A 72,089-nucleotide genomic window follows, 5' to 3' on the forward strand; every position below is an offset into this window, starting at 1 on the left:
GACAAGCCTCTAGTGAAAACTAGGGCCCCAGGTCTATTTAAATCATATTACAAAAACCAAAAATACCTTACTGCAATTTTAATTCTTTTATTTTAGTTTTCAATTTATGTATCTATCATTACTAGATTTAATCCTTGCAAGTAATGAGTTTAAGGGGATTGACAACCCTCTTGCTTGTGTTGGGTGCAAGTACTTGCTCTTGTATGTGTGTAGGTACCGTTCACTAGGCAATTGTGTGCTTCCCCGATAGGTTCGATAACCTTGGTTCTCACCGAGGGAAATACTATCCACTACTATATTGCTTCACTCTTCCTCTTCAGGGAAAATTCCAACGCAGCTCACTGCTACCTCTTGAGCACTGCGTTGGTTTTCCCCGAAGAGGAAGGGATGATGCAGCAAAGTAGCGTAAGTATTTCCCTCAGTTTTTGAGAACCAAGGTATCAATCCAGTAGGAGGCTACGCGCGAGTCCCTCATACCTGCACAAAACAAATAAATCCTCGCAACCGGCGCAAATAGGGGTTGTCAATCCCTATAAGGCCACTTACGAGAGTGAGATCTGATAGATATGATAAGATAATATTTTGGTATTTTTGTGATAAAGATGCAAAGTAAAATAAAGGCAAAGTAAAAGCAAAAGGAAATAACTAAGTAGTAGGAGATTAATATGATGAAGATAGGCCCAGGGGCCATAGGTTTCACTAGTGGCTTCTCTCGAGAGCATAAGTATTCTACGGTGGGTGAACAAATTACTGTTGAGCAATTGACAGAATTGAGCATAGTTATGAGAATATCTAGGTATGATCATGTATATAGGCATCACGTCCGAGACAAGTAGACCGACTCCTGCCTGCATCTACTACTATTACTCCACTCATCGACCGCTATCCAGCATGCATCTAGAGTATTAAGTTAAAAACAGAGTAACGCCTTAAGCAAGATGACATGATGTAGAGGGATAGACTCATGCAATATGAAGAAAACCCCATCTTGTTATCCTCGATGGCAACAATACAATACGTGCCTTGCTGCCCCTACTATCACTGGGAAAGGACACCGTAAGATTGAACCCAAAGCTAAGCACTTCTCCCATTGCAAGAAGGATCAATCTAGTAGGCCAAACCAAACTGATAATTCGAAGAGACTTGCAAAGATAACCAATCATACATAAAATAATTCAGAGAAGTTTCAAATATTATTCATAGATAGACTTGATCATAAACCCAGAATTCATCAATCTCAACAAACACACCGCAAAAAGAAGATTACATCGAATAGTTCTCCACAAGAGAGGGGGAGAACATTGTATTGAGATCCAAAAAGAGAGAAGAAGCCATCTAGCTACTAACTATGGACCCGTAGGTCTGAGGTAAACTACTCACACTTCATCGGAGGGGCTATGGTGTTGATGTAGAAGCCCTCCGTGATCGATGCCCCACCAGCGGAGCTCCGGAACAGGCCCCAAGATGGATCTCGTGGATACAAAAAGTTACGGTGGTGGAATTAGGGTTTTGGCTCCGTCTCTGATCGTTTGCGGGTACGTAGGTATATATATATAGGAGGAACGAGTACGTTGGTGGAGCAACAGGGGGGCCACGAGGGTGGAGGGCGCGCCTGGGGGAGGGTAGGCGCGCCCCCTACCTCGTGCCCTCCACTTTTCTTTCTTGATGTAGGGTCCAAGTCTCCCGGGTCTTGTTCGTTGAGAAAATCACGTTCCCGAAGGTTTCATTCCGTTTGGACTCCGTTTAATATTCCTTTTCTTCGAAACCCTAAAATAGGCAAAAAAACAGCAATTCTGGGCTGGGCCTTTGGTTAATAGGTTAGTCCCAAAAAATAATATAAAAGTGGATAATAAAGCCCAACAATGTCCAAAACAGTAGATAATATAGCATGGAGCAATCAAAAATTATAGATATGTTGGAGACGTATCACTCACAAGTAGCAAATGGTTCCAATCAAGGATCCAAGTAATGCTTTTGCTATTGTGATAATCTTCAACTATGGTGAACCTTGTCATGATAAGAAGTTTACAAGAAGCCTATGGTTTGTTTCATCTGTAAGATGACAAACCTTCTCGTGGAAGCATGCCCCATGTGTTGGGAACGTAGTAATTTCAAAAAATTTCCTACGCACACGCAGGATCATGGTGATGCATAGCAACAAGAGGGGAGAGTGTCGTCCACGTACCCTCGTAGACCATTAAGCGGAAGCGTTATGACAACGCGGTTGATGTAGTCGTACGTCTTCACGATCGACCGATCCTCAGTACTGAACGTACGGCACCTCCGCGTTCAGCACACGTTCAGCTCGGTGACGTCCTGTGAACTCACGATCCAGTAGAGCTCGGGGAAGAGTTTCGTCAGCACGACGGCGTGGTGATGATGTTGATGAAGCTACCGTGGTAGGGCTTCGCCTAAGCACTGCTACAGTATGACCGAGGTGGATTATGGTGGAGGGGGGCACCGTACACGGCTGGGAGAGATCTTTGTGATCAACTTGTGTGTCTAGAGGTGCCCCTCTGCCCTTGTATATAAATGAGCAAGGGGGAGGCCGGCCGGCCCTTGTTGGTGCGCCAGGAGGAGGAATCCTCCTCCTAGTAGGAGTAGGATTCCCCTCTTTCCTACTCCTACTAGGAGGGGGAAAGGAAGGGAGAGAAAGAGAAGGAAAGGGGGGCGCCGCCCCCTCTCCTAGTCCAATTCGGACCAGAGGGGAGGGGGCGCACTGCCTGCCCTAGGCCGGCCCCTCTCTCTTTCCCTTATGGCCCAACAAGGCCCATTAGCCTCCGGGGGGTTCCGGTAACCCCTCCGGTACTCCGGTAAAATCCCGATTTTACCCGGAACTATTTCGATGTCCAAATGTAGGCTTCCAATATATCAATCTTCATGTCTCGACCATTTCAAGACTCCTCGTCATGTTGGTGATCATATCCAGGACTCTTTAGTTGTATTGCTTGCAAGGCTTATAGTGATGTGCATTACCGAGAGGGCCCAGAGATACCTCTCCGACAATCAGAGTGACAAATCCTAATCTTGTTCTATGCCAACTCAACAAGTACCATTAGAGACACCAATAGAGCACCTTTATAATCACCCAATTACGTTGTGATGTTTGGTAGCACACAAAGTGTTCCTCCGGTATTCGGGAGTTGCATAATCTCATAGTCATAAGAACATGTATAAGTCATGAAGAAAGCAATAGCAGTAAACAAAAACGATCAAGTGCTAAGCTAACAGAATGGGTCAAGTCAATCACATCATTATCCTAATGATGTGATCCCATTGATCAAATAACAACTCATGTCTATGGTTTGGAAACTTAACCATCTTTGATCAATGAGCTAGTCAAGTAGAGGCATACTAGTGATACTATGTTTGTCTATGTATTCACACAAGTATTATGTTTCCGGTTAATACAATTCTAGCATGAATAATAAACATTTATCATGAAATAAGGAAATAAATAATAACTTTATTATTGCCTCTAGGGCATATTTCCTTCAGTCTCCCACTTGCACTAGAGTCAATAATCTAGATTACATAGTAATGATTTTAACACCCATGGAGCCTTGGTGCTGATCATGTTTTGCTCGTGGAAGAGGCTTAGTCAACGGGTCTGCAACATTCAGATCCGTATGTATCTTGCAAATCTCTATGTCTCCCACCTGGACTTGATCCCGGATGGAGTTGAAGCGTCTCTTGATGTGCTTGGTTCTCTTGTGAAATCTGGATTCCTTTGCCAAGCCAATTGCATGAGTATTGTCACAAAAGATTTCCATTGGACCCGATGCACTAGGTATGACACCTAGATCGGATATGAACTCCTTCATCCATACTCATTCATTCGCTGCTTCCGAAGTAGCAATGTACTCCGCTTCACATGTAGATCCCGCCACGATGCTCTGTTTAGAACTGCTCCAACTGACAGCTCCACCGTTCAATATAAACACGTATCTGGTTTGCGATTTAGAATCGTCCGGATCAGTGTCAAAGCTTGCAACAACGTAACCATTTACGATGAGCTCTTTGTCACCTCCATAAACGAGAAACATATCCTTGGTCCTTTTCAGGTACTTCAGGATGTTCTTGACCGCTGTCCAGTGATCCACTCCTGGATTACTTTGGTACCTCCCTGCTAGACTAATAGCAAGGCACACATCAGGTCTGGTACACAGCATTGCATACATGATAGAGCCTATGGCTGAAGCATAGGGAACACTTTTCATTTTCTCTCTATCTTCTACAGTGGTCGGGCATTGAGTCTTACTCAACTTCACACCTTGTAACACAGGCAAGAACCCTTTCTTAGCTTGATCCATTTTGAACTTCTTCAAAACTTTATCAAGGTATGTGCTTTGTGAAAGTCCAATTAAGCGTCTTGATCTATCTCTATAGATATTGATGCCCAATATGTAAGCAGCTTCACCAAGGTCTTTCATTGAAAAACTCTTGTTCAAGTATCCCTTTATGCTATCCAGAAATTCTATATCATTTCCAATCAGTAATATGTCATCCACATATAATATCAGAAATGCTACAGAGCTCCCACTCACTTTCTTGTAAATACAGACTTCTCCAAAAGTCTGTATAAAACCAAATTCTTTGATCACACTATCAAAGTGTTTATTCCAACTCCGAGAGGCTTGCACCAGTCCATAAATGGATCGCTGGAGGTTGCACACTTTGTTAGCACCTTTTGGATCGATAAAACCTTCAAGTTGTATCATATACAATTCTTCTTCCAGAAATCCATTTAGGAATGCAGTCTTTACATCCATTTGCCAAATTTCATAATCATAAAATGCGGCAATAGCTAACATGATTCGGACGGACTTAAGCATCGCTACTGGTGAGAAGGTCTCATCATAGTCAACTCCTTGAACTTGTCGAAAACCTTTCACAACAAGTCGAGCTTTGTAGACAGTAACATTACCATCAGCGTCTGTCTTCTTCTTGAAGATCCATTTATTTTTGATGGCCTGCTGATCATCGGGAAAGTCAACCAAAGTCCACACTTTGTTCTCATACATGGATCCCATCTAAGATTTCATGGCCTCAAGCCATTTTGCGGAATCTGGGATCATCATTGCTTCCTCATAGTTTGTAGGTTCGTCATGGTCAAGTCATGACCTCCAGGACAGGATCACCGTACCACTCTAGTGCGGATCTTGCTCTGGTTGATCTACGAGGTTAGGTAGTAACTTGATATGAAGTTTGATGATCATCATCATTGGTTTCCTCACTAATTGGTGTAGGTGTCATAGGAACCGATTTCTGTGATGAACTACTTTCCAATAAGGGAGCTGGTACAGTTACCTCATCAAGTTCTACTTTCCTCCCACTCACTTCTTTCGAGATAAACTCCTTCTCTAGAAAGGATCCAGTCTTAGCAACGAATGTCTTGCCTTCAGATCTGTGATAGAAGGTGTAACCAACAATTTCCTTTGGGTATCCTATGAAGACACATTTCTCCAATTTGGGTTCGAGCTTATTAGGTTGAAGCTTTTTCACATAAGCATCGCAGCCCCAAACTTTAAGAAACGACAACTTTGGTTTCTTGCGAAACCATAGTTCATAAGGTGTCGTCTCAACGGATTTTGATGGTGCCCTATTTAACGTGAATGCAGCCGTCTCTAAAGCATAACCCCAAAACGATAGCGGTAAATCAATAAGAGACATCATAGATCACACCATATCTAGTAAAGTACGATTACGACATTCGGACACACCATTACACTGTGGTGTTCCAGGTGGCGTGAGTTGCGAAACTATTCCGCATTGTTTCAAATGTAGACCAAACTCGTAACTCAAATATTCTCCTCCACGATCAGATCATATTTTTCTTGTTACGATGATTTTCCACTTCACTCTGAAATTCTTTGAACTTTTCAAATGTTTCAGACTTATGTTTCATTAAGTAGATATACCCATATCTGCTCAAATCATCCGTGAAGGTGAGAAAATAACGGTACCTGCCGCGAGCCTCAATATTCATCGGACCACATACATCAGTATGTATGATTTCCAAAAAAATCTGTTTCTCGCTCCATAGTTCCGGAGAATGGCGTTTTAGTCATCTTGCCCATAAGGCATGGTTCACATGTACCAAGTGATTCATAATCAAGTGATTCCAAAAGTCCATCAGTATGGAGTTTCTTCGTGCGCTTTATACCAATATGACCCAAACGGCAGTGCCACAAATAATTTGCACTATCATTATCAACTCTGCATCTTTTGGCTTCAACATTATGAATATGTGTATCACTACTATCGAGATTCAACAAAAATAGACCACTCTTCAAGGGTGCATGACCATAAAAGATATTACTCATATAAATAGAACAACCATTATTCTCAGATTTAAATGAATAACCGTTTCGCATCAAACAAGATCCAGATATAATGTTCATGCTTAACGCTGGCACCAAATAACAATTATTTAGATCTAAAACTAATCCCGAATGTAGATGTAGAGGTAGCGTGCCGACGGCGATCACATCGACTTTGGAACCATTTCCCATGCGCATCGTCACCTCGTCCTTAGCCAGTCTTCGCTTAATCCGTAGTCCCTGTTTCGAGTTGCAAATATTAGAAACAGAACCAGTATCAAATATCCACCTGCGAGCTCTGGTAAGGTACACATCAATAACATGTATATCACATATACCTTTGTTCACCTTGCCATCCTTCTTATCCGCCAAATACTTGGGGCAGTTCCGCTTCCAGTGACCAGTCTGTTTGTAGTAGAAGCACTCAGTCTCAGGCTTAGGTCCAGACTTAGATTTCTTCTCCTGAGAAGCAACTTGTTTGCTGTTCTTCTTGAAGTTCCCCTTCTTCTTCCTTTTATCCTTTTTCTTGAAACTGGTGGTCTTGTTGACCATCAACACTTGATGCTCCTTCTTGATTTCTACTCCGCTGCCTTCAGCATTGCGAAGAGCTCGAGAATTGTCTTATTCATTCCTTGCATATTATAGTTCATCACGAAGCTTTTGTAGCTTGGTGGCAGTGATTGAAGAACTCTGTCAATGACACTATCAACAGGAAGATTAAATCCCAGTTGAGTCAAGTGATTATGATACCCAGACATTTTGAGTATATGTTCACTGACATAACTATTCTCCTCCACCTTGCAGCTATAGAACTTATTGGAGACTTCATATCTCTCAATCCGGGCATTTGCTTGAAATATTAACTTCAACTCCTAGAACATCTCATATGCTCGATGACGTTAAAAACGTCGTTGAAGTCCCGGTTCTAAGCCGTAAAGCATGGCACACTGAACTATCGAGTAATCATCAGCTTTACTCTGCCAGACGTTCTTAACGTCATTAGCAACATCTGCAGCAGGCCTAGCACCCAGCGGTGCTTCTAGGACGTAATTCTTCTATGCAGCAATGAGGATAATCCTCAAGTTACGGACCCAGTCCGTGTAATTGCTACCATCATCTTTCAACTTTGCTTTCTCAAGGAACGCATTAAAATTCAACGTAACAACACGGGCCATCTATCGACAATCAACATAGACAAGCAAAATACTATCAGGTACTAAGTTCATGATAAATTTAAGTTCAATCAATCATATTACTTAAGAACTCCCACTTAGATAGACATCCCTCTGATCATCTAAGTGATCACGTGATCCAAATCAACTAAACCATGTCCGATCATCACGTGAGATGGAGTAATTTTCAATGGTGAACTTCACTATGTTGATCATATCTACTATATGATTCACGCTCGACCTTTCGGTCTCAGTGTTCTGAGGCCATATCTGCATATGCTAGGCTCGTCAAGTTTAACCTGAGTATTCTGCGTGTGCAAAAACTGGCTTGCACCCATTGTAGATGAACGTAGAGCTTATCACACCCGATCATCACGTGGTGTCTCGGCACGACGAACTTTGGCAACGGTGCATACTCAGGGAGAACACTTTTACCTTGAAATTTAGTGAGAGATCATCTTATAATGCTACCGTCAAACAAAGCAGAATAAGATGCATAAAGGATAAACATCACATGCAATCTATATAAGTGATATGATATGGCCATCATCATCTTGTGCTTGTGATCTCCATCTCCGAATCACCGCCATGATCACCATCGTCACTGGCGCAACACCTTGATCTCCATAGTAGCATCGTTGTCGTCTCGCCAACTATTGCTTCTACGACTATCGCTACCACTTAGTGATAAAGTATAGCAATTACAGGGCGATTGCATTGCATACAATAAAGCGACAACCATATGGCTCCTGCCAGTTGCCAATAACTCCGTTACAAAACATGATCATCTCATACAATAAATATAGCATCATGTATTGACCATATCACATCACAACATGCCCTGCAAAAACAAGTTAGACGTCCTCTACTTTGTTGTTGCAAGTTTTACGTGGCTGTTACGGGCTGAGCAAGAACTGTTCTTACCTACGCATCAAAACCACAACGATAGTTCATCAAGTTAGTGATGTTTTAACCTTCTCAAGGACCGGGCGTAGCCACACTCGGTTCAACTAAAGTTGGAGAAACTGACACCCGTCAGCCACCTATGTGCAAAGCACATCGGTAGAACCAGTCTCGCGTAAGTGTATGCGTAATGTCGGTCCAAGCCGCTTCATCCAACAATACCGCCGAACCAAAGTATGACATGCTGGTAAGCAGTATGACTTGTATCGTCCACAACTCACTTGTGTTCTACTCGTGCATATAACATCTACGCATAAAACCTGGCTCGGATGCCACTGTTGGGAACGTAGTAATTTCAAAAAATTCCTACGCACACGCAGGATCATGGTGATGCATAGCAACAAGAGGGGAGAGTGTCGTCCACGTACCCTCGTAGATCGTTAAGAGGAAGCGTTATGACAACGCGGTTGATGTAGTCGTACGTCCTCACGATCGACCGATCCTCAGTACCGAACGTACGGCACCTCCGCGTTCAGCACACATTCAGCTCGGTGACGTCCCGCGAACTCATGATCCAGTAGAGCTCGGGGAAGAGTTTCGTCAGCACGACGGCGTGGTGACGATGTTGATGAAGCTACCGTGGCAGGGCTTCGCCTAAGCACCGCTACAGTATGACCGAGGTGGATTATGGTGGAGGGGGGCACCGCACACGACTGGGAGAGATCTTTGTGATCAACCTGTGTGTCTAGAGGTGCCCCCTGCCCCTGTATATAAAGGACCAAGGGGGAGGCCGTCTGGCCCTTGTTGGTGCGCCAGGAGGAGGAATCCTCCTCCTAGTAGGAGTAGGATTCCCCTCTTTCCTACTCCTACTAGGAGGGGGAAAGGAAGGGAGAGAAAGAGAAGGAAAGGGGGGGGGGGCGCCCCCCTCTCCTAGTCCAATTCGGACCAGAGGGGAGGGGCGCGCTGCCTGCCCTAGGCCAGCCCCTCTCTCTTTCCCTTATGGCCCAACAAGGCCCATTAGCCTCCAGGGGTTCCGGTAACCCCTCCGGTACTCCGACAAAATCCCGATTTTAGCCGGAACTCTTCCGATGTCCAAATGTAGGCTTCTAATATATCAATCTTCATGTCTCGACCATTTCGAGACTCCTCGTCATGTTCGTGATCATATCCGGGACTCCGAACTACCTTCGATACATCAAAACATATAAACTCATAAAACCGATCGTCACAGAACTTTAAGCGTGCGGACCCTACGGGTTCGAGAACTATGTAGACATGACCCAGACATGTCTCCGGTCAATAACCAATAGCGGAACCTGGATGCTCATATTGGTTCCTACATATTCTACGAAGATCTTTATCGTTCAAACCGCATAACACTATACGTTGTTCTCTTTGTCATCGGTATGTTACTTGCTCGAGATTCGATCATCGGTATCCCAATACCTAGTTCAATCTCGTTACCAGCAAGTCTCTTTACTCGTTTCGTAATGCACTATCCCGCAACTAACTCATTAGTTATATTGCTTGCAAGGCTTATAGTGATGTGCATTACCGAGAGGGCCCAGAGATACCTCTCCGACAATCGGAGTGACAAATCCTAATCTTGATCTATGCCAACTCAGCAAGTACCATCGGAGACACCTGTAGAGCACCTTTATAATCACCCAGTTACGTTGTGACGTTTGGTAGCACACAAAGTGTTCCTCCGGTATTCGGGAGTTGCATAATCTCATAGTCAAAAGAATATGTATACGTCATGAAGAAAGCAATAGAAGTAAACAAAAACGATCAAGTGCTAAGCTAACGGAATGTGTCAAGTCAATCACATCATTCTCCTAATGATGTGATCCCATTGATCAAATAACAACTCATGTCTATTGTTTGGAAACTTAACCATCTTTGATCAATGAGCTAGTCAAGTAGAGGCATACTAGTGACACTATGTTTGTCTATGTATTCACACATGTATTATGTTTCCGGTTAATACAATTCTAGCATGAATAATAAACATTTATCATGAAATAAGGAAATAAATAATAACTTTATTATTGCCTCTAGGGCATATTTCCTTCACCATGAGGAACTTGCCTCATCTTATGGCTAAAAATGTGGGTAGTGTTGCACATGGGCTGGGTTTTTATCATGTGGAAGTACCTATAAACATAGAGTTCTCAATAATTGTGCTATAGTTTGTGTGGAATCCAGGGAAATGTCAAAATCGGAGCTAGGCCAAGAGTTCTTTGTGATTTATAAAACTAACGAGATCATTGATGTTGTGTCCGTCCATTTGTCCAATAAAATGGTAAGAATTGGAATAAATATAAGGTGACATGGAACATGAAACTTCAATACAAACTAAGTTGTGTTGAATTTAAGTACAACTTGGAACTGAATTTTCATGACAAGAATATATACAACTCTGACAAAAAAGGTAAATATATGTGTTCTAACATGCTAGGAGTTTTAGTTGCACCACAAACCATTCTGGGCAAGAGGGCAACTGTAATACAATAAATACACAAATACCTTATCATAAGTTCCATACTCCCATATCCTGCATTATATCTATTCTTATAGGAGGTATGTTCTCATTGCTATCCTTCTCCTCTTTGAACCATACTTCTCGTGACAGTTCATTAGCGACGACCTTGAAATGTTTAGGAAACCATAAATTAATAATTTTCCAATCATATGTGGATGCACTAAAATCAACGAAAATGGTGCGGGTTATGATGGGTAAAGACAACCCAACTATGACAGCAATCAAGAGAGGAGAATTCATCAGAGAAACCAAGATTACACCGATGTTGTCGGCGCAACCAGGGTTTTTCTAGCTCCACTCATCGGTGGCCCTTTGATGACTATATTTTCTCCCCATGGGCCATGCTTACTCGAAGCTACAGGGGCTGCCTACGTTTACATGGCCCAGTGTTAACCAGAATAGTCTGATTTTTTCACCGAAGCTGCCCCTTATGATAGCCAACTCATTTTCGAGTAAACAAACAATTAATTAGGTAGCAATCAACGGCCCAAAACTACTCGAACATGTGATATAACAGCCAAGAACGCTAAGGGCGTGTGAGGGGTGGATAATGGCTTAGTTTTTTACTGTCCTAAATTGACCTTGCCTGATTAAAGAGATTGATAAGTGGACCGTCATTGTTAAATTTCCAACACATATCCTAGTGGAGGAACTTCCAGGCTATCCTAGGTTTGATTTAGTCAATGAGAGGGGTCATTACTAATGTAATTGAGTGGAATGAGAGATTGGAGGCTTTTCACATGCTACATGAGATTTGGGTTCAGATCAGAAAATCGCACACCCAATGGTGCAGGTGGAATATCTTACATCAGATAACATCCTGCTTTGGACTAGCAGGGGATGTTCCAAACTTTCTACGAAATTGTGTGAGTTAAAGTGTTTTGCGGAGATGCTTCCAAGATACCACATGAAAGAATGTTTTGGCATGGATGAGTAAAAAAAGTAACATATGTAATACTTCTACCAATCAATCGGGAAGGAATAGTGGTGGAGATAGAAAAGTGGCTATGGATGCCTTAAAGGAGGTTGAATTCGTAAAATAAGATGATGAAAGGATGGACATGAATGGGGTTGTACACTATTGGTTTGAACAACTATAAGTCACAAGGGTTGTATATTCCGCAAGGAAGTTTGTATAGCAAAATGGTACAAGTCTGGACTAGTGTTGCAAGAGGAAAGCATAAAGGCAAAGTTGACACCCTATGTAACCCCTTTCAAATTAACTATTGATGAGGAGTGCATGCAAACAGAAGAGGGAGTCAGTCAGGTAGAAGATGAACAACAGATGATGTTTGGAATGAAAATCAAGAAAAGTAAGTGTTAATGAAAAACAAGTGCGAGAAAATGTGGACAATGAGACTTTGATGGACATGATGTCTTCATATTTCCCAGCTGATGTGCCACATCTTATGTGCATGTTTCCTGATCAAAGTCCACGGATGCATTTCCTAGCTAAAGTGTGAGCCTTTGTGTTTGAATCACGTTTCTCATGGATGATGACCATCTTGTGGCAACAAGACCCAATTGAGGGACATACACTACAGATGTCGACTGTGAGCCTATGTGTTATAAGTAGAGTTTGGATGATGATCTTCTTTGTGTGAAGTGATCACTTTGATTCGTTCCTATCTTGCAAGGGTTCATAGTTAGAGGCGTTTTATATTTGGTGATTCATACAAACCTGACATTATTCGACCCAGCAGTGCTATATCGAGTCCCATTGTCTCATGCGGATCCTACCGTGCGTGTAACATGGTCGATACGGAGCAAACACGCACCCGATGTCACTGGTTTAGGTTGGCCCTGTGCGAGGCACGACATGGCACATTTTTATCCCGTTTCACCTTTTCATTTCTTTCCGCATAGTTGGATCAAGCGCACATGGGTTGGGCGTCAAGGTCTTTTTTCGTTCTTCCTAGTTTTGTTCAATTTTCTTTTCGATTTTTTCTTTCCTTTTTCCATATTCCCTTTGTATCTTTATCTTTTCGCTCTTTCCATTTAATTTTTATAGTGGATATTGTTTCCTTTATGTGTTGTATTTTTATTTTCACCATCCATTTCCAATTTCATGATTTAAAAAAATCCATGCACATTCAGGGACATTTTCTTAATTTTTTTGAATACTTTAAATTTATGAACATTTGAGAAGTGTGGATATTTGTAAAATTCATGAAAATATTCAAACTTTTATGAACCATTTTATATAATCATGAATGTTTAAAACTAATGATTTTATATAAAATTAATATTGTAAATATTTATAAATATTTCCAAAATTCATGAATATTCGTAATTTGCTAAAAAGTTTTAAAATTCTTAGAATTCATTGATTTTTCTATGAAACAATAATATTTTCTGGAAACAATTAAAATTGGTTCAAAGCCGGGCATGGTCCCGCCTAGATGCTTCCTTTTGTTGAGATAAACTCCGAAGCTTTTTATTCAACCATCACAAGGTTTATAGGGACGAAATCAAATCCACCGGGCCGACCTAGCCAAACATGACGACCAACCCTAGGGATAATGCATGCTTCGCGAGTTTGTGAGCATCGACGTTCGAGATCCTAAGTTCATGAATAATATTACAATTAGTAAGAGTGTTCTTCCTATGTATGATGGCACCATAGACCGCGGGATTCTTTTGATGAATGTCCTCGACGATCACCTTGCAGTCCGACGCCACGTGTATTCTTCTCTCATAAAGATCATCAACCAGCGCCAAGGCCGCTCTGATAGCCAAACATTCTAGTGCCAAAATCTTTGGAAACACGAGTGTTGAGCATTTTGTTACCAGGCCTAAACCAGGTGATGGGCCAACCGAAAGGAGCCCAGTAACGATTGCTACAACGCCGAGGTGCGCGTTTGCTCACACGCGGAAAAGGGCGTCTCCCGCTGCGTATGCACTTTGGGCTGGCCCAACTAGTTCCTCTTTGGTTTTGGGAAAGTTCTAGAACCTTCTTAGAATGGTTTATTATTTATTATTTTCTTTTCGGTTTTTCTGATTTTTTCTCATTCGTTTAATTTATATTTTTCATTTTCATTCCTTCTTCTTTTTTCATGTTCATTTTTATTTTCATTTATTATTTATTATTCATTATTATTTTTATTTTGTGAACATCTTTTCAAATTTGTGAATATTTCTAGAAAACATGAATTGGTTTTTAAATTATAAATTTTTTTCGATTTTGCAGAGATTTTTTCAAATTCTTGAACATTGTTTTAAAAATGTATGATCATTTTTCTTAAATCGCGTACATTATCAAAGCCGTGAACATTTTTTAACTTTTTATGAAAGTAGCCCACATTTTTTTTGGAATAGACAACATTTTTTGAAATTTGGTATCATGTTTTGAAATTCATCAACATTTTTTGAATACATATACATTTTTCTAAATCAGGAACATTTTTTGAACCAGTGAACTTTTTTGTAATTCATGAACATTTTATAATTTTTGTAAAAATTTGCTAAACATTTATGAACATTTTTTGAAGTAGAAAACATTTTTAGAATACATGAGAATTTTTTATAAAATCATGAACATTTTTTGATTTCCCGAACATTGTTTGTGCAAAATTGTGAACATTTTTCTGAAAATGCAAACAGTTTTTTTTCTAATCATGAGCAAGTTTTTAATCCACAAAGCATGTTGTAATACCTTTAAAATTTATCAAAATTTATTGATAGATTTGGAATTTTTTTGAAATGGCGAATTATTTTAAAGAAGAAAAAACACAGAAAAGCATAAAAAACAAAAAAAGATATAAAAACATTTGGTGTGGCGCCGCCGCGCCTGGGCCCAAAAGGACTGCCTTGCCGTTGATGTCCAAGGTTTGGCGCACGCAAACAACGAGAGTACGTACATGTCCCGATTACCCCCTCCGACTCAGACCAACGCGCCAGCACCCAGCAGCAGCGGCGGCGGCGAGAAAGCAACCAGAGCGTTCGCCATTGTTCCGCTCCCTCTCTCTCTCCGATAGTGCGAGGCAGAAGCGCCGCTGATGGATTCGCCGTCACTCCTGACCATGCACCTGCGCGGGTCTGCTTCGCCGCCCGACGTCGCCACGTCGGTGGCAATCGAGGTGGAGGGAGGCGACGGGGTGGACCTCGCCCAGGTGGGCCTCGCGCTGGGGCTGGACCCGGCCACCGTCGGCCTCAATGGCTACTTCCTCAGCTGCGGCTCCGGCCACGTCTCTTTGACGGTCACCTGGGGCGAGCTCCTCGCCTTCTTCGCCGCGGGCGGGCAGCCCACGGGTGCCGACCCTGCCGCGCCCGTCGCCGTCGACGGCGGGCCCGTGCCTTCGCCTCCAGGTGCGCCTCCCTTTCTTGGAAGATTGCATGTATTATTTGCGGCGATCGAAGCTACATTGTGCGCGCGAGATGTCATTAGCACCTGTTCTCTGATTCTCTGACTTTCTTGCTCCTTTAAACTAGTAGCATAAATAATTGTTCAGGGTCCAGTTGTTCAGTTTCATATGTTAGTACAAATTATATAGTAGTACTAAGTACTATCCTATTTGAGCAAGTTGGATACTGATTATCACTGAATGCATTGGGATATTAAAGTGTCGCGGTAGCTATCAACTCGACTGTACTGTTCTTGTTCATAGATTTGCAGCATTTTCATGTGGTTGTTGCGAAGCAATTATCTCACATCAAGTGTTATTTCCTGATCATGTGATTCAGTACGTCATCTGTTTATGCTACAAGAATGCGTTTATGTCCACTGCACTTGAAGAAGTTAAACAAAATATATTTCCACGAAATTTTGATCTGAATCTGCAAATAATATCTCTGTTAGAGCCCAGAGTTGTTCTGTCCTCAAAGCGAAAGCCTGGGTTGGAGACCGAAAATTGTTCCAAGAAGAGTAAGCTCCAACACAACAGCTCCGCTCGCTCAAAAGGAGGCGAAGAGCTACTTACCGATGAGATCACCCTTGGTTTGAAGAGAAGACTCACATTGGACGAGGCTAGTCCATATAAGAAGATTAAACAAGTAGACTACAGCTCAGGCTCTGGTGAGTGACAACTGACAACTGACCAAATCTCTCAAGAGTCTTCACCAGTTACTGTATTTATTATATTCACCAATAATCTAGCAAATATTCTGAAATCTGAAAGGTTCTTGTTTGGTTTATTGCATTGGTTGGTTGATCAATGGAGTAGAAGCACAGCAGTCAGTTAAATACTCTTGCAGCTTCGCCATCAGTCACGACAAAGCGGCCATCGAATGATGAGATGGTCATCTCACTGTCGCGCAAGGGAGTCTGGTGATGCCAGTCTATTCTTGCAGATTGATATTTTAGTGTTACTCAAAAGAACTCGCGGACGTATATGGTGATGAGCAACATGTCAAAGAGGCGCAGTGACGTAGTGACTGAGATTTGATTATCACCTTGTCGCAAGTCATTGTTACTCGAAACAACTCCAGAGTTATGATGATAAACTGGCATCGCTAAGAGGCCTAGTGAGATTTGGTGATTCCCCATTACCATCATGTAGTTAGTTTGGTCCGGAGTCATAGTTTCTGGTTTGTATACACAGCGCTAGTCACAATAGTTTCAGGTTTGGATACAGTGCTAGTTAGAATAGTTGTACAATGGAGTATTTCTTTTGTACATCGCAGTATTTGATATAATGCCAGAGAACTTGCCGATGTCTTTCTGTGAACATAATAATGGCTGGCCTGACATGTGTACATTTTGCCTGCAACACGATAGCGCTACTAGCACCGTCAAATCTGTAATCAGTGCATTTGTTGCAAGACACTAACATTTTTTTTTTCGAGGAATAGCAACTGCTGTTTGGTTTGATTGTACTGTATGCACAATTATTCAGTATTTCACAATGCATATGCATGCTGGAGATTCAAAAAAGAGAGAGAAGAAGCATTCAGTATTTCGCCACACAGAGATGGGTTACTTGATATGATTAATACCCATGTAAATCCCTGAAGAATTGTACCTTTTTTGGGGATAATAATTATAAATTTTGGGGTACATGATTGTATACACAAACGAGAGCAAAAGAGATCTGCATACTACCAACAAAAGTTAGGTCTAAGGTCTTCTATATATTATTAGAGTATATTCCATTTTTTACCTCATCTTCTGAAATGTTGATTTGGATTACCTCGTTCAAGTTATTTTCATCCATTCTACCAGTATTTTCATCCATTTTACCCCATTAACCCAACTTGTGCCGCATTTTATCTTTTATTTGTCTACATTCTGTCATGCTGGTGCCGCATCGCATGTTTTTATTTCGCAACCGGTTTCTCCACGCACTTGTCAGCACTCCAGGTTTGGCTAGAATGAATTTATGACATCGTAAAAATTGATTTCAATTGATGACAGTTTAAAGGAATGAACTGAATATACTGTAAATGTATTTAGACTTCTTTAAGGGAAAATGTATGTAGACTTGAACATATATGATGAGCACACTGTGACATGGATAATGATACATTCGGTGGGGTGTGTTTATTTTGTCGATCTAGCTGGGCTTAGGCTGTAGCCGCACATAGATGAGTTACCTTATTACATGGACATCATGGATATGTACTTAAGTGTACATGGCAGCATCGTATCCATCTTGGTTGATTACAACATAGCCTAAAGGGGTACCGGATTGAGGAAGAGTGCGGTGACGAGGTCCTTTAGGTCGCTACCAAAGGTGTAGGCATCCCTGCCTTTGAGATAAATGATCTCGTTTGTCCTGCTGCCGGCAATAGTGCACGGTCTATCTCCATGGTCACCTGGTTCAATATTCTCCACCTATTCTCTAGGAGTGCGGCGAAAGCCGCCATAGCTTCATCACCTGTTGAGTCGTTCTCTATCATGTAGCACTCCACGGCGCTAGGCATATCCTTCTTGTGCTTTCCCAACTGCATACATATGTAGGTGAAAGGGGTACATCTGATGAGTATACACATATGCTCATTCACCATACAATGAATGTACAACATATCACATTTTAATATGCAAACTTGTGTTTATTTTGGTGCATATATACCTAGTAAGAAGACATATCGTTGAGGAAGCGAGTGACCTGTGAACCAGCGCGGACCATTCCAGGAACTCTGTCTACCCATTCAAATACCTCTTGGGTTGCCACATCGCCATAGCCCATTAGTGTCACGAGAGTAAGCATCGGTAGACCCGAGGTCATGTTAGATATCTCCTCATGTTCCTTGAAGCTCGGCCGATATTTCTTGCTAGACAAAACAGCCTCACGTAGGTAATATTCTGATGACAGCTTGTACTGTGTCATAATTTGACACATGCGACATATGAATTAGTATCTCTGATAAATATTAGGAAGAGAGATAAAACAATTAATTGTACATACACATGCTCATACACTTTACAGGTGAATCTGTATCTCAATATAGGGCACCATACCGCTTTTTTAATGTAGGTCATGCGATACTTGTGGTTTGGTTCCAACGCATCCTCAAACTCTTTGAAATTGCCGAGAGTCTTGATGTACAACATGTGAAGATATTCCGGTAGAATAGAAACCTCATTTTCATCCCATCTACGAACAAATAGTACAATGATACCCATTAGAGATCATTATACAGAGATGGAGTGAGAGTGAGAGATAGATCTAGTAACTCATGAATCAGATAACTAGTAGTCTACCTTTGCATTGCTTCATTGAGCTTGTGACACTCCTCTAATGTGGCATGGACATCAAAAGTATCATCTAGAAGTGACACCATTCCAAACACTTTGGCGAATAGGATCCGTGCACGAGAGTAGTCCTCCTCATGGAGCATTCCATAAGTCCAAAAGTAGATCTCCACCATACGGTCACGAGCATATGGTAGCTTCATGGTCTCATATAGGTCCCTCCACCATCTGCATGTGAACATAGTTATTTAACCTAACAATCTTATAAATACCGATGACGTTTCTACTTCTTCAGGCAGGTTACCCTATCTGGTATATTGTCTAGCTAGTTGGCAAGATGATGATGTGGCAAAAGGACTATTTCGTTGAATATATGCGATTTGGTTTAAAATTAAAATCATAGCAAGACTTATTGATTCTCACACATATATATTCAATCGTCTCCAGATTCCTTTCCCTTTTCAATGCCAATAAGCAACAAAAATAGTATCATGTGTCTCCAATGTTATTTTATTTAATTTTGCAAAAAATCACAAAAATGTATAGTATGTCTTGCACAGTGAAAGAAAACCCACAACGGGTCACTCCAAAACCAATGTCAAAATCATCCATACTCTTGAGAATTAATGTCGGACTAAGCATCAATAACACTTTGCATAATTTCCAAAGACAATTTCAGCTTAAGAAACACGGTGGTAATGATCCTAAATGACAATACTTGAAGGTTAGGAGACAATATGGCACATTACAAATGGTCAGTGTCCTAAAAAGCCATCTAGCTAGCATACGGAAAGACATACACCACAATATCTACAACATAATAAACTCACATGTACGTGTTGGTTTTACTATAGTGAAGAACTAGAATAAACATCAATGAGAAAAGATCAATTTATGAGAAGAAGACTTACAATGAGAGGTCCTTGAGCTCCTTGAGGTGAAGGATCCTAACGAGGTTAAAGTTCAGCCTAGAAAGCTCTAGCAACATGCCATCGTACACCCCCTCTTGCTCATACTCATCAATGTAGTGCATGGTTTCAATCCTTCTTGTGAACCGTGGGAGGGGGATGTCTAGGGCACGGGAGATCTGCTCTGCAATTGGTGACCTGACGTTGCCTTTGATAGCCTCCAGGTGCCCCCCCTTGCAAAGGCGATGGCATCGTCAAGAGCGACCTCACCTGGTGTTGCCATGTGAGCTGCATTGTACAAGCTCAAAAGGCCCCTCGGGTCATTGCCGAGGCTTTCACTGAAACTACCTTGGTCCTCTCTGAATTTATCAAATACATCTGCATGCACATTGATTCAAACATATCTTATCAACAGACGTGACATGCATGTTTTGAGCTGCTAAAATAACACGGCTTGATTCAAAAGGGTTACTGATTAGCGACACTATGCACTTACTACTTACCCTCAGATGCCCAAAGTCCATGTTGCCGAAATAGGCGAAACTTAAGTGTGGTGATGTGTAGGCTATTGGAGCCGTCAATCTCCGCCTGCTCTACATGCACAAGGTTTAGTGCCTCTTCAATCTCTTCACGGAAGTGATTGTCTATGCCTAGTCGCTCAAGTGTGTCCACATATGTTAGTGCATCGGCTATGGTCATGGCGTCCTTGCCCCCCTTGAACGCCTGACGTACTTGCCCTTTGAGTTGCTCCGCCCGCTCTCTCATCCAATCCTCCAGCCTCTGCTGGAAACAACTCAATATTAATCTTTGGATGTCAATCGTGCGGGTAGGATAAAATCATTAACTTGGTCTATCCCACGAAAAAGAACTTCCTTACTGAAGTTTCATGTAGCATATTTTACTCATAAGCTGTGTGTTGTCATTTGCGCAGTATTTGGTTTCCTATGACCGTATTGAATTAATATCATGTACATAAAAAAGTTGACGAAATTCAGTGTAGAGCATGGATGGTCCACGAAGCATGGCCTAATTGATCAACATGTAGCAGCTTCAAAATCCTTGATTCTAGAGTACTTGAAAGTTCTACCCGATAATCAAAATCAAATCATTGAAAGATAATGCATATAGTTAACGTGCGCGCATGTTAGTGTAAGCATGCATGCATGCATACCTGTGAGATAGGAGGGACGTAGGTGACAAAGAAGTCACCCCACACCGAGGGCGCAAACTTCTCGCTAGTGTCGGCGCCCCCGGAGGCCACCTGCACATGCTGCTGCCATCGGCTTTGGTCACCATCTCGTGGCCGTTCACGACAGAAGCAGCCTGGATCAAGGGCGCCATTCAAAGGGTGTTGCAGTAACAATAATGTATTTGCTTTCTCAGCTGGTTGCAAATACTTGTACTCCCTTCATTTCAAAATATAGTGCACCCGCACTTTCTGAGGTCTAACTTTGACTATAAATTTAACCAATGAGACCAACTATGGCGGGAGAAAAAATATATAATTGAAAACTTCTTTCGAATACAAATTCACTGATATAATTTTTGTTCCCGCCGTAATCGGTTTTGGTAGTTAAAGATAGAGAAAGCACTACATTGTGGAATGAAGGGAGTAACAACTAGTGCTGTAGTGAGGTACCACAAGCAGTGCTTGCTGCAGGTGATTTATCTGAGGCTGCAGGGATCTCTATTTATAGACCTATAGTTGTATCAACTGTTTGCATTGTAGTACTTCACATGAGCCTATAATTAAGCAGGCCCCCGTGATTATCCACATGGTACCAAACCATTTGAAGGACGTGTCCCTTTTAATTAATACTTGGCGTTAGATATGGCTCATGCAAAATGCGTGTAACATAACTAAGTACATTATTCTCTGTACTCGTGTAGGATGTGCATGTAGCCACGTACCCTATGCTAGTGGTTGGCGATCAAGAAGAAAAGAACCGATTTTTTATTAATAGTAATTATTAACCCAGTAATTTGGAAACTAGTGACGGGCAGGTGGAAATTTTAAAAATAGTAAGACGCTAACTACAATGGCGTCCACAGCTGGATGCTATCGAGGACAGCGTCCACTCAAGTGCTTCGCCGAGCCACCAGATCCGACTAAACCGAGTCTTTCCTAATGATAGATAGAAGTTGCGCGAGGTTTAAAACCCTAGTACGGATGCATTCTTCGCTCCTGGACCTCACCATACGGTAAGCAATCTCTGGCAGCCGGCAACGCCGATCATCACAGGAGTATGGATGCAGTCTTCGCTCCTAGACCTCGCCATACGGTAAGCAATCTCTGACACCCGGCAACGCCGATCATCACAGGAGCGACATGGTCTCATCAGCCGCTCGCCATTAGGATTCTCCAATTGATTTTGTGCTTGGTTCATTTTAGTTGTTGTACTGTTCTATCTAATCTCCTTTGTTTTAATCTTCTATGCAATTGATACAATGGTTTACAAGCAGACACTTTATATATGATTGGATTGTTATTCCTGAATTATGGTCGTGAGTCTATGGTTGATCAATGTGAAATTTTGATATTTACTTGCTGCATGTTCATGTTTGTAGGTGCATATAAGAACATGTTAATCATTCTGGTTTACGTGGATGGTGAAGTGCAACATGGATCCATGGGTGTGGAGTATACCATTCCTCCCAAATTAACATTTCCAGCGTCCGGGAATACTACTATTGAAGATATCAAGAGTGAGACATGTCGAGGACTTGGACATGTTAATGTCAGTGCTCAAACAAACCTGAATATCCAAGCTCGCTTTGATATTGGAGCTCCTGGACCACATTATTTTCAGTTAATTCCAATATATGAGGAAAGGGGATGGAACATGATTTTTGAGAAGACCAAGTCCCGGACAACGTGGCAAGTGATAGTGTTATATGTTAACATCACGCCAAATCAAAACATGTTGAGCGAAGTCAGTGGTGGAAGAAACATACCAATAATTGAAAGTCAATCACAAAGGTATGGAAGTGCAGTGCACTCGTCATTGCATCAAACATCTATCGGTGGTTTTCCAAATTCTAGTTCACGTGGTCCTGGCTTTGACATGGCACATGCTCCATCTTATACTCATAGTACTGTGAAAAATGATTTTCCAACAAGTACTGCCAACACTAGTAGAAACAGGGCCTTTTGTCCCGGTTCATAAGGGTCTTTAGTCCCGGTTCTAGAACCGGGACTAAAGGGTCGGTACTAAAGCCTCCCCCTTTAGTCCCGGTTCTTATATGAACCGGGACTAAAGGCCCTCCACGTGGCCGCTGCCTGGAGGTCTACCTTTAGTCCCGGTTGGTAACACCAACCGGTACTAAAGGAAATTTTATGATTTTTTTTTGAAATTTTTTGAATTTTTTTTGATTTTCAAATTTCTGAATTATTTTAACCTCTAATCTCTAATCACCCCTCATCACTGCTCAATTTAACCTTTAATCTCTAATCACCCCTCATCATTCCAAATCATCTAACTTCCCGAACAGTCACCCATCCTCTCACTACTCCAGCCTGAGCACGCTTAACTTCCGGGTTCTATTCTCCCTCGTTTCCAAGTCTACACTTGTTGTTTTCCTGACAATAGTAAGATGTCAATCCTATTAACCCTCAGGAATTTAGCTTGAGCATGAAGTCACATATTTCACTGTTTGAGTTTGAAACTATTGTTCTAAAAAACAATAATTATTTAGTAACACTAATATTTCTTGAATAAATAGTTTGACCACAGTTTGACCCTAGTTTGACCACAGTTTGACCATAGTTTGACCAGATTTGACCAAAATTCAAAAAATCTGAAATAATTATTTAGTAACACTAATATTTCTTGAATAAGTAGTTTGACCATTGTTTGACCACAGTTTGACCATATTTGACCAAAATTCAAAAAACTGAAATAATTATTTAGTAACACTAATATTATTGAATAATTATTTAGTAACACTAATACTTCTTGAATAAGTAGTTTGACCATAGTTTGACCAGATTTAACAAAAATTCAAAAAAACTAAAATTTGAGCATATTTTTTTCCTTTTAGAATTTGAGGATTCTAAAAATTTGCAAACAGGCCGTAGGCCGTCAAAATCGGGAGCGGATTTTCGTTCTGAACATTTTGATATATTATACATTTTTTCCGACATCGTATGCAAAAGTTATAGCCGTTTTATATTTTCCCTACATTTTTTGCAGAACATGTCCAAATTTAAGTTTTTAAATTTTCCTAACTAGTAGATGTAGTAATATAACTACCTCTCGAAGGATTTTATTTTTTGAAGTTTTTATCATTTTGTTTGATTTTTTCAAAACAAAGAAGGCGATCCACGGGGGGGGGGGGGGGGGGGGAGGGGGGGGGTAGAGTTTGAAAATGGGACCTTTAGTCCTGGTTCGAGACACAAACCGGGAGTAAAGGGCATTGCATCCTTTAGTCCCGGTTTGTGTCTCAAACCGGGACTAAAGGTGTAATCTTTAGTCCCGGTTTGAGACACAAACCGGGACTAAAGGGCATCGCACCCTTTAGTCTCGGTTCGTGCCTCAAACCGGGACTAAAGGTCTAATCTTTAGTCCCGGTTTGAGACACAAACCGGGACTAAAGGGCATCGCACCCTTTAGCTCGGTTCGTGCCTCAAACCGGGACTAAAGGGCTCAGGTGAACCGGGACTAATGCCTTAGCCGCACGAACCAGGACCAATGCTCACATTAGTCCCGGTTCGTGACTGAGCCGGGACTAATGGGCTGACCCGGCCTGGACCTTTGCCCCCTTTTCTACTAGTGCAATGACCCATATGATCAGGAGGATACAGAGCCAGAGGAGGATTCTATGGGACATGCTGATGACGATGAGCATGATTCTGATGCCGCACCTACCTAGAGTTCAGACGAAGATCCAGAACCAAGAGTTATGCATCATGTTAATTCATTTCCATTCATGCGTACATGTGGACAGAATGGTGTGAGAGCCTTTGGTGACATATCTATACTAACAGAGACGACAGCAGATGAAAGTTTTTTTGGATGCAAGAAACACTTTCAAAGACCATTGTCAGAGCAGCAAATTTTTGATTCAAAAGAGCACCTAAAAATTGCGATTGGTGAATTTCACATAAACATGAACTTGGAAGTGAAGTATAGCACAAGCAGTCAATCTAAACTTGTAGCAGAGTGTATCGATGACAGTTGCATGTGGAGGTTGTATGCAATACCAACAAAAATTGGTTCATGTTGGCAAATAAGGAAATGTCCTTATTCTCACACTTGTCGTGCACCGGCTAATAGAACTGACCATTCTCAGTTATTGGCATCTATAATTGCAGATGTTATCCGTGAAGCACTCAAGGATGACCTAGAGTTGAGTATAAAAAATGTGCGGGCATTGGTCAAACAACGTTACAGAAATTCGAGACCATCATACAATAAGTTGTGGCGTGGAAGGGAGAAGGCCATAGCACAACTTTTCAGTAGCTGGGAAGGATCATACAATCTTCTCATCCCTTTCCTCGAGGCTATTAGAGTAAAAAATCCAGGTACAAAGTATGTTCTTCTATCAAAACCCATGACATTAGAAGGGCATAGAGAATTTTGATGTGTTGCTTGGGCATTTGGACCTTGCATTGCAGCAGTTCCCCACCTTCGACCTGTAATAAGTGTGGATGCATCATTTCTATTAGGAAGGTACAAGGGCCGATTGATAATGGCATGTGGATATGATGCTAATAATAGGTTAATACCTCTTGCATTTGCCATTTTTGAGAAAGAGGACGCTACGAACTGGGGCTAGTTCATGAGATGGTTGCGGAGGGAGGTAATTGGTGTTGGAAAGTTCATGTGTGTGATTTTAGATCGCCACAAAGCAATTAAATGGGTGTTTAAGCAGCCACACCTTGGGTGGAACGAAAGTGCTGGCGAGTGTGTGCATCGTTTTTGCTCTCAACATGTCGCAGAGAACCTATACAAAGCTTTTCGTGATGTTAACATTTTGAAAGTTTTCAAGTGGGCAGTAAAAAAAAGAAACCTCGTAGATTTGAGGAGGGCATGTCATCTATTGAACATACTTGTCCTGATGCAATAACATATCTTAGAAAGGTCGGTAAGTATTTGCAGGAAGACAAAAATGAGCAAGAGAAGCCTGAGAAAGTATTTCAATGCAAGGATGGGGGTTACCGGTGGGGGATCATGACAAGCAATGGGTTCGAGTTCTTAAATAATGTGTTCAGGCTTTCTTGAAGGCTACCGATGGCAGCAATTGTGGAGGAGACATTTTCAAAGTGCTTAGAGTGGTTTGTAGAAAGAAGGCGAAGTGCTCTTAACTTGGTTGACAGAGGCAACCAATGGTCCAAACGGGTGGACAAGCTATTGGTTAAAAGGGCCGACAAGGCACGACATATGCATGTTATTTCATATGGTGATGAAGTTGGAATATTTGAGGTCAAGGTTGACAATGAGAGGGTTGCATTACACAATGGAGATCATGTTCTTTTTATTCATAAAGACTTCAAGTACAAGGTCGCTCTCCAACCAAATACTGCTCCATCTTGTGACTGCCTAAAGCCAAACCTGACCGGTGTGCCATGTGCTCATTTGCTTGCTGTTTGCAAGTACAGGAATCTAAATGAAAATCAAATAGTTCATTCATATTATTCTTCTGAAGTACTTGCAAACACTTGGGCTGGACAAGTTCATCCTTACGGGAACCAAGAGTGGCCAACATATAATGGCCCGATTATTGTTCCTGATGAGAACTTAATAAATCGTGGGCGGCGTCAACATAAAAGGATTCCGATGTACATGGATGAGATGCAAGGAAGGAGAATGGGACGCCAAGCCCGACGTTCGACTGCAGACAATAACCAAACATGTATATAAAGTAGTTTTGTAGTGGTGGTTTAGATGCAAACTTATTTTCACTTGATTTTAATATTCTGTATGTACTATTTCACTGTACGTACATCATGTAGCCAAGGACAGACCATTTCATCGAGTCGAGGACAGACCGGAGAGAGGTCGAGTCAAGAGAAGAGCACATCATCCAAAGGAAAGAGGCCGAGTCAAGGGAAGAGCACAACATCCAATGGAAAGAGGACATGTCAGGGGACGAGCATATCATCTAGAGAGAAGAGGTCGAGTAATAAGAAAAGCACATCATGCAACCAATGATGGACGTGCTTACTGATTTGCATTTATGTTCCCACATTTTCCTTAAGATGTAAACAAAATTATACTCCGGATACGAGTTTGAAACTATTTTCTGGATGTGAGACACGAACCAAAAAAAATAACTTTGAGAAAAGGAATTCATATTCTGCAGCGAATTGAAGAACCTGACCTCCCCGCAGACATGACATTCGATTTATTTTCCTTTCACAGTAGCAATCTGGAATATTCTCATGAATGCGTGGCACAACAAAGCCAAAAAAGTTTTGCAGTTTCCTGTGACATGTCACAAGCTGCCACTATTCGATATGCCCTCTGTACTTTACAACCAAAATATGTTCACTTAACAGGAACTGTAGCAACAACCTAAAACTGAAGCAGTACCAAGAATTCTAACTTGAAAGCCATTCTTTAGTAACCATGGCAGGATACTTTCAGTACAACATCAGTCATACTTTCCAGCTTTCAGTTTAAGTTGGTAGATAACAAGTTGCACTAGACAACTAGAATGAAGTAGAAAATGTCTTAAATCAAACTCAGACAAATTTAGCATTTGGTGACAACATGATGCCATATTCATACAAGGTAGGTTGCCACATGAACTTATCAAATAAGGAGTGAGAAAACTTAGTTTTTAAACTATTACAATCCATATTGGGGATGGCCATTCTAATCAACTGCTTGCTACGGACTCCTAGATTGATGCCTACTAGTTCTAACCAGCTCATTAGAGTTGGTCTGTTGGGTCACTTGACCTACATCTTGTGTTGTAGGTTCTCCATCGCTCATTGCTTCACCAGCCTTCAAGTATGTTGTAAAACCTTTGCTAGAGTATATCCATTCATTAAACACATTAGAATTGCTCTCTTTTGGGGGGCTTGGTGGCTGAGCAATATAGGAAGCATCATCGTCAGATGGAATATCTTCAATCTTCAGTGGTAACCTAGCCTCAGTGAGCATGCTTTGCAGCCTAGGCTCCAAGTTCAGATCTAACAAATTTCCTACACAGGACCTCAATACAGATTTCCCTATCTTCTTGCATCTACTAGTAGTAGCACATTTTATCCCCCATGCGGCATTCTTTAACTCACGTAACCCCTACAAGTGACAAAACAAATATTGCATTACACATTTATTACTATATAATGCAAATAATACAATTAAAGTGTTGCACACACTTACAATTCGAGCCAGTGGCGGACCACTAGGCATGTAGCCAGTCCATTCGATACTATCTCGAGGATATGGAATAGGTTTATCTAGGCCGCCCAAGCACTGAGAATCGAAGAATACTGTGTACATACCATTTTGTTGGAACCAATGTATGTAATCAGGGAAACTAGCTACATCGAAGGGAATTTCTTCTGACAACACACTTGCTTGAACGCGATTGTATTCTTGAACGTAATTGACATGGAATTCCTCCCAATTATGCGATTTTCCTGCAGAATGCTTAATTTGTCGCTGTCTCCGAAGCTCTGCCTCGCCACGTGGAATAGAAGGTGGAATGGCCTGTCTTAATCCAAATTGTCGCATCACCCTATCTGGATAGTGAAACTCCACAATTCAACAATGCATGAGTGGTACTCTAGCATACCACCAACCAGAATCATCATGAACTTGGATAGGCATCTGCTCCAGAAGATCATCATATGGTTGCCAATCAATTGCACCTTCTCGAATCAAATCAATCTGATTCCGATAGTATTCATTACCTATATATATTTCATTGCAAGGTAAGAAAAATATTTGTGGTAGCACAAATGACGTGTAATAAATTTAGTTATTAGAATACAATACCAGCATTATGAGGGACATCAAATGCGTGTGCAGCACACCACTTTGCTCCAAAAACAGGGTTATAATCCAAATGTACTTCTTCATCTTCCTCTTCTTCAGGTTCCTCTCCTTCTTTAGGCTTCTCAAAAATAACTTTAGGACGACCAAGTGGCAAACGGGACCAAGACCATAATTGTAGTAGCAATAAAGGCCCTGAAATTTCTAGTCTCTCCTTCTCAGCACACATGCTCAATTGTCTATACAACAGAGCAAGAGTAGCTGCTCCCCAATTATACTCTGTTGGCTGTCCTAAAATTTGCATAAATTGGAGATACATAGCTGGCACTCCATCTCCAGATGTATCCGTAAGGACTATGGAGCCAAGGATTTCTAGAACAAGTGCTCGAGCATGCCAATTAATATCCCTATCCATTGGATTATCCGGCAACACATGGAAGCGTTCTCGTAGTTTTCCCAAATTTAGAGAGTATTGTGAATCCCTCACAACAATATTATCATCACTTTTTCTCCTTTTCTTTTGTTTCACGTGTTGTTCATCCATGGGAATCCCAAGCAACCTCTCAACTAATTCCGACCATGGCGCATCAGCTATGCCAACAAGTGGTTTACCATGCATAGGCAGCCCCCACAAACAACTGACGTCTTGCAGTGTAATAGTCATTTCTCCTATAGGTAAGTGAAAACTATTTGTCTTGGGCCGCCAACGTTCCACCAACGCTGATATCAAGTATTTGTCGACATTGATTTTCCTCATCATTGCAATCTGATAAAAACCAAGGTTCTCTAAAGCTGGCCTACATAGAGGATCAAATGGGATGCCAACACGATGACACCGTACGTTCAAGGAAACATTAGGCTGCATTAATACAAACAGAAATCAGTTTAAGCCAAACACCAAGTATAACAGGCCACATGCAAATTCAACAAAGACTCACATTTTCCCAAGATTTGGATATTTTATGTTGGCTGTGAGGCATCCATAATAAATCACTAAAATGCCCATTTGTATTCATTTCAGTACCCTGTCACAAGATAAAAGGAACAAGTAAGCCTTCGGAGTGCACTACATCAATCATTTGCATTTATTCTTCAGAGTATTAGATAAACCTCAGTAAATCATATTATCTCTCAGTAAGAGCTATGCTTATGAAACCAATGACAAATCACTAAAGCAGCCGCATGAGCAATATCAATCATTTACTGTCAACTACATACAAGTACCAGGTTGCACACTTCCAGTCATGAAAATTCAGGACTAGAATTTTTTTGGCACAATATCAATACCAATCTATTAATCAGAAGAAGAGACAAATACCATGCAATACATAGAAGATATCTGCTAGCATCTACTGTAGTGTGCTATTCAATTGGAGATCAGGAAGAACATACAGTTTGAGGGAAAAATAACAGTACCTACCGTCTTGTGCTCCGGCGGGTGACGATTGAGGCTGCGAGGAATGCAGGGACGAGGAACGGAACAGACGTGGTGACCGCGGTCGAGAGAAGATAGAAGGGCCGTCAACTCCGCCAATCTCGCCGTGGTGGCGCAACCTACTTTGACAGTGAGGAGGTGGACGAGGGGATTACAGGGAGGCGGCCTTGAGGAGTTTGGCGAGAGATGAGGTGGAGGGCGGAGGCGGCCGTGGATAGGTGGTCGCGGGGATCAAAGGTGGAGGGCGGCGGCGGCGGCCGTGGAGAGGTGGCCGAGGTGATAATGGGCCAAAGTTGCTGGATTGCGGATGGGGTCCAACCTAACGGTGGCCGTGATCGATGCTAGCGCCCCGATCTGGATGTCGCTTATACTAGCGTCCACGTGTGGACGCTGTAATGCCTAGCGTTCTTCCTATTTCTCAAATTAGGAATTATCCTTTCCTTGTTTCATAATTCCGTGATTATTAATTACTATTAATAAAAATTTTGGAGAAAAGAAGCAGCCCATGGAGATATGCTATAGAAAGGCCCACACAGATGGCTCGCTTACTATGCATCTTTCCAACCAACCATGCAAAAAAAAAACTATGCATCTTTCCTTATTGCTGCCGATAGATCCCGTACGTACGTGTCCGATGTCCCCCCTAGGCTGTTTTATCCGTTTGTGGAAGCTTTTAGTCGGTAGATTTGATATTAGTTTCTCTCTCAAGCACGCCACGGTGACCAAAGCGAGGCAGGGTAGATTGCTACTCTCTCCGTTCTGTACTAAATCAGCGACTATTAATATGGATTGGAAGGAGTAGTAAAATATAGAATAAATTCTATACGTGTTTGATGATAAGTTGGTGGTTATTAGACATGTACTTGAAGGTGTTTCCTAATGAAGGTCATAGTAATTTTCTGTATTACTAAGAGCAACTTTAGCAGACCTCGCATCCCGTCGGCCCGCAAAACGCGTTTGCAGTTCACGCAAAACCGCTTTTGCGGGTCGGCGCGGGCTGGCACAGATGCAGACCCCTCCAAACAGATTCGTAAAAAAATATATTCGTGGAATATGCCTTTTTACGGGTCGGCATTTACAGGATCTGCTTGGGCACCACCGCGACGACCCGCAAACAGATAAACTGCAAATCTCGCATTTGACATAGGATTTCACAAACAAGTTCAAATTCAAACGACATAAACAGTTTCACGCGCAAATAGAAGCCAAGTTCATTACGGCTAACGCAAAAGAGGGCCCTGCAAAAGGTTTGCGCCCATGTCCGGCATCATCTTGATCGATCTTCACTCCGCGCCATCGAGTCCATCTTGAAGTTCATCGGCGCCACCGAATCCACCTCCGGCGCTTGTTCCAACTCCCGTACCGAAATCATCCACATTGACACCATATGGAGCGGAGAAAACATCACCGGAACTGTAGCACGGACCGGCCGACGCCACCATTCTTCTCTTCAAGATTTCTCTCCTTGCCATATCATGCCATGTTTTGGTGAGGTCGTCCATGTCATTGCGGTTCATTGACATGATCTTGTTCTCTTTGGCGAGCAACATGGACATGGATTTGTTTTCAGCGACGCGTGCTCTTCTCTTCTCGATGGCAGCTTTGCGCAGCCCCTCTTCTTTGAGCAACTGCCACTTTTCTTGCTTCTCCTTCACCTTCTTCTCGGCCAACTCTTTCTTGATCTCCAGCGACTTCAACAACATCGACTCATTGGATTGCACCATGGCATCAATCTTTTCCCTCAAGCTCGATGCTTCCTGATCTCTCTTCATCTTCTCATTGGTCTTCTTGTCGCCATCGAGCTTGTGCAAATTTCTTGGGCCATCATCATCCTCATCTTCATCCATGTTTGTAAGTGAGCCTCTCTTTGGTGGGGATTCTTTGTCGATCAACTTTCACTTCTCGCACTTTTGGAGCAACTCCCAACAATGCTCTATTTTGAAAAATTTGCCTTCCGAAGCTTCCATGTCCTTGTATCTATGTTGAGAAATCTTGTCCTACACAATGTGAATAAAGTGATCCAATCATTTTCCATGATGCAATATGATGATGCACAATTTGAACAAAGGCAAAACAAACTCACATAGTCGGACTTCACGGTGCCACTTGGAGGTGCATTGCGGACTTGCTCCAAGCAAGCTGCCCAATGGCTACACATAGGCTTGATATTCTCCGAACACCCTTGAAGTGACCGAAATGTGCGTGGAGTCCTATTGCGATCCTTTGCCATAATGCGGAAGTATCACTACTAGGGAAAACCCTAGTAGTAGTGCGGGTTTAATGCCCACTAGTAGCGCGGGCTGCCGCGCTACTAATAAGGCGCTACAATTATTACTTAGCAGTAGCGCGTGCGACACGCGCTACTGCTAAGACACATAGTGGCAGTGCTTGTTCACTCCCGCGCTGCTGCTAATCTAGCTAGTTGCAGCATGTTTACTATCCATCGCTACTAGTATTCTTTTTTTCATTTTTTTCATTTTTAGTGTATTTATACCCCGTTATACAAATTTTGGTACAATACCAATTATGAGGTTTATATCATTATGTCCATAACAGTGTGTCAAATAAAGGTGGATTAGGTTCAAGTGGAGGCAATATGTGATGCATGTCAAAAGTATATTACTAATCTAAACTTGATCTAGTTTGGACTAGTAGTACTTTCGATGTGCACCACAGGTTGCCTCCACTTGAATCTAATCCGCCAGCACAAGCTATTTAATCATCATCATAGTCGTTATCACCAACAGTATTTATTTAATCACCATAGTCATAGTGTAGCACATCATCATCCGATTAAACTCATTCTAGCTAGCTAATCACCACCAACACTAGATGCGGTAGCTATCTAATCACCACCAACACTAGCTAATAATAATCATCATAGTCATTACCACCAACACTAGCTATTTAATCATCATAGCCATAGTGTAGCACATCATCATCTTCAAACTCATTTCTAGCTAGCTAATCACTCTTGCTGCTCTCTCTTAGGTAAAATAACATAAAACATGTGTAGCTCTCCTCCTTCATCAAGTTAGAGTATGCAGATGAACCTATCTCCTAATCGTGGGCTGCGCTTCTGATTGCTGCCCTCTAGTACTTCCCTGCACTCCTCCATCACAAATTTGGTTCAGTCTTTCACTATTAAGCATTGCTCGCTATTAGAAATTCTGAATGCACTAAAGTGCATTGTAGGATATCTTGGCCGTAAGCTAACAATACTCATGGTACCTTTAGTCTCGATCCCATGAGGCACAAAATTCATCGAGAGTCCCTATTGAAGAACATCGTATAGTAACATACTTAGCAATGAAGTTTAGCTTAAAAAATAATGTATGCAAAAGATGCACTAAGGACAAATAGTAAAAATCTTACCATCTTTCCTAAATAGATGTGACCGTAGTTCATTACGAACACTATTGGCCGCACGTTTTCAGTACTAACATTTCTAAGTGCAGGAAGAAAATTTGTCTTGACAGTATCAAGATCCTCAAGCCATGAAACATAATGACTTAACTCCTCGCAGTTTAGTTCAGCCCCGGGACAGTAGTAGGTCCTGTCTACTAGGCGCTGGACATGTTTGCTTGAACGGAAATAAGCTGACAATAGAAATTAGTTGTCGACTATTTTTAAATAAACAATATCAAAGACATAAATATGGTTGAGAAACTCACATAATGGTATAACTGGAGGCGTCTGCACATCGAGCCAGATGTTGATATTACCTTCAATATCATCTTCGGACGAATATCAAAGGTGATAACCATATCATGCTCAAATGCATAAGTCTTGTATAGTGCTCGCCAAGTTTTGCATCCAAAATAGGTGTAGTCGTCTCCGTTGTATAATTTTACATGGAAAATACAACCATGCTCGGTCTTCAAGTAAACTTTCTTTACCTCCATAGTACGACTGAAACCTATCTTATCCAAGACAAAAACTCTTGCATGGCAGGGGATACGCTAGTAGAATAGTAAAAAAATTAAATTATAAGTTGAAGCAAATGAAGCAGATGTCATGCTTAATTACGAAAAAAGACTTGTCGTTGTGACTTACTGTATCCACTTCGAAGTTCACGTCCTTCCTGATGCTGAAGTGTTGGGGAACGTAGTAATTTCAAAATTTTCCTACACACACGCAAGATCATGGTGATGTAGACCGAAAGTGGAAGCGTTAGCACAACGCGGTTGATGTAGTCGTATGTCTTCACGATCCGACCGATCAAGTACCGAACGTACGGCACCTCCGGGTTCAGCACACGTTCAGCCCGATGACGTCCCTCGAACTCCGATCCAGCCGAGTGTTGAGGGAGAGTTTCGTCAGCACGACGGCGTGGTAACGATGTTGATGTTCTACCGGCGCAGGGCTTCGCCTAAGCACCGCTACAATAATATCGAGGTGGACTATGGTGGAGGGGGGGGCACCGCACATGGCTAAAAGATCAAATGATCAATTGTTGTGTCTCTCGGGTGCCCCCTGCCCCCATATGTAAAGGAGCAAGGGGGTGCGGCCGGCCAAGGAGTAGGCGCGCCAGGAGGAGTCCTACTCCCACCGGGAGTAGGACTCCCCCCCTTTCCAAGTTGGATTAGGACTTGGGAGGGGGAAAGAGTGGAGGAGAGGAAGGAAGGGGGCCGCCGCCCCCCTCTCCTTGTCCTATTCGGACTGGGGGGGAGGGGCGCGCGACCCAGCCCTAGCCGCCTCTCCTCTCTTCCACCTAGGCCCACTAAGGCCCATTAAGTCCTCGGGGGGTTCCGGTAACCTCCCAGTACTCCGGTAAAATCCCGATTTCACCCGGAACACTTCCGATATCCAAACATAGGCTTCCAATATATCAATCTTCATGTCTCGACCATTTCGAGACTCCTTGTCATGTCCATGATCACATCCGGGACTCCGAACAACCTTCGGTGCATCAAAACATATAAACTCATAATATAAATGTCATCGAAACGTTAAGCGTGCGGACCCTACGGGTTCGATAACTATGTAGACATGACCGAGACACGTCTCCGGTCAATAACCAACATCGGAACCTGGATGCTCATATTGGCTCCCACATATTCTACGAAGACCTTTATCAGTCAAACCGCATAACAACATACGTTGTTCCCTTTGTCATCGGTATGTTAATTGCCCGAGATTCGATCATTGGTATCTCAATACTGTTGGGGAACGTAGTAATTTCAAAAATTTTCCTACGCACACACAAGATCATGGTGATGCATAGCAACGAGAGGGGAGAGTGTGATCTACGTACCCTTGTAGATCGACAACGGAAGCGTTTGGTTGATGTAGTCGTACGTCTCCACGTCCTGACCGATCAAGCACCGAAACTACGGCACCTCCGAGTTCTAGCACACGTTCAGCTCAATGACGATCCCCGGGCTCCGATCCAGCAAAGCGTCGGGGAGGAGTTCCGTCAGCACGACGACGTGGTGACGATCTTGATGTTCTACCGTTGCAGGGCTTCGCCTAAGCACCGCTACAATATGACCGAGGTGGAATATGGTGGAGGGGGGCACCGCACACGACTAAGGAACGATCATGAAGATCAACTTGTGTTCATGGGGTGCCCCTTGCCTCAGTATATAAAGGATGGAGGAGGAGGAGGCCGGCCAAGGCAATTGGTGCAGCCCGGATGTGGAGTCCTACTAGGACTCCAAGTCCTAGTAGGAGTCCACAAAGAGGGGAGGAAGGGAGAAGGAAGTGGAGGAGAAGGAAAGGTGGCCGGCCCCCTTTTCCCTAGTCCAATTCGGACCAGAGGGGAGGGGGGCACAGCAGCCCCTTGGCCCTTTCTCCTCTTCCCACTAAAGCCCATCAAGGCCCATTGCTTCTCCCGTAACTACCCGGTACTCCGAAAAATACCCGAATCACTCGGAACCTTTCCGATGTCCGAATATAGTCGTCCAATATATCGATATTTACGTCTCGACCATTTTGAGACTCCTCGTCATGTCCCCGATCTCATCCGGGACTCCGAACTCCTTCGGTACATCAAAACTCATAAACTCATAATATAACTGTCATCGAAACCTTAAGCGTGCGGACCCTACGGGTTCGAGAACGATGTAGACATGACCGAGACATGTCTCCGGTCAATAACCAAGAGCGGGACCTGGATGCCCATATTGGCTCCTACATATTCTACGAAGATCTTTATCGGTCAGACCGCATAACAACATACGTTGTTCCCTTTGTCATCGGTATGTTACTTGCCCGAGATTCGATCGTTGGTATCCAATACCTAGTTCAATCTCGTTACCGGCAAGTCTCTTTACTCGTTCTGTAATACATCATCCCGCAACTAACTCGTTAGTTGCAATGCTTGCAAGGCTTAAGTGATGTGCATTACCGAGAGGGCCCAGAGATACCTCTCCGACAATCGGAGTGACAAATCCTAATCTCGAAATACGCCAACCCAACATGTACCTTTGGAGACACCTGTAGAGCTCCTTTATAATCACCCAGTTACGTTGTGACGTTTGGTAGCACACAAAGTGTTCCTCCGGCAAACGGGAGTTGCATAATATCATAGTCATAGGAACATGTATAAGTCATGAAGAAAGCAATAGCAACATACTAAACGATCGGGTGCTAAGCTAATGGAATGGGTCATGTCAATCAGATCATTCATCTAATGATGTGATCCCGTTAATCAAATAACAACTCTTTTGTCCATGGTTAGGAAACATAACCATCTTTGATTAACAAGCTAGTCAAGTAGAGGCATACTAGTGACACTCTGTTTGTCTATGTATTCACACATGTATTATGTTTCCGGTTAATACAATTCTAGCATGAATAATAAACATTTATCATGATATAAGGAAATAAATAATAACTTTATTATTGCCTCTAGGGCATATTTCCTTCAAATACCTAGTTCAATCACGTTACCGGCAAGTCTCTTTACTCGTTCTGTAATACATCATCCCGCAACTAAATCATTAGTAGCAATAATTGCAAGGCTTAAGTGATGTGCATTACCGACAGGTCCCAAAGATACCTCTCTGACATTCGGAGTGACAAATCCTAATCTCGAAATACGCCAACCCCACAAGTACCTTTGGAGACACCTGTAGAGCACCTTTATAATCACCCAGTTACGTTAACGTTTGGTAGCACACAAAGTGTTCCTCCGGTAAACGGGAGTTGCATAATCTCATAGTCGTAGGAACATGTATAAGTCATGAAGAAAGCAATACCAGAATACTAAACGATCGTGTGCTAAGCTAACGAATGGGTCATCTCAATCACATCATTCTCCTAATGATGTGACCCTGTTAATCAAATGACAACTCATGTCTATTGTTAGGAAACATAACCATCTTTGATCAACGAGCTAGTCAAGTAGAGGCATACTAGTGACAATCTGTTTGTCTATGTATTCACACATGTATTATGTTTCCGGTTAATACAATTGTAGCATGAATAATAAACATTTATCATGATATAAGGAAATATATAATAACTTTATTATTGCCTCTAGGGCATATTTCCTTTAGTCTCCCACTTGCACTAGAGTCAATAATCTAGATAACACAGTAATGATTCTAACACCCATTGAGCCTTGGTGCTGATCATGTTTTGCTTGTGGAAGAGGCTTAGTCAACGGGTCTCCCACCTGGACTAAATCCCGGATAGAATTGAAGCGTCTCTTGATGTGCTTGGTTCTCTTGTGAAATCTGGATTCCTTCGCCAAGGCAATTGCTCCAGTATTGTCACAAAAGATTTTCTTTGGACCCGATGCACTAGGTATGACACCTAGATCGGATATGAACTCCTTCATCCAGACTCCTTCATTTGCTGCTTCCGAAGCAGCTATGTACTCCGCTTCACATGTAGATCCCGCCACAACGCTTTGTTTAGAACTGCACCAACTGACAGCTCCACCGTTCAATGTAAACACATATCCAGTTTGCGATTTAGAATCGTCCGGATCAGTGTCAAAGCTTGCATCAACGTAACCATTTACGATGAGCTATTTGTCACCTCCATAAACGAGAAACATATCCTTAGTCCTTTTTAGGTATTTCAGGATGTTCTTGACCGCTGTCCAGTGATCCACTCCTAGATTACTTTGGTACCTCCCTGCTAGACTTATAGCAAGGCACACATCAGGTCTGGTACACAACATTGCATACATGATAGATCCTATGGCTGAAGCACAGGGAACATCTTTCATTTTCTCTCTATCTTCTGCAGTGGTCGGGCATTAAGTCTTACTCAACTTCATACCTTGTAACACAGGCAAGAACCCTTTCTTTGCTTGATCCATTTTGAACTTCTTCAAAACTTTGACAAGGTATGTGCTTTGTGAAAGTCCAGTTAAGCGTCTTGATCTATCTCTATAGATATTTGATGCCCAATATATAAGCAGCTTCACCGAGGTCTTTCATTCAAAAACTCTTATTCAAGTATCCCTTTATGCTATCCAGAAATTCTATATCATTTCCAATCAACAATATATCATCCACATATAATATTAGAAATGCTACAGAGCTCCCACTCACTTTCTTGTAAATACAAGATTCTCCAAAAGACTGTACAAAACCAAATGCTTTGATCACACTATCAAAGCGTTTATTCCAACTCCGAGAGGCTTGCACCAGTCCATCAATGGATAGCTGGAGTTTGCACACTTTGTTAGCTCCCTTTGGATTGACAAAACCTTCCGGTTGCATCATATACAACTCTTCTTCCAGAAATCCATTCAGGAATGCAGTTTTGACATCCATTTGCCAAATTTCATAATCATAAAATGCGGCAATTGCTAACATGATTCAGACAGATTTAAGCATCGCTACTGGTGAGAAAGTCTCATCGTAGTCAGTCCCTTGAACTTGTCGAAAACCTTTCGCAACAAGTCGAGCTTTGTAGACAGTAACATTACCGTCAACGGCAGTCTTCTTCTTGAAGATCCATTTATTCTCAATTGCTTGTCGATCATCGGGCAAGTCAACCAAAGTCCATACTTTATTCTCATACATGGATGCCATCTCAGATTTCATGGCCTCAAGCCATTTTGCGGAATCTGGGCTCACCATCGCTTCTTCATAGTTCGTAGGTTCATCATGATCTAGTCGCATGACTTCCAGAACAGGATTACCGTACCACTCTGGTGTGGATCTTACTCTGGTTGATCTACGAGGTTCAGTAGCAACTTGATCTAAAGTTCCATGATCATCATCATTAACTTCCTCACTAATTGGTGTAGGCGTCACAGAAACCGGTTTCTGTGATGAACTACTTTCCAATAGAGGAGCAGGTATAGTTACCTCATCAAGTTCCACTTTCCTCCCCTCACTTCTTTCGAGAGAAACTCCTTCTCTAGAAAGGATCCATTCTTAGCAACGAATGTCTTGCCTTCGGATCTGTGATAGAAGGTGTACCCAACAGTCTCGTTTGGGTACCCTATGAAGACACATTTCTCCGATTTAGGTTCGAGCCTATCAGGTTGAAGCTTTCTCACATAAGTATCGCAGCCCCAAACTTTCAAAAACGACAACTTTGGTTTCTTGCCAAACCACATTTCATAAGACGTCGTCTCAACGGATTTCAATGGTGCCCTATTTAACGTGAATGCGGCCGTCTCTAAAGTATAACCCCAAAATGATAGCGGTAAATCTGTAATAGACATCATAGATCGCACCATATCTAGTAAAGTACGATTACGACGTTCGGACACACCATTACGCTGTGGTGTTCCAGGTGGCGTGAGTTGCGAAACTATTCCGCATTGTTCTAAATATAGACCAAACTCGTAACTCAAATATTCTCCTCCACGATCAGATCGTAGAAACTTTATTTTCTATTTACGATGATTTTCAACTTCACTCTGAAATTCTTTGAACTTTTCAAATGTTTCAGACTTATGCTTCATTAAGTAGATATACCCATATCTGCTTAAATCATCTATGAATGTGAGAAAATAACGATATCCGCCACGAGCCTCAACATTCATCGGACCACATACATCTGTATGTATGATTTCCAACAAATCTCTTGCTCTCTCCATAGTACCGGAGAACGGCGTTTTAGTCATCTTGCCCATGAGGCACGGTTCGCAAGTACCAAGTGATTCATAATCAAGTGATTCCAAAAGTCCATCAGTATGGAGTTTCTTCATGCGCTTTACACCGATATGACCTAAACGGCAGTGCCACAAATAAGTTGCACTATCATTATCAACTATGCATCTTTTGGCTTCAACATTATGAATATGTGTATCACTACTATCGAGATTCATCAAAAATAGACCACTCTTCAAGGGTGCATGACCATAAAAGATATTACTCATGTAAATAGAACAACCATTATTCTCTGATTTAAATGAATAACCGTCTCGCATCAAACAAGGTCCAGATATAATGTTCATGCTCAATGCTGGCACCAAATAACAATTATTTAGGTCTAATACTAATCCCAAAGGTAGATGTAGAGGTAGCGTGCCGATCGCGATCACATCGACTTTGGAACCATTTCCCACACGCATTGTCACCTCGTCCTTTGCCAGTTTTCGCTTAATCCGTAGTCCCTGTTTCGAGTTGCAAATATTAGCAACAGAACCAGTATCAAATACCCAGGTGCTACTGCGAGCTCTAGTAAGGTACACATCAATAACATGTATATCACATATACCTTTGTTCACCTTGCCATCCTTCTTATCCTCCAAATACTTGGGGCAGTTCCGCTTCCAGTGACCAGTCTACTTGTAGTAGAAGCACTCAGTTTCAGGCTTAGCACCAAACCTGGGTTCCTTCTCCTGAGCAGCAACTTGCTTGCTGTTCTTCTTGAAGTTCCCCTTCTTCTTCCCTTTACCCTTCTTGAAACTGGTGGTCGTACTGACTGCTACGTCTTGAGCTTGCGTTGGTTTTCCCCGAAGAGGAAGGGATGATGCAGCAGAGTAGCGTAAGTATTTCCCTCAGTTTTTGAGAACCAAGGTATCAATCCAGTAGGAGCCCACGCTCAAGTCCCTCGTATCTGCACAAAGCGATAGCTACTCGCAACCAACGCGATTAGGGGTTTTCAATCCCTTCACGGTCACTTACGAGAGTGAGATCTGATAGATAATATTTTTGGTATTTTTGGTATAAAGATGCAAAGTAGAAAGTAAAAGCAAAGTAAAAAAGCAAAGCAAGATTAAAGTGATGGAGATTGATATGATGAGAATAGACCCGGGGGCCATAGGTTTCACTAGTGGCTTCTCTCAAGAGCATAAGTATTCTACGGTGGGTGAACAAACTACTGTTGAGCAATTGACAGAATTGAGCATAGTTATGAGAATATCTAGGCATGATCATGTATATAGGCATCACGTCCGTGACAAGTAGATCGAAACGATTCTGCATCTACTACTATTACTCCACTCATAGACCGCTATCTAGCATGCATCTAGAGTATTAAGTTAAAAACAGAGTAACACCTTAAGCAAGATGACATGATGTAGAGAGATAAATTCATGCAATATGAAATAAACCCCATCTTGTTATCCTCGATGATAACAATACAATACGTGCCTTGCTGTCCCTTCTGTCACTGGGTAAGGACACCGCAAGATCGAACCCAAAGCTAAGCACTTCTCCCATGGCAAGAACTACCAATCTAGTTGGCCAAACCAAATGGATAATTCGAAGAGACTTGCAAAGATAACCAATCATACATAAAAGAATTCAGAGAAGATTCAAATATTATTCATAGATAGACCTGATCATAAACCCACAATTCATCGGTCTCAACAAACACACCGCAAAAAGAAGATTACATCGAATAGATCTCCACAAGAGAGGGGGAGAACTTTGCATTGAGATTCAAAGAGAGAGAAGAAGCCATCTAGCTACTAACTATGGACCCGAAGGTCTAAGGTAAACTACTCACACTTCATCGGAGAGGCTAGGATGATTTAGAAGCCCTCCGTGATGACGGCCCTCTTCCGGCGGAGCTCCGGAACAGGCCCCAAGATGGGATCTCGTGGATACAGAAAGTTGCAGCGATGGAATTAGGTTTTTGGCTCCTGTTCTGATCGTTTGGGGGTACATGTGTATATATAGGAGGAGGAAGTACGCCGGAGGAGCAACGAGGGGCCCACGAGGCGGGGGGGGGGCGCCCCCACCCTCGTGACCGCCTCTTTTGTTCCTTGGAGTAGGGTCCAAGTCTCCTGGATCACGTTCGGTGAGAAAATTATGTTCCCGAAGATTTTATTCCGTTTGGACTCCATTTGATATTCCGTTTATCCGAAACACTGAAATAGTCAAAAAACACCAATTCTGGGATGGGCCTCCGGTTAATAGGTTAGTCCCAAAAATAATATAAAAGTGGAAAAGAAAGCCCAATATAGTCCAAAACAGTAGATAATATAGCATGGAGCAATCAAAAATTATAGATACATTGGAGACGTATCACTGACCATCAACACTTGATGCTCCTTCTTGATTTCTACCTCCGCAGCCTTTAGCATTGCGAAGAGCTCGGGAATTGTCTTATCCATCCCTTGCATATTATAGTTTATCATGAAGCTCTTGTAGCTTGGTGGCAGTGATTGTAGAACTCTGTCAATGACACTATCAACCGGAAGATTAACTCCCAGCTGAGTCAAGTGATTATGGTACCCAGACATTCTGAGTATATGTTCACTGACAGAACTATTCTCCTTCATCTTGCAGCTATAGAACTTATTGGAGACTTCATATCTCTCAATCCGGGCATTTGCTTGAAATATTAACTTCAACTCCTGGAACATCTCATATGCTCCATGACGTTCAAAACGTCGTTGAAGTCCCGGTTCTAAGCCATAAAGCATGGCACACTGAACTATCGAGTAGTCATCAACACACGACTACCAGGCATTCACAATGTCTGCAGTTGCTGGCGCAGGTGGTACACCCAGCGGTGCTTCCAGGACGTAACTCTTCTGTGCAGCAATGAGGATAATCTTGAAGTTACGGACCCACTCCGTGTAATTGCTACCATCATCTTTCAACTTTGCTTTCTCAAGGAACGCATTAAAATTCAACGGAACAACAGCACGGGCCATCTATCTACAATCAAACATAGACAAGCAAGATACTATCAGTTACTAAGTTCATGATAAATTTAAGTTCAATTAATCATATTACTTAAGAACTCCCACTTAGAAAGACATCCCTCTAATCTTCTAAGTGACCACGTGATCCAAATCAACTAAACCATAACCGATCATCACGTGAAATGGAGTAGTTTTGAATGGTGAACATCACTATGTTGATCATATCTACTATATGATTCACGCTCGACCTTTCGGTCTCAATGTTCCGAGGTCATATCTGCATATGCTAGGCTCGTCAAGTTTAACCTGAGTATTCTACGTGTGCAAAACAGGCTTGCACCCGTTGTAGATGGACGTAGAGCTTATCACACCCGATCATCACGTGGTGTCTGGGCACAACGAACTTTGGCAACTGTGCATACTCAGGGAGAACACTTTTTATATTGAAATTTAGTGAGAGATCATCTTATAATGCTACCGTCAATCAAAGCAAGATAAGATGCATAAAAGATAAACATCACATGCAATCAATATAAGTGATATGATATGGCCATCATCATCTTGTGCTTGTGATCTCCATCTCCAAAGCACCGTCATGATCACCATCGTCACCAACGCGACACCTTGATCTCCATCGTAGCATCGTTGTCGTCTCGCCAATCTTATGCTTTCAATACTATCGCTACCGCTTAGTGATAAAGTAAAGCACTACAGGGCGATTGCATTGCATACAATAAAGCGACAACCATATGGCTCCTGCCAGTTGCCGATAACTCGGTTAAAAAACATGATCATCTCATACAATAAAATTTAGCATAATGTCTTGACCATATCACATCACAACATGCCCTGCAAAAACAAGTTAGACGTCCTCTACTTTGTTGTTGCAAATTTTACGTGGCTGCTACGGGCTTAAGCAAGAACCAATCTTACCTACGCATCAAAACCACAACTATAGTTTGTCAAGTTGATGTTGTTTTAACCTTCGCAAGGACCGGGCGTAGCCACACTCGGTTCAACTAAAATTGGAGAAACTGACACCTGCCAGCCATCTGTGTGCAAAGCACGTCGGTAGAACCAGTCTCGCGTAAGCGTACGCGTAATGTCGATCCGGGCCGCTTCATCCAACAATACCGCCGAACCAAAGTATGACATGCTGGTAAGCAGTATGACTTATATCACCCACAACTCACTTGTGTTCTACTCGTGCATATGACATCTACGCATAAAACTTGGCTCTGATACCACTGTTGGGGAACGTAGTAATTTCAAAATTTTCCTACGCACACGCAAGATCATGGTGATGCATAGCAACGAGAGGGGAGAGTGTTGTCCACGTACCCTTGTAGACCGAAAGGCGAAGCATTAGCACAACACGGTTGATGTAGTCGTGCGTCTTCACGACCCGACCGATCAAGTACCGAACATACGGCACCTTCGAGTTCAGCACACGTTCAGCCCGATGACGTCCCTTGAACTCCTATCCAGCCGAGTGTTGAGGGAGAGTTTCATCAGCATGACGGCGTGGTGACGATGTTGATGTTCTACCAACGCAGGGCTTCGCCAAAGCACCGCTACAGTAATATCGAGGTGGACTATGGTGGAGGGGGGCACCGCACATGGCTAAAAGATCAAACGATCAATTGTTGTGTCTCTGGGGTGCCCCCTGCCCCCGTATATAAAGGAGCAAGGGGGTGCGGCCGGCCAGGGAGTAGGCGCGCCAGGAGGAGTCCTACTCCCTTTCCTAGTTGGATTAGGACTTGGGAGGGGAAAGAGTGGAGGAGAAGAAGGAAGGGGGGCGCCGCCCCCCTCTCCTTGTCCTATTCGGACTGGGGGGAGGGGCGCGCGGCTCAGCCCTAGCCACCTCTCCTCTCTTCCACCTAGGCCCACTAAGGCACATTAAGTCCCCGGGGGGTTCTGGTAAGCTCCCGGTACTCCGGTAAAATCCCGATTTCACCCGGAACACTTCCGATATCCAAACATAGGCTTCCAATATATCAATCTTCATGTATCGGCCATTTTGAGACTCCTCTTCATGTCCGTGATCACATCCGGGACTCTGAACAACCTTGATACATCAAAACATATAAAATCATAATATAACTGTCATCGAAACGTTAAGCGTGCGGACCCTACGGGTTCGAGAACTATGTAGACTTGACCGAGACACGTCTCCGATCAATAACCAACAGCAGAACCTGGATGCTCATATTGGCTCCCACATATTCTACGAAGATCTTTATCGGTCAAACCGCATAACAACATACGCTGTTCCCTTTGTCATTGGTATGTTACTTGCCCGAGATTCGATCGTCGGTATTTCAATACCTAGTTCAATCTCGTTACCGGCAAGTCTCTTTACTCGTTCTATAATACATCATCCCGCAACTAACTCATTACTAGCAATGCTTGCAAGGCTTAAGTGATGTGCATTACCGACAGGGCCCAAAGATACCTCTCTGACATTAGGAGTGACAAATCCTAATCTCGAAATACGGCAACCCAACAAGTACCTTTGGAGACACCTGTAGAGCAGCTTTATAATCACCCAGTTACGTTGTGACATTTGGTAGCACACAAAGTGTTCCTCCGGTAAACGAGAGTTGCATAATCTCATAGTCGTAGGAATATGTATAAGTCATGAAGAAAGCAATAGCAGAATACTAAACAATCGTGTGCTAAGCTAACGGAATGGGTCATGTCAATCACATCATTCTCCTAATGATGTGACCCCGTTAATCAAATTACAACTCATGTCTATGGTTAGGAAACATAACCATCTTTGATCAACGAGCTAGTCAAGTAGAGGCATACTAGTGACAATCTGTTTGTCTATGTATTCACACATGTATTATGTTTCCGGTTAATACAATTCTAGCATGAATAATAAACATTTATCATGATATAAGGAAATAAATAATAACTTTATTATTGCCTCTAGGGCATATTTCCTTCATGAAGCGCCTATCATCATCTAGGAAGATTCTGTCGCACAGGCTGCGCTCGTCTTCGCAGTATTTGCAAATACCGAAACCCTTTTCGTTGTCAGACATTTCCTATGTTCATAGTTGAAACATTAATTGAAAATCGATCGAAGACAACTACCAGGATACTCAAAATATCTCATAGGACTCATCTTGACATGAGCATTCAATAAGCAAAACCAAATCGTAAAATAAATAAGTATTCAAATTAGCATGCATTCAATAAGCAAAAGTAAATCATCTCATGCGTCCGTACATCGTCGAATATTATCACTAATACACCCCGAATAGTATCATACATATAACATCACTAATACAACTAAAACCCTAGCGCACGACAGGTATCGGCGCGGGCGGTGGACACCGAAAGAGAAGGAACCATCACAGGATCATAGCTCCAGTGAGATCCCTGGAGAACCTGCCAGGTATTGGAGAACATGTGCTCCAACGCAAACAAGTAGCGACGGACGTGCGCGTCCTCCTCAATAACACGGTGACGCACCACCTCCGCGGGGTCCTCGAGCCTCTGGACCGTCACTGGCCCACGCGACCGCCACCAAAGAAGGTTTGGGTCAACGACAGGCTGGCTCCTCACCAACCTGCGCCCGCCGGTAGGTAGTGCCTCCCAGTATCACCCCGGCGGAGCCCAGTCTCGGACATGGCCCATCTGGTGACACAGGTGTCCTCTGCCGACTCGACGACGAGGATGCGGGATAGGCATCTTCGACATCGATGCGGGAAAAATTGCTTTAACTAAAAAATATAACAACAAATGTAACATGTTCAACTAGTTCTATTAATTCAACTAGTTCTTACAATTAAATCTAGTCAATTAATTCTATACCTAATAAAATGAATAATGACATAAAAAAGCCTATGCTTTGCAGGAATGTTGACTCCTTCCCAGTGCGGCAAATCCCAGGCACTCGATATGTCCTAGTTTGTAGCACAAGTCATGCCGAAATTCACAGAAAATTTCGTCATGACTTTTACTAAAAAGTGGATAAATCGAGAACCTGAAATTTGTCGGAACGGAAATGAATCAACATTCCAGCAAAACATAGGCCACTCAACTACATTCCCTGGAAACAACAAAGCCACTCGGGCACAATCGAACCACTTCAATACTGGAATATGCAAATGAACATCAATGACATATATCATATAACAACAATCTTGTTTTTTGTTTACATAGCAACAATTAGTTTAACCAAGTTTTTGAAAGAAAAACAATTTTGTTTTTGTTTTTTGAATGAAATTACTGTTTAGGCATTTTCATTAAAAAGTATCCTAGCTAATTTCCTAAAAAAATTGCTAATCATTTTTCCTAAATGCTAAAAAATGCCTACTGCCCTAAACAAATCTAGGGTTCATATGAACATCAACACAGCATCAACACACATATGAATTGCCCTAGCAGAGAGAGAGGACGGTAGGGGAGAGGAGAGGCAGAGCCTTACGGTGACTGCGGCGAGGGAGGGCAGGCGGCGTCGAGGACGGCGTCAGGGCTCGGGCACGCGGCGAAGGGCAGCGTCGATGTAGGGGTCGGGGCGGCGTCGATGTCGGGGTCGGGGACGGCGTCGAGGTCGGGGGCGGCGTCGAGGGTGTGCGGCGAGCGGCGGCGGTGGTGAGGTTGAGGGCGGCGGCGGTGAGGTCGAGAGCGGCAAGGCGGCGACGGCGATGGAGTAGTTGGGGGAGAAGGGGAAGTGGAGGGGAAGGACTTAGCGAAATTTTGAGCCCGCGCGGCCGGGGGTTAAGTCAAACTAGCAGCAACGCGTTTTGCCGGAACGCGCTATAGCTAAGTTAGCTATAGCGTGTCAAGCGAAACACGCTACAGCTATTCCTTTCTATATCAGTAGCGCTTTGCCCTGAAAAAACGGTACTGCTAAGTCTAAGCATGTAAAAACTTCAAAAAAATACATTGGTCATCATTGATATTTTTGTGTATAATCTAAATAGTCAACATGAATCCTCACAGTACCTGTATAGGCACAGGTGAAGATTCATATTGCAGCCACAAATCCTACACATATAGTTCAATGAAGACCAAGTGCTCGAGATAGTTTGAGAAGTAACATATTTAAGGTGGTAAACACCTTGTTCACTTAGCAGTATGGGACTAAACTTAATTAGGTGCAATACCTAGCAGTAGCGTGTTTTGAAGAAAAACGTTGCTACTAAGTACTTTAGCAGTAGCGCGTCCTCGGAAGGGCGCTACTACTATATCTAGCTTGGGGGCAACGTCGTGGCAATTATAGTAGTAGCGCTTATTTCACCTAGACCGCTACTGCTACCGTGCTATTAGTAGTGTGGTTTTCCGAAGCTTGCTACTGCTAATTAGCAGTAGCGTATGTTTTTAGACCGTGCTGCTGCTAAGATTCTGTGTATGAGGTTTTCCCTAATAGTTTATTGATCTTCAATCCTTTGCCAATATCTCTTGGATGTTTGAGAAGAACCCGTGCATGCATCAAGAGACACCGCACTCCATGCTTGAATTAAAACTTGATCTTCCAAAATCATGTAATTCTTCGATCATATGCTTTTTCCAGTTTTTTCTTGTGATTGCTCAAACGCTTCCGCTTCAATCTCCTCCAATTCGTCCGCACAACCATGATCATCCACGCCGCCCTCCGTTTCATTATAGTCGAATGGTTCGAAAGGGGCTTGATCAATGTCAACTGCGTTCGCGTCCAACAAGTTCACGAACTCGGTTGTTGCATTGTTCGAACCACCGCTATAGCGAACGATAACAAGTCACGCGCTATCGAGAATAATGGCGAAAAATGAAAGGGATTCGCCAAAACCGAAGACGCATACCTTTCGGCCATTTCGTCGAACACCTCGCTCGGGAGCGGCACCGTTGAACGGCATCGCCGGAGCACCTCCTTGCGGGGGGATGGAGCGAGAGGTTGAAGAAGGTGGCTTCTTTGAAGCCGGAACCTTCCTCTGCTTTATGCCCGCGACCTTGCCGACCTTCTCCGCCGCCGTCCGGGATCGCGTTGCCGCGTTGGCGCCCGGAGCGCGGGCCATGGCGGCGGGGGCAGCCGGATTCCCACCCTGCACGACCACGTTGCCCTGTCGCTTGTGGGCAGGCACGACGTGGGCTTGGGCAACGGCGGCGGGGCCAACATGGCCGGCGATGAGATCCGCCCGAGGGGAAGGGGCGTGCGCGACCTCGACGGTGACGAGCATGGGGTCGTCCATGGCGGCGAGGGACGGTCCGGGAGGAGCAACTGGAGCTTGCGGATGGGGGGGCAATGGGGGCGGAGGGTGCGGGCAGCGGGAAAGGGCGCGCGGAAATGTCCCTCCCGCTAAATCTCACGCGGGATAGGGGTTGAGCCCGGGTCGGCCTCCCAGCCCGTGAAGATAGAGGTTGGGAAGAAGATTTGCCACGCCCCGCAAAAAAAATTGTGGGCTGGGGCGGGATGCGGGGTCTGATCGTGCAGATTTTCTGGCCCCGACCCGCCATTTGGCGGTTATTTTGTGGGCCAGGACGTTTTGCGGGGTCTGCTAGAGTTTCTCTAATTGTAGGTATCTTTTGAGCCTCCATATGTTAAGTTATTAGAAAATTGTGGCAAATCAACTAATCTTGCATCAATGACTGACATATGAAGTGGCATGGTTAACTTAATGGTGAAGTCATTTTGACTGAAAAATATGGGATTTTCCTTCTCCATTTGTCATTACATGTGGGGTCATTTTGTGCAAAGTACTCGTGGCCTTTCAACATCCTTGCAAAATACATAGCTCGCACATACTCCCTCCATTCCATAATGTAGTGCTTTCTGTATCCCTATGCTTCTACTTTGACCGTAAATTTAACTACCAACAACGATTGTGGCGGGAGCAAAAATTATATCAGTGAATTCGTATTCGAAAGAAGTTTTTAATTATGTAACTTTTTCTCCCGCCGCAGTCGGTCTCGTACGTTAAATTTATGGTCAAAGTTCGACCTCAGAAAGCGCGGGCGCACTATATTTTGAAATGGAGGGAGTATATCATAGCTGGTCACTTTCATATCATCACAAGCAGATTTCAAATCTCATTTTTTAAAGAAACATAACGTATGCGCACACGCTCACAACATGCACACTCACTCACCCTTACAAATGCTCGCACTAAAATTCTACACCTAAGAGCAGTTGAGCACACCTCTGCGAGACTAAGCCGATAGATCCTGAGATTGATGTAGTCTTTACAGATATCTCGTAGTTGACGGAAACACCATATCACTTAAAGAATCGCATCGGAAAATCAAAATAAAATCATGAAATATACGAGCATATGTGCCAAGTCTAAGACTTAAACCCATGTGGCTAGTTCAACCACAACGAAGCTAACCATTTAAACTATGTTTAGTTCAGTCGAATCTCATTTTATGAACGAGTGTGAAGCCGACTTTATACCGGTGCTCTGGCTTATTACGTTGGGTGACTTGTTCTTGGTCATCTAGAGAAAGTTAGTGATTTGTAAATAGGCAATTTCTCGATTAAATTAATCCATGAATAAATCACTAGCACGGCATTGACATAAATAAACATATACTGATATTCAGTCAAGCTAGCACATACTACGCTAATTGCAGAAAGATCTACGTATAACGCTAGCATGGCAAAAACAGAAAACAGTAGGAGCGGGATAAACGAGTTATACCCTCCTGTAGGCCATGCAGAGGCCGCGGCTTTGGTGGCGGCAGTAGCGTCCTCGGCGGCCTTCTTGTCGGCTTCACCTTTCTCGGCGGCCGCACGTTCGGCGTCGGTGGACATGGTGATGATGAAGGCGGCGCGGACGTAGAGGAAGTAGACGATCGGAAGCGAGCAGTCGTGTAATCGCTGCCCAAAAACCTATTCGCCCCTCACCCCGTACAGGAACCAGAAGGGCGTGGTTTTGGAGACCTGCTCTCCCGTCGACCGTGTACGCGGCGGATGGGATGGAGTCACCGGCGGCGGCAGCAGCAGCAAGGGTGTTGGAATTCGCCCACATGATCGATCACATCAAATCAGAACGAACACGCGCACACAAAAACTTTGGCCAAAGACACGTGTCGTGCCTCTCTTTTCCTTCTTTTTATTTTCTTCTTTTTTTAACTCACGGTGTTACAATCTCGTACAGCCTCCCGCGTATATAACTATATACATACACACATGAAGCTGCCGACCTAACGTACTATGACTCACACGGACCGACTCAGACATCAACTCCTAATCCTAGTACACAACTCCTACCAACACACCTAGACACAAGTCCTAGCCGGACTCAGCTTGGTAATTTCCCTAGTCTAATTACACGGCCACGCTGATCACCCTATTAGACTTAGCCACTAAACCTAACAACACACGATGACAAGAATCCTAACAGGACTAAACTCGAACGTGTTTACAAAACTCAAGATTATTTCTAACATTCTCTCCCTAATCTTGACACTTTGTCTTCAGTGCTTCTCCGGTCTTGGCTTGTTATAGATCACCTCTTGTCAACTCATCTGCTCGCACCACGACAAGTTAAATTGTTAGGCTTCATTGATTGCAACAATCTCTCCCCAATTTTAACTTGGCGAATTTATAGACCATCTCAAATATGCCTTGAACTACCCAGCCTCGCTAGTAACCTGTGGAACACATCACCCGGTGGACTTCACCATCCACCCTAGCAAGATACATGCCGGCACCTTGTGGATCACACCACCCTGTGGACTACACCGCCCACTCCAGCCTCATGTAGAGACATGGCCTCATTGAAGAGACTCACCTTCACTGGTTTACCGCCCCCACATAGTTGAACTTGATCCTCTCGTCGAGACACATAGACGACTTGGGCACGCTTCATCCTCAACGCCTCCTCACAGAGACAAGCACTTGGACATGATGACGCTGACATGACGACGACGACTTACTGACTATGCAAACCCGCACGACTCCTTGACTCATCTATCTCCCGCGGACGACGTGACGACTTTCCGGCACCGCACCATGGCACCACCGCTTCCGTCAACGATCTTCCACCGCCTTCCCGACGACAGCCTGCCGTCTCGCTCCTTGTCGCTCCGCCGAACGACGATCGCCAGATCCCTCCTCGTCCCTGCATCACCCAGCAACATCATGGCACGCTCTTCATCGTCGCTGCACCACCCAGCGACCATATCGCCCGCCCCGAGGCGCTAGTCGGGTCGCGACCCCGGGGCAAGCACACCTTCAAATCGACCTTGCTCTAGATACCAATTGTTGGAATTCGCCCACAGGATCGATCACATCAAATCAGGACGAACACGCGCACACGAAAACTTGGCCAAAGGCACGTGTCGTGCCTCTCTTTTCCCTCTTTTTATTTTCTCCTTTTTTTTGACTCACGGTGTTACAATCTCATACAGCCTCCCGCGTATATAACTATATACATACACACATGAAGCTGCCGACCTAACGTACTATGACTCACACGGACCGACTCAGACATCAACTCCTAATCCTAGTACACAACTCCTACCAACACACCTAGACACAAGTCCTAGCCGGACTCAGCTTGGTAATTTCCCTAGTCTAATTACACGGCCACGCTGATCACCCTATTAGACTTAGCCACTAAACCTAACAGCACACGATGACAAGAATCCTAACAGGACTAGACTCGAATGTGTTTACAAAACTCAAGATTATTTTTAACAAAGGGAACAACGGTGGACGTGCGCGTGGAGCAGATATGATCTGTTCGTGGCGGCTAGGGTTAGGAGACACCGTACACTTATATAGACGTAGCCGCGTAGAGAGACGTGGGCTCGACCCACGTCCAAGTCCGTGATAGCCCACGATCCGACGTCTCAGATTGTGGCCCAGCTGTCAGAGAACTTTCCATTAGTGACTAGCAAAAATAAGCGCGTAGGTGTGAGCTCGGCTCGGCTCAATCCCGCAACCCGCGGCGCGTCATGACGAGGCGTGGCGTTGCGAGGCGGGCGGCAGAGGAGGAGTGCGCGAGGGCCTCTTCTCTTCTCAACCTCCAATAGCATGTAGAAGAGAAACCCTTATAAACCACTCCAACTCTCCTTCCACTAGCAGGGTGGGACTAAACTTCCCACTACACCTAGTGCCATATAACCCACATGGGCCCTTAGAGATTTTTCAGAAATTGCTATATGGGCCTAGAGCCCATCTCAAATTTCAGCAATCCCCCACCAGATCTCGAGGGCCCATTGTGTCCTCTGTTCCAATTGCTGTTTCGATATACCAGTGTGTCAGTGAAGACCTGTTAAGGTTGAACTTCACCTAGAGCAGGTAGCTACACTCCTTCACAACTGAACAATGGACTATGCCTTGAATTGTCAGTTTGGCGTAAAGAAGTTTCACTACATGTCTTACTAGTACTAGGCTGCCGAAGGCTGACCCCTCGGGTGGAGCATATAAGTCACACTCCTGGCCTATTCATGAGCTTACTAGAGATCACCCCAATCTTATAGACTGTGACTAGCAGTCGGGCTCACATAGGTGTGTTCCTCCAAAGATCGCTCTGTAGGATAGCATCTTGCTTACATAAGCTTTGGAACACATTAAGACAATAGTCATCCTACCATACAGTATCGAGAGTATTGCATCTCCAACGGAGTGGGTTAGTATAGTTACTCTCCTCAGTTCACCACTGGCTTGTTTTCCCAGGTCCTAATTCACGAGATCTCCGATCACATAGGTTGGGTTACTACCATGGCAACTCATGTGGGTCTCATACCCATCTCCCTCGATGCATTATCTATCACAACACGTGATAGCCCTTTCGTAAAGGGATCTGCCAGATTCTTAGCCGTATGGACATAGTCCAACGCTATCACTCCGGAGTTTCTTAATTTTCTGACAGCTTTTAATCTCATTCTTATGTGTTTGGTGGACTTCATGTTGTCCTTTGAACTCTTCACCTTGGTGATGACAGTCTGATTGTCACAGTTCATAAGGATAGCCGGAACCGGTTATCAACCAATGGCAAGTCCATCAAAAGATCTCAAAGCCATCTCGCTTCAACACCAGATGTGTCTAATGCTGTTAATTCTGCTTCCATTGTCGATCTCGTTAAGATCGTTTGCTTGTAAGACTTCCAGGAAACAGCGCCACCTCCAAGAGTAAACATATACCCAGTTGTGGCCTTCATCTCATCAGCATCAGAGATCCAATTCGCATCACTATACCCTTCAAGTACCGACGGGTATCTGGTATAGTGAAGTCCATAGTTCATAGTACCTTTCAGATAGCGCATAACTCTCTCAACAGCATGCCAATGTACATCACCCGGTTTGGAAACAAACCGGCTCAGTTTGCTCACAGCAAACGCGATGTCAGGCCTCGTTGCGCTCGCTAGGTACATCAGTGAATGATTTGAGAGTATCTCAATTGATCTTTAGCCATGCCTTTGGACTTTCGAATCAATACGCTAGGATCATATGGTGTTTGAGATGGCGTGTAGTCCGAATATCCAAAACGACTCAACACCTTCTCAACATAGTGGGATTGCATAAGTGTAATTCCACCCTCATTATCTCTCAGTAGCTTGATGTTCAAGATAACATCAGCCACACCAAGGTCTTTCATCTCAAAGTTCTGAGATAGAAACGATTTGACCTCCTCAATGACTTTGAGGTTTGTTCCGAATATCAGTATGTCATCAACATACAAGCACAGTATAACTCCTTCGCCCCCACCATGGCGATAGTATACACATTTGTCAGCCTCATTAACAACGAAACCAACAGATGTCAGAGTTGTATTAAACTTATCATGCCATTGCTTAGGTGCTTGTTTCAGGCCATATAACGATTTTATCAACCTACACACCTTTCTTTCCTGACCATCTATCACAAAGCCATCAGGCTGTTGCATGTAGATTTCCTCCTTAGCTCTCCATTTAGAAAAGCCGTCTTAACATCCATCTGATGGACGAGAAGACCGTGCGAGGCCACCAACGAGAGTAATACTCGAATGGTGGTCAGTCTAGCCACAGGTGAATAAGTATCGAAGAAATCTTCCTCTTTTTGCTGGTCATAGCCCTTGGCCACAAGCCTAGCCTTGTACTTTTCAATAGTACCATCGGGCCTAAGCTTTTTTTTGAACACCCACTTACACCCCAGTGGTTTGCAACCATAGGGACGATCAGTGATCTCCCATGTCCCGTTAGCCATGATGGAATCCATCTCGCTATGGACCGCATCCTTCCAGTAGTCAGCTTCTGGAGAGGCATACGCTTCTAAAATAGAAGTGGGAGTATCATCCACGAGGTACACAAAGAAATCATCACCAAAGGTATTTGAAGTCCTTTGTCTCTTGCCCCTACCAAGGGTTTCCTCATCATCATCCTCAGGATTTTCATAATGTGTTTGTTCATAATATTCCATAGGAATGGTAGGTTCAGGAGTCTCCTCAGATTCCTGTCTAGAAATGCTTTGCATATCTCTCATAGGAAAAATATCCTCGAAGAATGTAGCATCCTTAGACTCCATAATTGTACCAACCTTCTGGTCAGGTACCTCAGATTTCACTACTAGAAATCTATAGCCAACGCTGTTCTTAGCGTAACCCCAATTAACGCAGTCCATAGTCTTTGGTCCAAGCTTACGCTTTTTGGGGATCGGCACATTGACTTTCGCCAAACAGTCCCAAGTACGCAAGTACGAGAGTGTTGTCCTTATCTTTGCCCATTTCTCATAGGGAGTGATCTCATTATCCTTTGTTGGAACTTTATTCAGGACATGACATGCCGTCAATATAGCCTCCCCCCACCATGCCTTGGATAAACCCGATGTATCTAACATGGCGTTAACCAAATCAGTTAGAGTACGGTTTTTCCGCTCGGCAACCCCGTTTGACTGGGGTGAATAGGGAGGCGTCCTCTCATGAATAATGTCATGTTCCGCACAGAAAGAATCAAACTCACTCGAGAAAGTATTCTCCACCACGATCTGACTGGACTCGTTTAATTTTCTTTTCAAGTTGTTTCTCAACTTCTGCCTTATAGATTTTAAAGTAGTGTAGAGTCCCATCTTTAGTGTTTAACAGATACACATAGCAATATCTAGTGGAGTCATCTATCAATGTCATGAAGTATTTCTTTCCACCTTTAGTCAACACACCATTCATCTCACAAAGATCAGAATGTATGAGTTCTAATGGTGCCAAGTGTCTCTCCTCCGCGGCCTTGTGAGGCTTGCGAGGTTGCTTAGCTTGCACACATGAAAGGCACTTAGAACCTTTGGCTAAGGTGAAACTCGGGATTAAATCCAACTTGGCTAGCCGCGTCATAACACCGAAACTAATGTGACAAAGACGTGAATGCCAAACTTCAGATTCATTAACATTCGAATGAATATGGTTCACGACTTTATTACAAAAATCTGCGAGGGAAAGGCGGAACATCCCTCCGCTCTCATAACCTTTTCCAACAAAGAGTCCATATTTCGTAACAACTAATTTTTTAGACTCGAAAACCAACTTAAACCCTTCTCTACATAGAAGGGAGCCACTAACGAGGTTTTTCTTGATGGTGGGGACATGCTGCACGTTCTTCAGCTGCACGATCCTTCCCAAAGTAAACTTCAGATCGACCGTGCCAACACCATGAACAGAAGCACTCGCGCCATTCTCCATCAATACGGACCCATGACCTGTGACCTGGTAAGAAGTGAACAATGAAATGTCAGCACACACATGAACAGCTGCACCTGTGTCCACCCACCAATCGTTGGGTTGAAACACTAAAAAAACAATAAATAAATTACCGTACCCAGATGCACCATTCTCATTATTGCCCACAATCATGTTGACAGACTTGGAGTTCTGTCCTGGCTTCTTGTACTTGTTTGGGCACTTGTTGGCCCAATGTTCAACCGAACCACAAGTAAAGCAGCCCTCATCCTTCTTATTCTTCTTGAAGGTCTTCTTACCCTTCTTCTTAAAGTCGGTATTCTGTTGGACACCGTTCTTTCCCTTGGGCTTGTGGGAGTTATGGTTCCTCTAGTTCACCATGTTGGCGACAGAAGTCCCTTCGGTCCCTTTTCCACGCGAGTCTTTTGCCCTCGAATTCTACTCAACACTCAGATGTCCAATGACATCCTCCACAGAGAATTCACGCCTCTGATGTTTCAGAGTGGTGGCAAAGTTCCTCCAAGAATTAGGGAGCTTAGCGATTATGCAGCCCGCGACAAACTTGCCCGGTAACTCGCACTTAAGAAGTTCAAGCTCCTTAACAATGCATATTATCTCATGAGCCTGCTCCAATACAGGACGGTTTTCAACCATCTTGTAATCGTGGAACTGCTCTATAATATACATCTCGCTCCCTGCATCGGTGGCCCCGAATTTAGATTCGAGCGCCTCCCACAAGTCCTTGACGACATGCACATGTAAATATGCATCGACCAGTTTATCTCCGATCACGCTAAGAACTACTCCGAGAAACACAACAGTAGCCTCCTTGAACGCCTTCTCCTGTTCAGGAGCAATCGTTCCCGTGGAGACATCGATGACCCAGAACACGTTCATAGCCGTGAGCCATAACGTGGTCTTAGTCTGCCAACGCTTAAAGTATGTACCGGTAAACTTATCCGGTTTCAGTGCAGCGGCAAAGCCACTTGCCGAAAAATTCCTACACATAATAGGGTTTTGGATTGTTGAGTAAATAGGCAATTTCTCGATTAAATTAATCCTTGAGTAAATCACTAGCACGACATTGACACAAATAAACACATACTGATATTCAGTCAAGCTAGCACATAGTACGCTAATTGCAGAAAGATCTACGTATAACGCTAGCATGGCAAAAACAGAAAACATTAGGAGCGGGATAAACGAGTTATACCCTCCAGTAGGCCATGCAGAGGCCGCGGCTTTGGTGGCGGCAGCGGCGTCCTCGGCGGCCTTCTTGTCGGCTTCAACTTTCTTGGCGGCCGCACGTTCGGCGTCGGTGGACATGGTGATGATGAAGGCGACGCGGACGTAGAGGAAGTAGACGATCGGAAGCGAGCAGTCGCGTAATCGCTGCCCAAAAACCTATTCGCCCCTCACCCCGTACAGGAACCAGAAGGGCGTGGTTTCGGAGACCTGCTCTCCCGTCGACCGTGTACGCGGCGGATGGGATGGAGTCACCGGCGGCAGCAGCAGCAAGGGAACGACGGTGGGCGTGGGCGTGGAGCAGATGCGATCTGTTCGTGGCGGCTAGGGTTAGGAGACATCGCACACTTATATAGACGTAGCTGTGTGGAGAGACGTGGGCTCGACCCACGTCCGAGTCCGTGACAGCCCACGATCTGACGTCTTAGATCGTGGCCCAGCTGTCAGAGAACTCTCCATTAGTTACTGGCAAAAATAAGAGCGTAGGTGTGAGCTCGGCTCGGCTCAATCCCGCAACCCGCGGCACGGCGCGGCGTCGTGGCGTGGTGAGGCGGGCGGCGGAGGAGGAGTGCGTGAGGGCCTCTTCTCTTCTCAACCTCCAATAGCATATAGAAGAGAAACCCTTATGAACCACTCCAACTCTCCTTCCACTAGCGGGATGGGACTAAACTTCCCACTACACCTAGTGCCATATAACCCACATGGGCCCTTAGAGATTTTTCAGAAATTGCTATATGGGCCTAGAGCCCATCTCAAATTTCAGCAATCCCCCACCAGATCTCGAGGGCCCATTGTGTCCTCTGTTCCAATTGTTGTTTCGATATACCAGTGTCTCAGTGAAGACCTGTTAAGGTTGAACTTCACCTAGAGCAGGTAGCTACATTCCTTCACAACTGAACAATGGACTATGCCTTGAATTGTCAGTTTGGTGTAAAGAAGTTTCACTACATGTCTTACTAGTACTAGGCTGCCGAAGGCTGACCCCTCGGGTGGAGCATATAAGTCACACTCCTGTCCGAGCTACTGATCAAAACGCTTAAAAGGCTTGTAAGCTCATTTGTTTTGGCCCATGAATTCCATCAGAAACAACTCCCCATTTTCGCCTTAATTTAGTTGCTACAGTCCAAAGGGATATCTTATCTATAGAACCAATCTGGAGCCATGCATTTTATATTGTAACTAAATATTTCTAAGCGTGACACACACTTCAAATCATTTCTCTCTTGATCCAGGATATCTTATTTTTCTTTTCAAGCTGTTACCTGCCCAACCTACACATGGATGATGAAGTGAGCACCGACGCCTAGCCTTCAGCTAGCATGCGGAAATTTGCAGGGGCACACACCTACGAAGTCCTGCCCGGCCACTCGATTGCCTCGTGACTAGCGAAGTAGTTGGATCCCGCATGAAGGCACACTATGTGTAAGGTTTCAATCGTTGAAACTTACAATTATTCAACTAAAACTTACAATTTTCTCACTCACTCTTATCAAGTTTCATAAATTAAAAATCTAGACTTTTTTTTGGTCGGCTGTAGGCATAAAAAATATGATTTTATCAGTCGCTCGTACTAAGTTTTAGCTTCAAGAGTTGAAACTTAACATATATTTACCAAATTCATCAAAATGTATTCAAAATGGATCTCATTTGAAAGCCTCGTCACGAGAAACACAAATATGAAAACAAAACATAAATTGGGCTTTTCGTTCAAAAGATATAAAAGTTTGAAAGTCGAAAGTAAAAAAAGTAAAAGCACGCGCAAGGGACTTGGTGCCCTGAGGCGTGCATGCCACAAATCTTCTCCCGCTAGCATGCCGGGACAAAGGTATCTCCAGTCAGCATACTGTTTCTAGCTAGTGTACCTGCACTGATGACTGGTGCCAAGCGAATAAAACAATGCATGAGCTGAGGGATCTCTGAACTCTCTCCGTGCCAAAGTGGCCACATGCTGAGTGTTTCTTTCTGGAGTGATTAGTTACTTTATTTATATTACACAGGGGGGCATATTTTTGAATTTTGTCTGTGATAACACACACTTTTCTAAAATAAGGGCTCATCTATAAATCTAACGTCGATTTTTTCGGGGGAAATCAAACATTTTTTATGGCAATATATATTTGCCGAGGATGGCAAGTTTAGTTGGCAAGCACGGACAATTCGTCTCATTTCATTTATTTATTTATTGCCAAGAAATTGTCGTGCTTACAAACTAAATTTTTTTATCATCACACATATAGTTCAATGAAGACCAAGTGCTCAAGATAGTTTGAGAAGTAACATATTTAAGGTGGTAAACACCTTGTTCGCTTAGCAGTATGGGACTAAACTTAATTAGGTGCAATACCTAGCAGTAGCGTGTTTTGAAGAAAAACGTTGCTACTAAGTACTTTAGCAGTAGCGCGTCCTCGGAAGGGCGCTAATACTATATCTAGCCTGGGGGCAACGCCGTGACAATTATAGTAGTAACGCTTGTTTCACCTAGACCGCTACTGCTACCGTGCTATTAGTAGTGTGGTTTTCCGAAACATGCTACTGCTAATTAGCAGTAGCATATGTTTTTAGACCGTGCTGCTGCTAAGATTCTGTGTATAAGGTTTTCACTAGTAGTGTATTGATCTTCGATCCTTTGCCAATATATCTTGGATGTTTGAGAAGTACCCGTGCATGCATCAAGAGACACCGCACTCCATGCTTGAATTAAAGCTTGATCTTCCAAAATCGTGTAGTTCTTCGATCTTATGCTTTTTCCAGTTTTTTCTTGTGATTGCTCAAACGCTTCCGCTTCGATCCCCTCCAATTCGTCCGCACAACCATGATCATCCACGCCGCCCTCCGTTTCATTATAGTCGAATGGTTCGAAAGGGGCTTGATCAATGTCAACTGCGTTCGTGTCCAACAAGTTCACGAACTCGGTTGTTGCATTGTTCGAACCACCGCTATAGCGAACGATAACAAGTCACGCGCTATCGAGAATAATGCAGAAAAATGAAAGGGAATCGCCAAGACCGAAGACGCATACCTTCCGGCCATTTCGTCGAACACCTCGCTCGGGAGCGGCACCGTTGAACGGCATCGCCGGAGCACCTCCTTGCGGGGGGATGGAGCGAGAGGTTGAAGAAGGTGGCTTCTTTGAAGCCGAAACCTTCCTCTGCTTTATGCCCGCGACCTTGCCGACCTTCTCCGCCGCCGTCCGGGATCGCGTTGCCGCGTTGGCACCCGGAGCGCGGGCCATGGCGGCGGGGGCAGCCGGATTCCCACCCTGCACGACCACGTTGCCCTGCCGCTTGTGGGCAGGCGCGACGTGGGATTGGGCAACGGCGGCGGGGCCAACATGGCCGGCGACGAGATCCGCCCGAGGGGAAGGGGCGTGCGCGACCTCGACGGTGACGAGCATGGGGTCGTCCATGGGCGGCGAGGGACGGCCGGGGAGGAGCAACCGGAGCTTGCGGATGGGGGGGCAATGGTGGCGGAGGGTGCGGGCAGCGGGAAAGGGCGCGCAGAAATGTCCCTCCCGCCAAATCTCACGCGGGATAGGGGTTGAGCCCGGGTCGGCCTCCCAGCCCGTGAAGATAGAGGTTGGGAAGAAGATTTGCCGTGCCCCGCAAAAAAATTGTGGGCTGGGGCGGGATGCGGGGTCTGATCGTGCAGATTTTCTGGCCCTGACCCGCCATTTGGCGGTTATTTTGCGGGCGAGGGTGTTTTGCGGAGTCTGCTAGAGTTGCTCTAATTGGAGGTATCTTTTGAGCCTCCATATGTTAAGTTATTAGAAAATTGTGGCAAATCAACTAATCTTGCATCAATGACTGACATATGAAGTGGCATGGTTAACTTAATGGTGAAGTCATTTTGACTGAAAAATATGGGATTTTCCTTCTCCATTTGTCATTACATGTGGGGTCATTTTGTGCAAAGTACTTGTGGCCTTTCAACATCCTTGCAAAATACATAGCTCGCACATACTCCCTCCATTCCACAATGTAGTGCTTCCTCTATCCCCGTGCTTCAACTTTGACCGTAAATTTAACTACCAACACCGATTGCGGCGGGAGCAAAAATTATATCAGTGAATTCGTATTCAAAAGAAGTTTTTAATTATGTAACTTTTTCTCCCGCCGCAGTCGGTCTCGTATGTTAAATTTATGGTCAAAGTTCGACCTCGGGAAACGCGGGCGCACTATATTTTGGAATGGAGGGAGTATATCATAGCTGGTCACTTTCATATCATCACAAGCAGATTTCAAATCTCATTTTTTTAAGAAACATAACGTATGCGCAAACGCTCACAACATGCACACTCACTCACCCTTACAAATGCTCGCACTAAAATTCTACACCTAAGAGCAGTTGAGCACACCTCTGTGAGACTAAGCCGACAGATCCTGAGATTGATGAAGTCTTCACAGATACCTTGTAGTTGACGAAAACACCATATCACTTAAAGAATAGCATCCGAAAATCAAAATAAAATCATGAAATATACGAGCACATATGCCAAGTCTAAGACTTAAACCCATGTGGGCTAGTTCAACCATAACGAAGCTAACCATCTAAACTATGTTTAGTTCAGTCGAATCTCATTTTATGAACGAGTGTGAAGCCGACTTTATACCGGTGCTCTGGCTTATTACGTTGGGTGACTTGTTCTTGGTCATCTAGAGAAAGTTAGAACTACTTACCCAAACTTCCATCAGAAAAAGTCCGAGCTACTGATCAAAACGCTCAAAAGGCTTGTAAGCTCATTTGTTTTGGCCCATGAATTCCATCGGAAACTACCCCCCATTTTCGCCTTAATTTAGTTGCTACAGTCCAAAGGGATATCTTATCTACAGAACCAATCTGGAGCCATGCATTGCGCGGCTAGATTTTATATGTGTCTTTATATCCGTGTTTGGCATTGATATGCTGGTAAGAGGTAGACATATAGCAAAAATACAATACATATTTGTCCGCAAAAGCAAGGCAATGCATTTATCAGCGGACTCTATTGAGTTGTTTTATTGTGTTGGTAGTAACGTATTTTGTATGTGACAATAGAAAACCATAGGATTTTGCTGCCCGCATGCCATGCTAATCTATATGTATTTTTTTATCTTTTCATTATCCTCTTCTTGTAATCAATTGGGCTTTGCCTTTTTTGGCCCTTTTCTAAATTTAATTTTTGTCTTTTATCAACAATTTTTAAAAGACCCTCGAATAAAACTTATAATATAACATTAATGTCTATTAGAACTGCCTCGTCATTATTGCAGTTGCATTGTGCAATATCATGTCCTGAGATGCTTCTACTATTCTACACATGCCAATGTAGTATTGCTCTAATTATCCATATTTCTTAGTTGTGTAATACAATATAAAATTATTCATGTGTTAATAAAAAAAGGCTAAATAACATCACACATTAAATCTTGACATATCTATGTGCATTTGACGAAGGAACTAAATAATACATGCGGGAGGTACTCTATTTTTAGTAAGTGCCTATTTTGCACGTGCCATTTCGTTTCCTCAAAGAATTGCATTAGCTTGTTCTATCACTTATTTTGGGAACATAGTTTCTCTAAGGCCAAAAAGTATAGTGTGCACAGATTGTACGGCTTCACACTGCTACTTTTGTTTCTTCATTTGTGATCGTATCCAATCTATTCCAATAAGCCTGCAATGTGATATAAATTGTATGAAACAATGGGCATCAATACATCATATTATCTTCTTTTTTTTGCGAATAGATACATTATATTATCGATGGCTAGTTCCCAGTTAGGTGTAGATGATAATACAATACATGCAATCCTGCTAGCCACATGGTTCAAGAAAAAAGAAAAAAAGTTATGGATGGTTTATTAAATAGGCAAATCTTGTTTATTCCTGTCCTGATAGCCGATTGATTGGTCATGTGTCAACTTTGACAACCTAGACAGCCATTTGGCCCATGTAGAGTAGAGTAGTAGACCTAAGTTCATTGCTAGCTCAAGCACCTTGCCATAGCCCACAGATGTATACTCGCCTCTTAATTTGCACGCACGATATCTTATGAATTTGTTTTGGGCTGATTGTGACCCTCACGATCGACCTTCGGTCGCCCGGCATGCTACCATGACATGCTGAATCTCCCGCGTCAGTCGGAGCCACGGCAGGCCTTTGGATCCTACCGCTGCGAGGGGCGCTACCATGATGTCGAGCGCCTCACATGCGTGCAAGGCTAGCTGCTGCCATTTTTGCAGCGTCATTCACTGGTGCAGGCCCCCAAGGCATGTGTGAGCGGGAAGTTCGTCGATAATATAAGATTTCGTGCTAGATATGATGAAGATTATTCCACGTGATTGTGCTAGATGTATATTACATGACTTTTGGACGATATCCACTACTGTATTCTAATCTGATCAAGGCTCTTTTTTTCTGAACGTGATTTTCCCAGAAAGCAAAAAGCCTACAACCACAACATCAAGGTTTCTAGATTTCTTTAAATCTAATACATTCCTCTTTTATCGTCAAAATCTGAACCGTATAATTGACCCAAACGACAACTGATTACATATTCTTTTCCTTTGTGAATTTGACTACCTGTCCCTTACTTTCCATGTACAAAAAAGGCACGTGCTGGTGGCATAGTGAACTTGAGCGTGTCCTAAAATGTTATTAAGGCATATTGCATATTTTACTAAAATTTTACAAACAGCTCTCAGAATAATGTAGAGAAATTAGTGGTACTGGAAATTCCTAAATTGCTTTGTTGAGGACGGTCGAGCCCATCAAACTGATTAGTTCTGGACCGAACAATTTGCTTGTTGACATCATGTATGAACTCATTCATTGTAATACGCTATTTCCTACTGTACGGATCAGACGGCTTTGCCGTTTTCTGATTCGGCATGAATTGCTACTCTGTTTTTCAGTTTTTTGTTGTGTGCTTGTGCTTTAGCAGGTACCCGAAACAGCTATATAGTCTTCTGAACAAACCTGTTCGATCACCATGTAGTTAGCAGTTGTTTTATCTGTGGGTGTCTCTGCTTGGAAATTTCCTACGCTCTACTTGCGTTCCTAAAATATTTTCCTCCTCCATGCATAGCAAATCCGTCTTCTGCTGAATTTTCTCACCCTTAGACAAAGGCTAAATATGACGGATATATCATAAGATCATAAGAAGACAAAAGATGAGTAGAAACATAAATATTTAGATATAAGACAATGTGTTGTCTAGATCTATCTACAGAATCGATAGACAAATAAATCAAGAGAAAGAAACATGCATACCATCTAGCTCCAGCCTCTTGGATGTCTACATGCATCAAGTCTTCCCTTCTTCGCCAATTTGCATGAATGAATTGGAGGATTGGATCCTATCAGCCACGGACGCGATCTGCCGCTAGAGGTCAACGGCGGCAGCCATAAGCTTGTGAACGTCTAGCTCTAGCCTCTTGAATGTGTACGTGCATCAAGTCTTCACTTCTTCTCAAATTTCCTTGCAGGGATTAGATCCCATCAGTGGATCAGCCACTGAACGTCATCTGCCGCCCGAGGTGGCCGACGGCTGCCGTGGGCTTGTGATCCGAACGTCTAGCTCCAGTCTTTTGGATGTATACATGCATCAAGTCTTTCCTTCCTCCTCAATTTACATGCAGGGATTGTATCCATCGGCCATTGACGTGATCTGCCTATAGAAGTGGCTGGCAGCTGCTTGCGATAAAAACGGGAGATGCCTCAAGATGATATAATATATTGCTTGCGTTGATAACTAAATCTCTAACGATTACATAATATTACCTGCTGGCCTAGTAATCTATTCCAATTGTAGGGGCTTATTGAATGTGTCGTAGTAGGACATGACTTTTTGTTACCATGTAGATACGTGATGGGCTATTTCTATATATGAGTTTCCTTGTTTTTTTTTTGCATGGATGAGTTTCCATGTTGAACACCTGAGCGTGTCCAACATAATAGTATAATCTGGTTGTACATGGGACCTGGCCGTGTCATGCTACTGGTGATTCTTTTTTTTAGGGGTGGCTGCAGGGTATTTGTAAATTAGTAACGGCGCATACATGTATTTGATTGGTGAAGATCAGGCCGTGGGCTGCCTAGGCCGCAGGTCTGCCAGTTTTTCTTACTTGATGCCTTTTCTTTTGACATGGAACACTCCAATTACAACTCTTGAAAGACCGTGAGTTTTGTTTGGTAGGTGTCCGGCTTGGGCTATTTTTTCTGAGAGGGCTTGGTCTATTTTTTTTACGTGTCAATGATGGACTTGGCATGTGCAACACAATATATGCCTACACACAATGTTTGCCTCTTGTCTTAAGTATATAATAGATAGATATTTCTAAGCGTGACACACACTTCAAATCATTTCTCTCTTGATCTAGGATATCTTATTTTTCTTTTCAAGCTGTTACTTGCCCAACCTACACATGGATGATGAAGTGAGCACCGACGCCTAGCCTTCAGCTAGCATGCGGAAATTTGCAGGGGCACACACCTACGAAGTCCTGCCCGGCCACTCGATTGCCTCGTGACTAGCGAAGTAGTTGGATCCCGCATGAGGGCACACTATGTTTAAGGTTTCAATAGTTGAAACTTACAATTATTCAACTAAAACTTACAATTTTCTCACTCACTCTTATCAAGTTTCATAAATTAAAAATCTAGACTTTTTTTGGGTCGGCTGTAGGCATAAAAAACATGATTTTATCAGTCGCTCGTACTAAGTTTTAGTTTCAAGAGTTGAAACTTAACATTTATTTGCCAAATTCATTAAAATGTATTCAAAATGGATCTCATTTGAAAGCCTCGTCACGAGAAACACAAATATGAAAACAAAACACAAATTGGGCTTTTCGTTCAAAAGATATAAAAGTTTGAAAGTCGAAAGTAAAAAAAGTAAAAGCACGTGCAAGGGACTTGACAAATCTTCTCCCGCTAGCATGCGGGGACAAAGGTATCTCCAGTCAGCATACTGTTTCTAGCTAGTGTACCTGCACTGATGCCTGGTGCCAAGCGAATAAAACAATGCATGAGCTGAGGGATCTCTGAAATCTCTCCCTGCCAGTGGCCACATGCTGAGTGTTTCTTTCTGGAGTGATTAGTTACTTTATTTATATTACACAGGGGGGCATATTTTTGAATTTTGTCTGTGATAACACACACTTTTCTAAAATAAGGGCTCATCTATAAATCTAACGTCGATTTTTTCGGGGGAAATCAAACATTTTTTATGGCAATATATATTTGCCGAGGATGGCAAGTTTAGTTGGCAAGCACGGACAATTCGTCTCATTTCATTTATTTATTTATTGCCAAGAAATTGTCGTGCTTACAAACTAAATTTTTTATCCTCACACCAACATAAATTATAAAAAAAACGTTCGATTTGCCATGCTTAAAAATCTGACATTGGATTTTTGACATTACTGTAAAAGAAAGTCCTTACTACTTTAAGCCTCTGCACCCAAGAGGTACACCCAGACGAATTCTTTGTTAAATTATTAGAATATAATTTCGTGCTAAAAACATTATAAGCAAATTTAGCAAACCAACTATTGGGTAGCTTCTTTGTGATGTAAATGTGACATCTAAGTGTGATGCTTTGCATAAAACACAAATAGTTGGATGTGTCGGTGTAGGAGACAAAACATGAAGATTGATGATTTTTGATTATTATTGTACATGTGCATCCACTCTCATTTGCATACACATGTCCCCCCATCATTATTAGCTAGGAATCTTTCTTATCTAGGTAGTAATGATGGACCTATTTGTGTTTCAAGGGTGCTGCAGCTACAATAATACTACCTCCTTTCCAGTTTATAGGGCTTATCTCAAAAAAATTGCTTTCCCATTTTGTAAGTCTCCTTTCTATTGCTTCCCATCACACGCTCAAATATCGAGGTGCATTAAATCACTACATGCAAGGATTATGATAAAACTTACCAATGCATGTAGAGGTTCTAGGTAATTTATTGGTCATGCATGCATGCATTGCAATTAATATATTGGTAAACACATTTTTTTGAGGAAAATGAGCACATTAATTGAGTGCTTTTTGCAAACTACAAAAATTATTCCACTAGTGATCATCTACCTTGGTTGGTGAGATTTTTAAATTAATCCATATAAACCGAAAAGGAGGGAGTATTTGCTTCTATAACTGGTTGCAAATACTTGTAACAACTAATGCTGTAGTGAGGTACTACAAGTGCTTGCTGCATGTGATGTATCTGAGACTGCATGGTGGATCTCCATTTATAGACCTATAGCAAACTAGCTACAGTTGTATTTGGTGTCACATTAGCCACCATCAGGTCGTGGCTCGGCATGTACACAATAACCAGGGACACCTCTTGAGGGAGTCCTGAATTAGGGGGTATCCGGACAGCCGGATTATATCCTTTGGCCGGACTGTTGGATTATGAAGATACAAGATTGAAGACTTCGTCCCATGTCCGGATGGGACTCTCCTTGGCGTGGAAGGCAAGCTTGGCAATACGGATATGTAGATCTCCTTCCTTGTAACCGACTCTATGTAACCCTAACCCCCTCCGGTGTCTATATAAACCGGATGGTTTTAGTCCGTAGGACAACATACAATCATACCATAGGCTAGCTTCTAGGGTTTAGCCTCTCTGATCTCTTGGTAGATCAACTCTTGTACTACTCATATTATCAAGAATAATCAAGCAGGACGTAGGGTTTTACCTCCATCAAGAGGGCCCGAACCTGGGTAAAACATCGTGTCCCCTGCCTCCTGTTACCATCCGCCTTAGACGCATAGTTCGGGACCCCCTACCCGAGATCCGCCGGTTTTGACACCGACATTGTTGCTTTCATTGAGAGTTCCTCTGTGTCGTCACCGTTAGGCTTGATGGCTCCTTCGATCATCGATAGCGATGCAGTCCAGGGTGAGACTTTTCTCCCAGTCAGATCTTTGTATTTGACGGCTTCGCACTGCGGGCCAACTCGCTTGGCCATCTGGAGCGGATCCAGAGTTACACCCCTGGCCACCCGGTCAGGTTTGGAAGTTTAAACTACACGGCAGACATCCGCGGAAACTTGATCTTCGACGGATTCGAGCCCCTGCCAGTGCGCCAAACGGTCACGATGAGCATGATCTAGCTCTACCATCGGACAGTGTTCAGGAGACCGCACCGGCAACCGCTCCGACCCTCAATTCGGAGCCAATTGCGCCATCCATGGACGGGTGGATAGAACCCCCCACGGAGGTCGTATTCTCAGCGGCGATCGAGCCGAGTATCGACCTTACCCTTCACGGGAGTCGTGACGCCGAACTGCCGGATTCTTCCCCGGCCACGGACTCCGAATCGCCTGCGCCTGTGCCTAGGTGCCGATCATGGAGTTCACCTCCGCGGATATCTTTCAGCACTCGCCCTTCGGCGACATACTGAACTCATTAAGGTCTCTCTCCCCGTCAGGAGAGTCCTGGCCGAACTATGTTTGGCAGGATTGGGATGCGGATGATGAAGAAATTCGCCGCCCACCCACCACCCACTTAGTAGCCACTGTCGACAATTTGACCGACATGCTCGACTTCGACTCCGAAGACATCGATGGTATGGACGACGATGCGGGAGACGAAGAGGAACCACTGCCCACAGGGCACTGGACAGCCACCTCATCATATGATATATACATGGTGGACACACCCAAAGAAGGCAATGGCGACGAGATAGCGGAGGATGACCCCTCCAAGAAGCAACCCAAGCGCCGACGTTAGTGGCGCCGCTCTAAGTCTCGCCAAAGCAAAAGCGGTGACACCGGCACAGGAGATAATTGAAGGAAATATGCCCTAGAGGCAATAATAAAGTTATTATTTATTTCCTTATATCATGATAAAAGTTTATTATTCATGCTAGAATTGTATTAACCGGAAACATAATACATGTGTGAATACATAGACAAACAGAGTGTCACTAGTATGCCTCTACTTGACTAGCTCGTTAATCAAAGATGGTTATGTTTCCTAACCATGGACAAAGAGTTGTCATTTGATTAACGGGATCACATCATTAGTTGAATGATCTGATTGACATGACCCATTCCATTAGCTTAGTACCCGATCATTTAGTATGTTGCTATTGCTTTCTTCATGACTTATACATGTTCCTATGACTATGAGATTATGCAACTCCCGTTTGCCGGAGGAACACTTTGTGTGCTACCAAACGTCACAACGTAACTGGGTGATTATAAAGGTTCTCTACAGGTGTCTCCAAAGGTACATGTTGGGTTGGCATATTTCGAGATTAGGATTTGTCACTCTGATTGTCAAAGAGGTATCTCTGGGGTCTCTCGGTAATGCACATCACTGAAGCCTTGCAAGCATTGCAACTAATGAGTTAGTTGCGGGATGATGTATTACGGAACGAGTAAAGAGACTTGCCGGTAACGAGATTGAACTAGGTATGGGATACCGACGATCGAATCTCGGGCAAGTAACATACCGATGACAAAGGGAACAACGTATGTTGTTATGCGGTGTGACCGATAAAAGATCTTCGTAGAATATGTAGGAGCCAATATGAGCATCCAGGTTCCGCTATTGGTTATTGACCGGAGACGTGTCTCGGTCATGTCTACATTGTTCTCGAACCCATAGGGTCCGCACGCTTAAGGTTACGATGACAGTTACATTATGAGTTTATGCATTTTGATGTACCGAAGGTTGTTCGGAGTCCCGGGTGTGATCACGGACATGACAAGGAGTCTCGAAATGGTCGAGACATAAAGATTGATATATTGGAAGCCTATGTTTGGATATCGGAAGTGTTCCGGGTGAAATCGGGATTTTACCGGAGTACCGGGAGGTTACCGGAACCCCCCGGGAGGTATATGGGCCTTAGTGGGCCTTAGTGGAAGAGAGGAGAGGTGGCCATAGATGGGCCGCGCACCCCTCCCCCCCCTTGGTCCGAATAGAACAAGGAGAGGGGGGCGGCCCCCCTTCCTCCTCTCTCTCCTCTTTCCCCCCCTCCGCGAATCCTATTCCAACTAGGAAAGGGGGGAGTCCTACTCCCGGAGGGAGGGAGTAGGACTCCTCCTGGCGCGCCTCTCCTGGCCGGCCGCACTCCCCCCTTGAGCCTTTATATACGGAGGCAGGGGCACCCCCTAGAGACACAAGTTGATCCACGTGATCATATTCTTAGCCGTGTGCGGTGCCTCCTTCCATCATAGTCCTCGATAATATTGTAGCGGTGCTTAGGCGAAGCCCTGCGACGGTAGAACATCAAGATCGTCACCACGCCGTCGTGCTGACGGAACTCTTCCTCGACACTTTGCTGGATCGGAGTCCGGGGATCGTCATCGAGCTGAACGTGTGCTAGAACTCGGAGGTGCCGCAGTTTCGGTGCTTGATCGGTCGGGCCGTGGAGACGTACGACTACATCAACCAAGTTAACGCTTCCGTTGTCGATCTACAAGGGTACGTAGATCACACTCTCCCCCTCTTGTTGCTATACATCACCATGATCTTGCGTGTGCTAGGAATTTTTTTGAAATTACTACGAAACCCAACAATAATAGCACTCCGAACAGTGCCGAAGATGACAACAATCCCCTCCAGCAAGATTTAGAGCAGGAGGATGGAGAAGCCAGCCCTCCCGAGAGAGCGGCAGATAGAGAGGCGGAGGATGATAATTACATGCCTCCCTCCAAAGACGAGGCAAGCCTCGACGACGACGAATTTGTCGTGCCGGAGGATCCCGCCGAGAAAGAGCGCTTCAAGCGCCGGCTTATAGCCATGACAAATAGCCTTAAGAAAAAGCAGCAGTAGCTTCAAGCTGATCAATATTTGCTAGCTGACAGATGGACTGAAGTCCTTGCGGCCGAGGAATATGAACTCAAACGCCCCTCCAAGAGTTACCCAAAGCGCAGGTTGCTACCCCGACTAGAGGAGGAAGCATTAAAACCTATATCTTCAGCATATGATGCGGCTGATCGGCCACCTTGTGGCCGCGACAAAGAGGCATTTCAGCCAAAAACTCAGCCCGCACCCCGACGCCACTCAAATAAAAAATGACAAGGCACGGGGAAACACGCTAGACCTGCAAGATGTATTAGAGGACAAAGCAAAACACGCAAGATCGATCTACGGATCACGAGGGCGCGCCACTACGCGAGACGATAACCGTCACGCCGGATACAGTAAAAGTAAATCCGGTCGGGCCGAACACAGCGGACAAGACTCATTCGAGCTGCGTCGCGACATAGCCCACTACAGAGGCGCCGCACACCCCATATGCTTCACAAACGAAGTAATGGATCACCAAATCTCAGAGGGTTTCAAACCCGTAAATATTGAATCATACGACGGCACAACAGATCCGGCGGTATGGATCGATGACTTCCTCCTACACAT

The 72,089-nt window shown here is 43.6% G+C and overlaps 3 protein-coding genes and 1 pseudogene across 3 annotated transcripts; 1 reads left to right on the plus strand and 3 right to left on the minus strand.

Annotated features, from left to right (window-relative positions):
* The first annotated feature begins 14,853 nt into the window (after positions 1–14,853).
* Positions 14,854–16,578, plus strand: LOC125549006. The gene is made up of 3 exons (XM_048712512.1): positions 14,854–15,251; positions 15,742–15,951; positions 16,094–16,578. Exons 1-3 carry the CDS (start codon positions 14,942–14,944, stop codon positions 16,171–16,173), a joined length of 600 nt encoding a protein of 199 aa, XP_048568469.1. The 5' UTR covers positions 14,854–14,941; the 3' UTR covers positions 16,174–16,578.
* Positions 16,579–17,553: 975 nt separating this feature from the next.
* LOC125549007 lies at positions 17,554–20,825 on the minus strand (annotated as a pseudogene).
* Positions 20,826–27,192: 6,367 nt separating this feature from the next.
* On the minus strand, positions 27,193–28,171 carry LOC125549009. Its single transcript, XM_048712514.1, has 2 exons — positions 27,818–28,171; positions 27,193–27,733 (listed from the first exon to the last, which is right to left on the minus strand). The coding sequence occupies exons 1-2, from the start codon at positions 28,169–28,171 to the stop codon at positions 27,320–27,322; spliced, it is 768 nt and encodes a 255-aa protein (XP_048568471.1). The 3' UTR covers positions 27,193–27,319.
* Positions 28,172–28,201: 30 nt separating this feature from the next.
* Positions 28,202–29,370, minus strand: LOC125549008 (serine/threonine-protein phosphatase 7 long form homolog). Its single transcript, XM_048712513.1, has 2 exons — positions 28,436–29,370; positions 28,202–28,350 (listed from the first exon to the last, which is right to left on the minus strand). Exons 1-2 carry the CDS (start codon positions 29,295–29,297, stop codon positions 28,202–28,204), a joined length of 1,011 nt encoding a protein of 336 aa, XP_048568470.1. The 5' UTR covers positions 29,298–29,370.
* Positions 29,371–72,089: the final 42,719 nt, after the last annotated feature.

Source organism: Triticum urartu, chromosome 3, assembly GCF_003073215.2.
Source record: "Triticum urartu cultivar G1812 chromosome 3, Tu2.1, whole genome shotgun sequence".
In the NCBI taxonomy this organism is placed as follows: Eukaryota; Viridiplantae; Streptophyta; class Magnoliopsida; order Poales; family Poaceae; genus Triticum; species Triticum urartu.

Bases quoted from the DNA above. Each gene is read 5' to 3' on its own strand.
- LOC125549009 (XM_048712514.1), bottom strand. From the start codon at position 28,171: ATGCGACAATTTGGATTAAGACAGGCCATTCCACCTTCTATTCCACGT. The intron at 27,734-27,817 runs GTAAGTGTGTGC...TGTCACTTGTAG, and splicing joins GTCCGCCACTGGCTCGAATT to GGGTTACGTGAGTTAAAGAA.
- LOC125549008 (XM_048712513.1), bottom strand. From the start codon at position 29,297: ATGCAGCCTAATGTTTCCTTGAACGTACGGTGTCATCGTGTTGGCATC. The intron at 28,351-28,435 runs GTATTGTATTCT...AAATATATATAG, and splicing joins TGATGTCCCTCATAATGCTG to GTAATGAATACTATCGGAAT.
- LOC125549006 (XM_048712512.1), top strand. From the start codon at position 14,942: ATGGATTCGCCGTCACTCCTGACCATGCACCTGCGCGGGTCTGCTTCG. The intron at 15,252-15,741 runs GTGCGCCTCCCT...TATCTCTGTTAG, and splicing joins GCCCGTGCCTTCGCCTCCAG to AGCCCAGAGTTGTTCTGTCC. The intron at 15,952-16,093 runs GCTCTGGTGAGT...TTGGTTGGTTGA, and splicing joins ACAAGTAGACTACAGCTCAG to TCAATGGAGTAGAAGCACAG.